At 42.2% G+C, this 72089-nt stretch overlaps 1 protein-coding gene across 1 annotated transcript; it reads right to left on the reverse strand.

Moving 5' to 3' along the window:
- Nucleotides 1–12653: 12653 nt before the first annotated feature.
- Nucleotides 12654–42692, reverse strand: MTAP (methylthioadenosine phosphorylase). Its single transcript, XM_087926562.1, has 9 exons — nucleotides 42538–42692; nucleotides 42342–42450; nucleotides 34247–34333; nucleotides 33191–33249; nucleotides 31627–31794; nucleotides 26142–26244; nucleotides 20940–21179; nucleotides 17287–17409; nucleotides 12654–13969 (listed from the first exon to the last, which is right to left on the reverse strand). Exons 2-9 carry the CDS (start codon nucleotides 42372–42374, stop codon nucleotides 13931–13933), a joined length of 852 nt encoding a protein of 283 aa, XP_087782688.1. The 5' UTR covers nucleotides 42375–42450; nucleotides 42538–42692; the 3' UTR covers nucleotides 12654–13930.
- Between the last annotated feature and the right edge of the window lie 29397 nt (nucleotides 42693–72089).

The raw sequence follows: 72089 nt of genomic DNA on the forward strand, positions 1-72089 counted from the left end.
CTGATTAATTCAGCAATATTGTTTCAGCATTGCCACTGCTATATCTAAAAATGTCACCTTGTTAACTGTGCATGTCATATGTCTCCTATTCCTCTTAATTTCTTGCCTAGATAATTTTATCAGCTGCAATAATTAACCATTATGGACTAATAGAAGTGAATATATGTAGCTCAAGGTTGAACTGTGAGGTCCTCCGAGTTTGGTGCTTGGTGCACTGATGGTGTTCCCTAGTTTGGTAATGAAATGTCTGCAAGAAAAATTGACCAAGCTCAGAGAGTACCGAGGACACCACAATTATTGACCAATCAACTAACTTTAAGACTTTTGGACTTTCAATTCCCCGAATTTGGATATTAAGGACACAAGCCTTAATTTTTGGACATTTAAATTTGGACATTAGACATTTAAAATTTGGGACATTAGTGTCCTAAAATTTGAACATTAAGGACAAAAGGGTTAAAGTTGCCAAATTTGAACCCCCAGGGTTTCCAAACTTGGCAACATTAAGACTTGTGGACTTCAACTCCCAGCATGGCTTAGCTGGGCGATTCTGAGCATTGAAGTCCACAAATCTTAAAGTTGCTAAGTTTGCCCTCTACGGTGGAAGATTTATGTTCTCTTCTACCTCTTTCCAAATGCAAGTGTCCCCTTTAAAACAGTCCTTGCTTTGTGGGAGCTATCTTTCTGTCTCATGTGATTGGGATTCTCCAATTTATTTTCCATTTAATCGAAAACCTTGCTTCATCCCTTTCCTTCAATGACTGTAGTAACCTCCTTCCCGTTTGGTTACCTCCAGATAGAATTCTCAAATAATAGCCATGTTGATTGGACATTCTGGAACTTAAGTCCCCAAATAATTGGAAAGTGCTAAGTTGGGAGCGTTAGAACATAAAATCTGTTGAGTTATCCAAATGAACTTGTGGCTTCATTTTCAGGAACCCAGTATTTCATTTCGGAATTGAACCACTCCATCTGACTAAAGCAAAAGGCTGCAAGGATAGACACTACAAATGAACGCCATCAATTGTCTTTATCCTATAACATTACTTTATTATGTTTTTGGTCTTAACTTGATTATCTACCAATGGCTTGGCAAGAATGAGACATACACATTCGTATTTATGAAATGTGTTTTCTTTTAGAGGAATACCTGAGGGACAAATAATAACCTGTTCTTAGACGCATGATTCTGAAGTGCATATTAGACAGAGCAGGCAAATTGGCAGAATTTAATGACCCTGAAGGGAAAGGAAACAAGAAAAACTAGGTTGTTGTCTTTTTCTTGGTATAAGATCAAAATATGGGTACAATAAAGAGCACTTTTCGTGTTAGGAAGTGCTAATATCAGTGAATAGAGTGGACTTTGGAATCACCTTAAAAGAGCTGAAGGTAGAGTAAGCCCATAATAAAGTCACCTCATATTGTTATCACATTCTACACAGGTAGTCCTCAACTTACTACAGTTCATTTACTGACCTTTTGAACTTACAACGGCACTGAAAAAAGTGACTTATGACCGTTTTTCACACTTACCACCATGGTGAAGTGATCAAAATTCAGATGCTTGGCAACTGACTCATACTTATGACATTTGCAGTCTCCTGGGGTCAGGTGATCATCTTTTGTGACTTTCTGACAAGCAAAGTCAATAGGGAAACCAGATTCACTTAACAACTGTGTTACTGATTTAACAGCTGCAGCGATGCACTTAACATTTAACACTCCACTTAACAGCTGTGGCAAGAAAGATTGTAAAATGGGATTTAAATGTTGCTTTCAATGGTGGACGGAAGTTGAGGATTACCTGTATTCCTGCTATAAAGGCATGTAGTGTACTCTGCCTTGCAAATCCAATGAATCATTTCAGAGGGTATTATAGCCTGGAAACATACAGTTTGGGCTCCCCTGTGTTGCTTTTTTACAAGTAGCCAGATAATCTATTATCAGTGACATGCCAATTAAAGTTGATTTGTTGCATTTCTGTCCAAATGCTTGAACTCTTTCCTTAAGTGGACATTTTCCCATGATAAGTCACTAAATGAATGGTTGTAAATAAAGGACTACTTGTAATACCTACACAGACCTCTGAATGCACCCTTTTTTAAACCCTGCCTTTATAACTTTATAAGTAATTTAAAGTGGCAAACATACCTCATCCTCCTTCCGCCTCCTGTTTTCTTCGCAAAAACCATGATGAGGTGGGACAGAATGATCAATCCAAAGTTACCCAGATAGCTTTGGTGCCTAAGGTTAAGACTAGAATTCACTGTATCCTGGTTTCTAGGCCTGCCCCTTAATCACGACACCATACTGGCTCTCAGTGGACTGGCAGTTTATGACTATAGGTCATTGTGGAAGGTAAAGGTAGTATTTGATGGCAGCAGGCACTCTAAGAACACAAGAGTAATATAAGCATTTCAGGATTCTTTATATCTGCCCTTTGTTGTCAACTGTTAGGATAATGGGACATTCTAGCAATGATGCAGGAACTAAACAAGCTGCCCTGGCAGAGCCATTAATTATTTTGTGCTTTTTCCCTCTTACATTGCAAAAAACAATGGAATTTCAATCACTAGTAGAAAAGGAAGAAAAGACATTTGACTGTGGGGTGAATACTCACAAATATAAGGCCTATGAGTATCTCTAGATCAGGGGTTGCCAACTTTTTGGGCCTCAGGAACCACTAAACTCATAATTTTAAATCCCAGGGACCACTAACCGATTCTGTGGGTGTGTCCTAATTTGTGGGTGTGGCTTGGTGGTCATGTGACAGGCTGGGCATGGCTTGTATATAAATATTATAAATATTTATATAAATATTGAATTTTTTATAAAAAAGAGCAACTTTTACCCAAAACCAGGCAAAGCAGGCAGGCAGGCAAATTGAATTTCTCACAGAATCACAGATTCATTCAGAGATCTATCTGTTAGATCGGTGGATCGGGTCACATAAGAGGCGAGACGCGAAAGTGAACAATCAGCTCTTTATTTCAGCTCTGGACAAGGACAGCTTAAAGTGTGCGAGCCGCTTGGCTTTATACAGCCGGCCGGCAGCTCGGCGGCCAATGGCAGCGCTTTGAATCTCCCGCGATCGGCTCGGCCAATCGCGGTAGATTCTTAGCGCTCCAATCACAGGGGTTCCGCAAACCAATCGGATTGAGGTCTGGGTGGACCAATCAGAATGTGAGTCTCCAAGAATGTTAATACAGAACACCCCTCCCCTCATGGTTTCGTCTGACGCAGTGTCGTGACGTAGTCGCGCAGGTAGGTGGGGCTTCGAACCTGTCTGGCTGACCTGCGTGGCTCAGTCGGTGTGTGGTCGTCAGCCGGTTCGGACGGGCTCCGCGTCGCTCTCCACTTCGCTGATGTAACCGCCTGGAAGAGTGAGCCGGGCCTGTCGCCGCAACTCCCGCCCGGACTACCTGGGTTGGTCGAGTTGCGGTTCCTGTTGTTCTTGCTCGGTCTTTCCGGGCTGGTTCAGCTGGCTTGGCTGTACCTTCCAGGTGAAGATCCCGTCTGCGACAGTTTGAGGTCTGCTGGTGAGTATGGCTGGTTTATTTGAGCATTTCTGTCTTCTGGTGGGGGGTGTTCGGCTTGCATTGGGTGTGTGCCGTTGATGATTCTGGCCTGCCGTCGTTTACCGGCTTGGATGTTGAGGCTTCCCCTCCCTCTCTGCTTTCCTTGGTTGCCGTTGCCGGGGCGTCGGGGGTGTTGGCAGCTAGTCTGGACCGTAGCTGGTCGATGTGCCGTTTCCAGCTCTTCCCGTCTGTTGTTTGGAGTCTGTACAATCGGGGCCCGGTTACCTGTGTTATTTGTGCGGGAACCCAGAGGGGGTCTCCCGTGAAGTTCTTTGCGTAGACCGTGTCCCCGATGTTGAATGCCCGGTACTGGCTGGAGGAGTCCGGGGGTTTCTCTGGGTTGTAGGTGGGGTGTAGGCGGTCCAGTGGAGACCTCAGTTTCCTTCCCATTAGTAACTCCGCTGGGCTCTTGTTCGTGGTCATGTTCGGAGTGATGTGCTGTATGAAGAGTAGTTTGTTTATTTTTCCCTGGATGTCGCCGGTTTTGATTTTCTGGATGGCTTTTTTTGTGTATTGGACCATCCGTTCCGCCCTACCGTTCGCCGCCAGTGAGCCGTCGAGGTTAAGGCGTGTCTGATGCCCCGTTCAGCTAGGTATTTTTCAAATGCCAGTGCCGTGAACTGTGGCCCATTGTCCGACACTATGACATCTGGTAACCCGTGTGTTGCAAAGAGTCCGTTGAGCTTGTCGATGACCGCTTCTGTTGTTGTTGCCCTCATAGTGCTTACCTCCAGCCAGTTGGAGTAAGCATCTACTATACATCTAGTATACATCTGAGGAATGTATGCCCCTTGGTTGGCCTGGCGAAGTCTATGTGTATTCGCGACCATGGTCCTCTCGGGGTCTCCCATTCCAGGACCGGGGCGGTGGGGGGGGTTGGCTCTCGACTCTTGGCACCTGCTGCAGCTGGCGACCCATGTCTCGATTTGTTTGTCCATCCCTGGCCACCAAGCGTAGCTTCTGGCCAGGGCCTTCATCTTGACGATCCCCGGGTGTCCCTCATGCAGCATTGCCAATCATGCAGCGTTTCTGGTATGACTACCCGGTCGCCCCAGAGTATGCACCCCCTTTGTGAGAACAGCTCAGTTTGGCGGTTCCGGAAGGCTTTGAACTGCTCGCCACCATCATTTTCTGGCCACCCCCGCTCTACCCAGCTCAATACCTGCGCCAGCCGTTTGTCTTTATTTGTTTCATAGGCAATGTCTGGCGCGGTTACGGGCGTGTTGGGTAGGGTCTCGATTTGCAGGGTCGTCGTTGTGGGCGCTGGGTCATCGTCTAGGTCGGGTAGTGGTGACCGGCTTAGTGCGTCAGCATGCGGAATGTTTTTTCCGGGCTGGTGTGACAGTTCGTATGAGTATGTGGCAAGGAACTCAGACCACCTTGTCATCCGGGGTGACAGGATGTTGGGGGTGGCCTTGTTCCCTGCGAGTATCCCGAGCGGTCTGTTATGATTGAAAAGTTCCTACCGTAAAGGTACTCGTGGAACCTTTTCACCCCGGCGACGATGGCGAGGGCTTCTTTGTCCAGTTGACTGTAATTTCTTTCTGGCTTGGCCAGCGTTCGGGAGAAAAAGGCAATGGGTGCTTCCTTCCCGTCGGGTAGGGTGTGGCTGAGGACTGCTCCGATGCCAAAAGGTGATGTGTTGCACGTTACCGTGAGCGGGAGGGTCTCGCTATACTGGATCAGGACTGCGTCCGATGTCAGCAGGTTTTTTGTTCGTTGGAACGCAGTCTCCTCCCGCTTCCCCCAGGTCCAGATGGCCGCTTTATCTAGTAACCGGTGTAGGGGTTCCACCACGGTCGCCTTTTGGGGTAGGAAAACATTGTAAAAGTTAAGCAGTCCCAAAAATGCCTGTAGTTCCACCTTGTTTGTTGGTGTGGGGGCTTCCTTGATGGCTCTGAGTTTCTTCCCGGTTGGGTGTATTCCGTGCCGGTCCAGGAGGTACCCCAGGAACTCGACCCTCTCGGTGTGGAGTTGGCATTTGTTTCTTTTGACTTTAAGGCCGGCATCTTTGAATTTGTTAAGCACCGCCCTTAAACGGGTCTCCAATTGTTCTTTGTTGGCGGCTGCGATCAGCACGTCATCGAAGTAGGGAACCACCCCTTTTATTCCCTGGAGGAGCCTCTCCATGAGACTTTGGAAGACTCCTGGGGCGACGCTGACTCCAAATTGGAGTCGGTTGCACCGAAAAGCCCCCCGGTATGTAACAATTGTTTGCGCTTCGGCTGTCTCTGCATCGACCGGCAGTTGCTGATACGCTTGTGCCAAGTCGAGTTTTGCGAAGACCCGGCCTCCCCCCAGTGAGTGCAGAAGATGCTGTACTACTGGGACTGGGTAGGCGCTTTGCTGCAGCGCGTGGTTGAGGGTGGCCTTGTAGTCCCCGCAAATCCTTATGGAGCCATCGGGCTTGATGGGGGTGACTATTGGCGTTTCCCAACGGGCATGGTCGATGGGCTCTAGTACCCCTTGTGCGACGAGCTTGTCTAGTTGCTCGTCGATTTTCGGCTTGAGCGCAAAAGGCACTCGCCGGGGTTTGAGGCGGATTGGGGCGACGTTAGGGTTAAGGTTGAAAGATATAGGGGGCCCTCGGTACTTGCCTAGCGAGTTGTCGAAGACCTCCTGGAATTCTTTTACGAGCGTCGCTTCCCAATCGGCCTCGTCTGTGTGATGGATGCCCGTCACTTCGATGCCCAGCGGGGTGAACCATTGCAGGCCGAGCAAGCTGGGGCGGTCCCGGTCCATGATTGTGAGTGGCAAGATGTCGGTGTGGTCCTTGAACGTGACCTTAAAGTGCCCAATGCCGACCACAGGGATGCGATTTCCCTGATAGTCTTTCAGGATCAGCTTCTGGTCGTCTAGTTCGTTGCGGTGGATGGTAGGGACTAGGCGCTTGATTGTGCGCCACGAAACCATTCAGAGGTAGGACCCGGAGTCCACTTCCATCTCACAGGGCTGGTCCTCGATGCACAGGGCCACGTGTACCTTTCGGGCGTCCATGGTTGACAAATGGCCGATGACGACCGTCTGGTGGGTTTCCTCACGCCGCTGTGCTTCGCTGAGTCGTCTGCTGCGGCTGTCGCGGCTCCACCGGCTCTCAGTCGGTCAGTCTCGGTGCCTGGGGGGGTGCCATCTCGTCATCGTGGGCTGTTTCCACGTCGCTGCGGGCTGTAGCTCTTTTTGTTGCGGCACACCTTGGCGATGTGCCCCCACTTCTCACAATGCCTGCAGATGGCATCGAGAAAACGGCATTCGGAGCGGGGGTGATCGCCGCCACAACCGGTGCAGTGGAATCCCGACCTACGTCCCCTGCGGTCCCGGCGGTCGCGCTCGGTCTATAGCTGGTAGATTTCCTCGTCGTTGTCATCCTTTGTGTCGGATTGGGGTTCGAGGTCGCCATGATGCGTGGTTGTTTTTCGACGGCTGGATTCCCCGGCCTTTGCGGTGGTGGGGGTCGCTTCGTTGGTCAGTGGCCGTTCGGTCGTGTTGGCTTGCCTCATCCGGGCTGCTGACTGGCGGGTGGCCTCGGCGGCGGTGGCCTCGGTGAGGGAGATGTTGCCTTTGGCCATCAGCCAGCTCTGCAGCACGGGGTCTCGGAGTCCCAGGACGACTCGGTCCCGAAGTGCCTGGTCCAGGTCGGGGAATTTGCAGGGGCCTCCCAGGTTCTGTAGCTGGGCCACGAAGTCGCTGATGGTCTTGCCTTCGTGCTGATCTCGGCGGTAGAAGTCGTGCCTACAAATGAGGATGGGCATGGTAGGGGCGTAATGGCGTCGCAAGATGGGCTCGAGGTCAGCCCAGTCCATCTCCTTGACGTCGGCGGGCTTTGCCAGCGCCTTGGCCATTTTGAACACTGCGGGCCCGCAGTATGTGAGGAATACTGCCCGTTTCCTCTGGCCGTTGGCATCTTTGAGGTTGCTGCATTCCAGAAACATCTGGAAGCGGTCGATGTATGACTCCCAGTCTTCGGTTGCTGGGTCGAATGGAGCGGGCGGCAGGGTGCTGGCCATTGTGCAGGGCACCGATCACCGTTTGCCACGTGCTAGTTGGTCCTCGCCTCACGATCCCACCCTCGTCGCCAGTGTTAGATCGGTGGATCGGGTCACATAAGAGGCGAGACGCGAAAGTGAACAATCAGCTCTTTATTTCAGCTCTGGACAAGGACAGCTTAAAGTGTGCGAGCCGCTTGGCTTTATACAGCCGGCCGGCGGCTCGGCGGCCAATGGCAGCGCTTTGAATCTCCCGCGATCGGCTCAGCCAATCGCGGTAGATTCTTAGTGCTCCAATCACAGGCGTTCCGCGAACCAATCAGATTGCGGTCTGGGTGGACCAATCAGAATGCGAGTCTCCAAGAATGTTAATACAGAACACTATCTATCTGCCATTGGCTGGCTCAGTCTGTCACATAAAAGTTGCTTACAAGCAAACTCACAAAATTAACTCGCAGCACACCATGCATGTAAATATTGAATTTTTTTTATAAAAAAGAGCAACTTTTACCCAAAATCGGGCAAAGCAGGAAGATTGAGTTGCTCACAGAATCATTCAGTGATCTATCTGCCATCGGCTAGCTCAATCTCTCAAATTTGCTTGCCGTGAGTCTGCACTGAATTTACTTGCAAACAAAACTTCAGTCCTAAGGGAGGTTCGGCTGTGCTGAGCCGCAGATCTAAAGACTAGCTAGAAAGCAAGATATCCAACCATTTCCTGCTTCCTAGCTAATCTAAATCTCCCAGCACAGCAGAACAGATGATGGTCAGAACAAGGAAAAATAGCAGTTTAGCAGGCAAGTTTGCTTGATAAAGAATGAGTGGACGGGGAGGGTTCCTGCGGGCCATGTGGGTGGCGTAGCCTTGTGTTTCTGCACAGCCTGGATTAATTGCTTTGTGGTGGTGCTCTGGGAGTGAGATTTCTCTGCAGCCCACCAAAAATTTCTCATGGCCCACCAGTGGGCCACGGGCCACTGCTTAGCGACCGTTGCTCTAGATGGCTGTCTCTTTTGGCAGGATTAACACAACATTAAGCTGTGAAGCATCAAATTCAGTCCTTTGATTTGCACTGGGATTAAATCAGACCATTATGGCCGTGATTATTATTCGTACTCTATGCCTCTCAAATAATGCAAGCAGTGGCACTTCCTCCGCATGGATTGGGCTATCCCGTTTGGCCCTTTGGGGACCTATAATTGGATTTTATGGAGTTGCCATCATCAAGAAGCTACAGATTTGTTTGTGTGAGTATGCTTTCTAAAGGAATGGAAGACTTTTCTATATGGAAGACTGATGCCATGGCAGTGGCTAAAATCTTATTACATCATCTGGTCGCTAAGTATGGCATCTTCCACTTACCCTTTGGAAAATCCTTGAATTTAGATCTTAAGGGTCCATGAGTTTTCTGCCCACAGTCTGTTCTTCCGATGCAACAAGTGGGGTCTTGAAAAACAAATGGGCTAGTCACCCAAGACTGTAATCTGTCCTGGCCAGGTGCCCGGTCATTAGCCTTAATGAGCATTTATAATTAACCAAGTGGAACATAAAGGCTTCCATTCCACGAAGTCATTATGGGACAACTATGCACACTCCACTGAGTATTTCAGTAATCAAACCAGATCCAGCTTTGTTGATGATTTTTTTCTTGATTGCAAGCTTTAATTTCTATCCTTCATCAACAGAATAAAAATACTGAGGCTATATATAAAGTGACAGACAGTAAAGGAAGTGGGGATTATTCAAATACACCAATGGAAAAAAATTTTAAATCCTAGGTGAAAAGGTCTTTATTAGGTGTTGTTGACTACACCAACAATTTTTTTAGTATCCTGGCCTTACATGGTGAATACACCAGCCTAAAAAAAAAATAGTTCCCCTCTTAACTATCTTTCCCAGGCAAAGGAAAACTTTGCTAGATGAAAAACTAGCAACAAGATCCAACTATCTTTAGGTATTCATGACTGATGAATTCATTTCTAAAATGATATGGACAGGATGCGTTGTGCCTGATTTATTGTGCAGCACAGAGACTTGAGATTTTGGGAGGACATAGTGGGAAATGAATGAATCTGTGGTTAGCATCTTTAAATACAACCTCAGCTATTAGTAATAGCCCAACGGTTGGGCATGTTCTTATCAGTCAACCAGGCCATCCTAGCATGCTGATTACTGCTGGTGAAACCCCAACAGTCTGGAGGGGATAGTTCTTAAATTATGGCAGAAATATTATAATAAAGGGGATGCTTCTGTCCTTGCTACCTCCCAATTGGAAACTACCTGTACTTGGGTATTCACCAAAATCACCACAAGGCAAGACAAGAAGCAGGGAATGGAAACTACTCAAGGAGAGAAGCAACCACTTCCTAACAGTGAGGATAGTGGAATGACTTGGCCTTCAGAAGTTGTGAAGTTGAAGTCATTTCAATCCTGAACTACAAATATTCTCCTTTAATCAATTGCTACTGTGCTTCTTGGGGTGTAGAAATGAGAAGTTTCTGGGATGTTTGGTCAGGGATACTAAAGCTATGTGCCAGTCTTGAATACTATGGACCATGTTCTCTACAGCACCTGAAGGCAGGACAAGAAGCAATGGATACAAATTAATCAAGGAGAGAAGCAACCTAGAACTAAAGAGGAATTTCCTGACAGGTGGAACAACTTGCCCCCAGAAGTTGTGGATGCTCCAACACTGGAGGTTTTTAAGAAGAGACTGAACAGCCATCTGTCTGGAATGATGTAGGGTCTCTTAAGCAGGGGGCTGGACCTGAGCAGGGGTTGGACTAGAAGACCTCAAAGGTCCCTCCTATCCTCTATTCTGATTGATTGAGCTGATTGAAAACTATACCAATGAATCCATCCTGGTAATACCTGTGTGAATTGCTGATTGTGACGATTTTGCAGCCATTACACCCACGGACACTGTTGCAGAAAGGAGTTCTAGTACAAGTAGCTCTCGGCTTACAGCTATTTGTTCAGTGACCAGTCTAAGTTACTACAGGACTGGAAAAAAAAGTGGTTTATAATCAGTCCTCACAGCTACAACCATGGCATCATCCTCATGGCCGTGTGATCAAAATTCAGGTGCTTGCCAACCAGCATGCATTTACAATGACTACAGCATCCCAGGGTCATCTGATTGGCATTCGTGACTTTCCCAACTGTCTTCCAACAAGCAAAGCCAATGGAAGAAGCCGGATTTGTTTCATGATCACACAATTCACTTAACAACTGCAGTGATTTTTCTGGACAAGCAAAGCAAAAAAAAAAAAAAAGTTGTAAAATCAGGTGGGACTCACTGAACTGCTTTGCTTAGGAATGAAAACATCCGGTCCCCAATTGTGAGTTGAGGACTCCCTGTATAACAAAGAAAATGGCCGTTGAATAAATATGCTTGTTTGGGGCATTTATTGGTTTGGATACATATAGATATCAAGTGTTGGAATCTGGACTGTTTGTTAATACTTCAGAACCCTGGAGTCCTGAGAATTACACTCACATGGTACAAGGAGATGCTATCAACTCTCTTATGTGGGCAGGTGAAAATATGGTAATTAATTTGGACAAATGACACGTCAGTCACAACTTTCAGAACCTGAAAGCCCCAGTTGGACTTCCCAGTCATCATTCCAAGAAGGAATAAAGGGACTATCAAATCCCAAAGGTGCAAAACAAAAGGATAGGCAACTTCCAGCAACACCCTTGCAAATACTTAGTTCGTGTCCTCTGACAAAAGGTATCTATGTTGGCAGCCTGCTTGCAAAGGGAAAAAGAGTATAGTAAAAAGAGAAACCAGAGTGCCTCGCTTAAAAAACAACAGTAAATAAATAACTGAAACTCTTCAGTGACTATAGAAGTCATCATGTTCGAGCAAACTGAATTCTTAAGCTTCCATCAATAATTTTGGCCTTATGGATTCCAAAAGTACATGGATTAAACTTACTTCCACCAATAGCATATTCTGTAGAGCTGGGGTTACCACAGGCAAGGTCTACTATGATTTGGTGGCGCAGTGGTTAGAATGCAGTTCTGCAGTCTAATTTTGCTGACTGCTTCTTGTCAGCAGTTCGAGTCTCACCGGCTCAAGATTGATTCAGCCTTTCATCCTTCTGAGGTCGGTGAAATGAGGACCCAGATTGTTGAGGGCAAGATGCTGACTCTGTAAATAAACTGCTTAGACAGGGCCGTAAAGCAGTATATAAGTCTAAGTGCTACTGTGATGACCCGGGACGCAGCACAAAGGCAACAGTCACATAAGTAAGAAAAGTCCCTTTAATACCTCCAACTTTGCCCCCAATGTCCAGTTACCTTAGGCTGGAAAAAAAACTTTCCTAAGAACAGTCTTTAAGTGGAAGGAATTCAGTCCGAAAACAAAGAACATATAAACTGTAAATAAAAATCCACACAAACCACGCTACAGTAATTAACTTGACAGGGCAGGAGAAGGAATTGCAGACTTGAAAGCACAGCAAAACACACACAATTGAGAAGACGCCAGGAACCCAGATAAGCCTTGACAATATCAGATAACGTACTATTTGCTTCCAACAAGTTGCTGTGTGCAAACTCCTTTTTTAAACACTGTTCCCAGCTGCAGCTAATGAAGGGAATCAGGGCCCTTTCCTCCCCCGTAAGCCATGCAACTCACGTTGCTCCCTTCTTCGTTCCTCCCTGCATGCCCTAGCATGAAGAGGGGGTGAGCCTAGCTCTTCCTCTGAATTCCTTCTGCCTTGCTCTACCTCTCCCCTGGCTCTGCCCAGCCGAACTTTGCCCTTCCCCAGTTTCTTCCACAGCCAACGAAGCCCCACTCCCACTCCCTGTCAGCTGCCCGGCCTCCCTCTCCGAATCAGATTCCAACAGGGGCATGACAGCTCCTGCTATTCAAGTCTTACAATGACATACTTCCCTTTCCACAGATTGGAAGGCTAAGAAACATCTCTCAAAGTGTTTGATGGGGACATTTATGGGAAGAAAGGATAACATTATAATTCAAGAATCCAATTTTAAAAAACCCAATCATTTTTCTGCTCATTCAGAGCAACCTAAAGAATATACCTGGGGTGAGAACGCCTAATTTCAAATCAGAAAGACACAGTAGAGGTTACATTGAGTTTTATTTGAGAAAAGCAGCATTGCATTCTCTTTTTATGTAAACAGAAGAGAGGGTATTTAACATATGTAACTAAGGCATAATTTGAAAGGATACAACAGTACACAGTGTATATTATATTCAGCAGCAGCGTTCCAAACGATGTGAATATGTTCTTCAGAGACGTTGTACTCGTTCTTCACTCTTCAAAATATTTAGGAAAAAAAATAAAGTGAACCAAGTGACTTGGTTCAGAGAAGTTTCTGAGGCTGTTACTACATAATCGTTCAAACACAACCCATTCAAACAAGTTTGTGATGCCTTCAAACACTCAGAAACATCGCTCACCTATAGTAGTCTCTGTTACTCTGCTGCTTTTGCTAGAATAAATGGTGTATTGTCTTCAATAAAAGGTAGTTTTTTTCTGAAGTAACACAGTGGCCTTAGTTTGGAAGAGCTCCCACAGCCATAAGGGCACCAGAAAACTTCGAACGGAAATGGAGTTGCTCAACACTCACTGTTGGCAACTGAAAAAAAATCATGATTGAGTCCTTTGTGGTCTTAAAATGGCTTTTTTCTTTACCACACAAAACCCACGTATCCTGCTTTTTTGCTGCCCAAAAACTCCCCTCAGAGCCATTCAAATAAAAAAATAATAAATCAACCAAGTCTACCCATCCGCCACAAACTCTTAAAAAAAAACATATAAAAAAAAATAAAATAAATCCAGCAATTCATGAAATCCAGCATATTAAACTGAAGACACAAAAAGTCCGTAATTTTCTATTAAAAAGCATAATAAAAATGCATTTAATCCCCATTCAAAACAATTTCTTTGCGTTTTAAAAATGCTACAGAATGGCAATCCACTACTATAACCACTCTGGGGGTGGTGGTCATTTTTTTGGGGGGGTGGAGGGGGCGAGCAAGGGGATATAAACATAGCTTGTTATGGATTAGCCATTTTTGATTTGAGTTATGATCTAATATTTGAACTAGAGCTAATGACCCTCTTTTTTTTTAAAAAAAAAACCTCTTTCATATCAGTGGAACATGATCAAGTATCAGCTATTGTGTTCACAGTCTGAAATGTCAGTTTTAAGAATTAATTACTTTTCAAATCTGCTGCGAATGTTCTGTTCTTCAGCCTTTGCAAGATCTTATTCCAAAAGAAGCATATTAGCAGATGGAAAGGAAAAATGCCGCATCCATTAAAGGCATTCTTTAAAAGTAAAGACGTCTGTCTGTCTTCTGATCTTCAAGTCCTGTAGCTTGGTAGGTTTTCAATGTTTTGGTAGCATGACGGATAACTGCACAGTATTCTGAAATGCAAGGGGGGTGGGTGGGTGGGCGGGAAAGCTGCATTAAGAACAAATTCTTTTAAGGTTTGTAATTATTATACAGAAGTTACGATCTGGCTAAATAAAAAGCACTACAAAATTAGCAATAGATTTTTGGTAAACGATAACATCCAGAGTATGCACAAAAGTTATAGGATGCCAAATAAGAGCCTTAATTCACTTCAACCCAGAACCTGAAGGCTTTTGTTGCTTGAATCCTGCTTTTGACGCAACAAAATTAATGTTTTACGTCATTATTACTTTGAGGCAGAAACAAATACAGGTAGACCTTGACTTACAACAGTCTGTTCAGCAACATAAATTTTGGGCTCAATTGTGGTTGTAAGTTGAAGACTACTGGGGTCAACTAAAGTAAGATGTGTTTTCTCCCTACAAAATACCCTATTTTGTGTTCCAAATCTAAAACATTTTTAATTTTTATTTATTTATTTATTTGATTTGTCAATCGCTTACAAGATAACAGGTATAAGTATAAACATAGTTATGAATACATGAAATGGATACATATAAGAAAAATAAAAAAGAAACAATAGGACATGGATGGTAGGCACGTTGGTGCGCTTATGCACGCCCCCTACAGACCTCTAAGGAAAGGGGTGAGGTCAATAGTAGACCGTCTACGGTTAAAGTTTTTGGGGTTTGGGGAAGAAACCACAGAGTCAGGTAGAGTATTCCAGACATTGACCACTCTGTTGCTGAAGTCGTATTTCCTGCAATCAAGTTTGGTGCGATTAACCTTGAGTTTGTATCTATTGTTTGCTCTTGTGTTGTTATGGTTGAAGCTGAAGTATTCATTGAGAGGTAGGACATTGCAATGTATGATTTTATATGCTATACTTCTTCTTACCCAGAGGAGAAGGTATATATTAATCACACTTGCCACTCTCACTTTTCTAGAACACAGAAGGGAAACCTGTGATTTTCCAAGTGTTGCTGGATTACATCTTGGCATGTCTTACCATTGGTTAAAAACCTGGGTGTTGTGGCCTGTTGGCCACCAGCCTCTCCAGCAGCAGAATCAGAGGAGGAGGGGTGGAAGTCAGGGTCAGCATCGGGGCAACCTAGGAGCTCTTGAGGGGGAAGAGGGAATGGTGCTGGCAGACAGAGAAGGAACCCAGCCCTCAGATAGAGAATCAACAACCCCCAGGTCTGGAGATGGCTGATGAGGAAGAAGAGAAACACGGAGGCTAATGCCTGATGTGCGGATGCGCAGAAGGCAGAGAACGGGAGAGGAGTGGAAATCCGTGGGCCAATCCTGGGGAAGGAAGAGCCACCACTGCTAATGAGGCCCCGCCCTAGGCAGGGGGCGGAGATGAACAGGTGTGGTAGACAACTATTCATCTTCTGGCCAGGCAGACCTGTTAGCCTACGATAGAAACTTTTTGCAGGGGCTGCCAGCATTCCTAATAAAGGAATCTTCTGAGTTCACATCAGCGGGCTTGTTGTATTTGGGGAGCTGGGTCAGAGCACTGGGATTAAAACTTTAGCAACATATAAGAGACATAGTTGCTTTTGTATTTAAATACGGTTGGTTACTGGCTGATTCGGAAGTCAGCTCACCGATTTTACTGTGGATTTGCCAACTATAAGATATGGGTTGATTCCAGTTTTTATTAGCCTTTGCCCTGATCCAAATTCTCCAGGTGATTCCTTCAGTGTTGCAATCAAACTTTTAAAGATATCACCTTCTAGAAGATGGGTCCCCAAACTCTGGACTGCAGCCCACTAATGGGCCATGAGCTGTTCGGAACCAAGCCATGGAAATGGTGGGCGAGTTTGCGCATGCACCCCCACTTATGCTAGTAGCAGGTGCGTGCGCCCATTTCTGATGTGGATCCATCCCCTCTCCTCCCCCTGCCGGTCTGCCAAGCCAGAAAAGTTGGGGAAATTCTGTTCTAGGGACCGTCTACTTCAGGGACCTCCAAATTTGGCAACTTTATGCCTCGTGGACTTCAACTCCCAGAATTGCCCAGCCAACATGGCTGAGGAATTCTGAGAGTTGAAGTCCACAAGTTGCCACATTTAGAGACAACCCCACCCCCCCGCCCCATCTAGTTCATGGCATGTCCTCCTAGGGGCTTCAGTACAGATCTGGTCCCTATTTGTATGCTTCTGGAATCTGTATTTATTTATCTATCCAGACTCTTACTACTTGCGCCTCTTGACATTCTTCAGCATTCTGTTTCAGTGTTTAAACAAAAGTACTTCATTATGATGTGAACACATGGGTGTACATGCATGGATTGTAAGTATCTACTGTAAAATGTTCAGGATCTTTAAAACGCTTTCTGGAGAACACCAGTATATATCAAACCGTTTGGCAAATGCAAAAACTCGAATTCCAAGAATTGCTGGGTGGGGATGTTTGGATCACACAACGTATCTTTTTAAAAGTTGGAGTCTAAGCCATCTGAATATGTCAGGGTAGCTTCTTATTGATAACGCAAGGAAGTGCACTGTTAATGGGTGAGCTGATGAGCTCTATTCAGTTTAAAGGTTCAAGTTTGTTAAAAACAAAACAAAACACCTGTATCTACCTGCCTGCAAATTAATAATTCAGCGCCTGCTCATGGCTCAAAGGTTATTACTCTTGGGAGTGTAAGAGAATATTTCTTGATATCAGATCCAACCATCTGGGATTTGCCAGGCCTCAGCTTAAGTTTTAGGGTAGCATGAATGATGTTCTTCTCTTAAAGATTTAACTGGGCTGTTCTGGATTTTAAGTGTGTAACTGTAACTCTATAGCATATTTTAAATGTTTGATTTTTCTAAATTTTATCAATGTTACCTATGATACTACTGCAATGTTTCAGTATTACAGGTAATTCACAAACTACAACCATTCATTTAGTGACTGTTTGTAGTTATGGTACTGAAACAAGTGACCCATGACCATTTTTCACACTTATGACCACTGCAACATCCCCATAGTTATGTGATTGCCTTTTGTGGCCTTCTAAACAAGCCAAGTCAATGGACAAGCCAGATTCAATTAACTGTGCAAGTAACAACTGCGGCAAGAAAGGTCATAAAATGGGGCAAAATTAACAGCTGCCTCACTTAGCAACAAAAATGTTGGGCTCAATTGTACTTGTAACTGTTAAGTCGAGGACTGTCTGTACTGTACCAACCGTAGTTAGTTTTTATTGCATTGGAGCTTTCCAAGGTAAACTTACCCTGGGGGTGGGGCTTTGCTCATTAAAAGTATTCTGGAAACTTTAAAAAAAAAACCACCCACATATACTTAAATAACAAATTAAATAGAAACATCAAATTACTTTCAAGTTCTGGTGGGTTTCTGACCATTCCATGGATCCAATCTGAGGTATGGCAGTGAGTAGCAAACTAGTTGCTTTGTTTGCATTCTCCTTCAGCGTCTTTAGAACTCTGTCCACTGAGACCTAGAAGAACAAGATAATCATTAGGCTCTCTTCATTCATATATACATATATATATTTGCCTTGCGTGAGTGGGTTACCACAAAAATTGAAATTAAACCAGCCAACTACACACTTTCTCTCTCTCCCTCCCCGCCTCCTTCTCAGAATAGAAACCCTCAGAATTTGATCTTATTCCCATTTAAAGGTAAAGATTCCTCTCGCACATCCGTGCTAGTCGTTTCCGGCTCTAGGGGGCGGTACTCATCTCTGTTACAAAGCCGAAGAGCCAGCGCTGTCTGAAGACGTCTCGGCGGTCATGTGGCCAGCATGACTAAATGCTGAAGGTGCATGGAACGCTGTTACCTTCCCACCAAAATGGTCCCTATTTTTCTACTTGCATTTTTACATGCTTTTGAACTGCTAGGTTGGTAGAAGCTGGGATGAGTAACGGGAGCTCACTACGTTACGCGGCACTACGGATTCAAACTGCCGAACTGCCAACCTTTCTGATCGATGAGCTCAGCGTCTTAGCCACTGAGCCACCGCGTCCCATTTACACAATGGGATTTACACAAGAGTAAATCCCAATAAACAAAATATAGAGTATAGAGATGCAGGACAATATCAAACGTTAGGTATGTTCCAGTATAATTTCAATCAAAGCAATTCAGAAAAGTTTTCGGATAGATGCAGACAAATAATCTTGATCACAGTAACACTTTAACACGTAACTTTATTATGAGCATCCTCACAAGGATTCCTTTCTCAAGGAAAAACAAAACCTGCCTAATATATCAAACACATTTAACAGAATTTTATTTTAAAAAGTCAATAGCTAATGTGAAAAAAACAACCCTAAATAGGATTAAGGTTAGGTAAAATGTAGTTACGTGCACAAACACATATCCCAGTAACCATTAAAAGGTAGTCAGCACCATATATTGGTTAGCACGGACCAGGTAGCCAGGGTTCAAATGTACCCTCAAGCACAAACGCTTTCTAAGAGATTTTGTGCCAGTCACTCTCTCAGAGTCTAGCCTATCTCAAAGGGCCACTGAGATGGGGATATAATAGAAAGGAACGCTACATATACCATAGAGCACTAGTGGTGCAGTGGCTAGAATGCTGTGTAACTGTGCTCACTGCCAGGAGTTCGAATCTCACCAGGCTCATGGTTGACTCAGCCTTCCATCCTGCCGAGGTTAGTAAAATGAAGGCCCAGATTGTTGGGGGCAATACGCTGACACTGTAAACCCCTTAGAGAGGGCTCTGATTACAATTCTTCAATTGTAGATTTCTCAAATGGAATTCAATAGGCACCCACTTACAATTTTAGCACATTTAAGCTCTTTACTATATTCTACTAACGACCAGGGGTGATTTATTTTTGCGAGAGTATCTAGGAAAGTATCTCTTAAGCAGCAAGACTCATTGGCGTACATTTGTGTTCAAAATATAGCAACTTCTCTTTGATTGTGAACTCCCTTTACGGACAAGATCAGCCAATCAAACAGCATCCGTTCAAGCAACAGTAACAACAGTGAACAGCTATTGTTAGGGGCTTAGATCAGGGTCAAAAAACCCACACTCAACCATAGAAGTTCACTGAATGATATCCGGGTCTTTCATTATCTCTTATCCCAACATATCTCTCCCAGGTTTATTGAGTGAAGGAACAGAAGTAGCCCTTGAGTTACCACGGCTCATTTAGTGACCATCTGAAGTTACAATGGCACTAAAAATGACTTACGACCGTTTTTCACATTTATGACCATTGCAGTATCCCCATGGTCACCTGATCAAAATCCGGACACTTGGCAACAACTGACCCAAATCTGTCACCTTTGCTGTGTCCCAGGGTCATGAACCTTTTGCGACCTTCAAACAAGCAAAGTCGGAGGCTCTTTACAGCTGTGTTATTCACTTAACAACTTCAGCCATTCACTTAACAACTGGGCAGGAAAGGTCATACAATGGGAGAAAACTCACTTAACAACTTTCTCACTTAGCAACAGAGATTTTGGTCTCAACTGCCCATCGAGAGCTACCTGTATTAGGAGAAAATGTGCATGGAAATGTCTACCTGGAAATAGGTGTTATATGAAAACTACAAGTGTTAACAACTGTGGCAAGAAAGATAGCAAAACGGGGCAAAATTCGCTTAACTGTCAGGAACAGAAATTTTGGGTGAAGGCTATCTATACCGCTGACTTTACCATAAGTAAGAGAAAGCAAAGGTTTCTAATAATTACAGTGGATTGGTAAGTAAGTCGGTCTTACATTTGCTGGAGTGAAGCTTCAGATAAAAACAGAAGCTGCTGAAACCAAAGAAATGGACATGTGATGGTAATGAATGGTGACAGTGCTACTGCTGGAAAGTTGCCTTTAACAATAACCTCCAGATTAACTGCTCCTGGAAGGTGCTGTTCAGCTGGGAGATTCATTTGCTATTTAGTAATCCCTGGAGTGCTCTTTAATAAAGACCTCATACTCTCTTGCCTATTCTGCTATTCTCTCAGCTCATTTCCCTCCAGGTTTACTCCTATCTTCCTTGGTGCAATTATTGCTCCCATTCCCCCCCCACTCCAAATTTTGACCCTATTTTTCTGTATGTGCTTGTTTATTTAAATGTATGAAAGCAACTGTGTATTATTTATGAAATTTATCTGACTGTCTGAAACCAACTGGATTCTAGGCAGCATCCAGACTATATGAACTATACAAAATACACACAATAAATGTGTTAAATAAATGAATAGCATATTACTAAAAGTGTAACAACAAGTCAGACTATAAGAAGTCAAACAGTAAATAAGAATAACTTTGAAGGCCTTCTGGAACAACCGTGTTTTCATCTACTTCTAAAAGGACGGAGCCACACATACTTCAGATAACAAGTTGTTCCACAGCAAGGGAGCTGCTATTGAGAAGGCCTCCAGTCCAGGCAACAAGTTTATTGTATACAAAGACTGAATTATAAAATTAGCTGAACATACAGAAATGAATCTGACAAATCTGGTCAGGGAAAAAAAATAGCACAATCTTTTCTTTGTCTTTTTGCTGAAGGAGGAAAAAACCGAATTGATAGCTTGGGAATTAAAAAGGGCCAAAGAGGATGGGAAGAAGCGTGAGATGGTAATGACTTATAAAAAGAAGGGTGGAAGGCATAACTAAATGTTTTTTCTCTTTTCGTTCCCTTTTTTTCTTACTATCTTTGTTTTGTATACTTTTACTGTATCAAAAAAAATTCACACACACACACTGCTCCTTTCTGTCTGTGTGGTTTGTATCAAGCATGTACAGTATGTGCATGTATGCATAAATATTACAAGTATGTCATATGCACTCATTTCTTCTCACATCCTGGAAGCTGGGGAAAAAAAACTGAGCTCCACATAGATTGTCAGAATTTGTAATTTTTCCATCTTTTTTTTTGAGAGGGACTCATAATTTTGAGAGGGAAAAGTAATACGCAAGTAGTATAATTCCAATTTTTGTGTCTATGCTCCTGAAAGTGCGTATCCCCAAGGAAAACAGCAACTTTCACTCACCGTTTCCTCATGTTCTTTCCAGCAGTCATAATCGGTTGCCATGGCGATGCTCGCATAGCAGATTCCCACCTCCTTTGCCAGAATTACTTCTGGGACTGTCGTCATATTGATCACATCAGCTCCGCAGCTACGAAACATCAAGCTTTCAGCCCGAGAACTAAAACGTGGTCCCTCAACTGTAATTACCGTCCCCTTTGAGTGACACTTGATTCCAAGCTTTTTGGCAACATCCAGGAGAACCTGAAATCATCAAGGGAGATAAAAAGCTACCATTACTTTAATTCTGGGGCTGTACGTGTGTGTGTGTGTGTGTGTGTGTGTGTGTGTGTGTGTGTGTGTGTGTGTCATTTGTGTCCCCTCCAAAAATTAACTAGTATCTCATACAGAATATCAATGTCATCTCTATTATCTCAATTTTTTTTCCTGAGCCTGCAGTGATGTTCAAGTGTAATAAAAACACATCTTGAGGACAACAACAAAAAATACATTAATTCAATACAGTAATGCTTTTAAAAAATCATTGCTTTATTTACCCTTGGGACAAACATTGGGGGTGGGGGGGTTGGGGGGTTGGATTAATGATTTACAAGGTTCCTTCCAATTCTGTTAATTTGTTATACTTTGTTTTCTGCATGCCAACAATAGCCTCATTTGACCTGGAAAATGAAACGCTAGGAAACAGAAGAATCGAGTGGCTGAGGCTAAGTAAAAAAGGGAAGTTGATTGAGTTTATATTGAAATGTAAACATTATTCCCCATTCTTCTATTTCTGTTGCTTTGAGAATTTGAGGTTGATCAAATTGTTTGGAAGGATGCTGGGTACATACAGAAGGCCTTTGGGGCCCCTTGAGGTCATAGAGATTCAGGTGACATAACCCCAGATCTTATCTATCTATCTATCTATCTATCTATCTATCTATCTATCTATCTATCTATCTATCTATCTATCTATCTCTCACTTCATAAGATTTCTTCAAGCAAATGTAATTCTCACGTTATTTTTATTTTCTAGTTCAAAAATGCCTGTAAATCGTATTTCAACATGCTGAAAATCTAAACATGGATGGATATACAGTGGAGCCTTGGTCGCAACCATAATCCATTCCCAGACTCTGGTCGAGACCTGATTTGGTCATGTCTGGAAGCATGACCGAAATGGCGCTGAAGGGGAAATCAACGCGGAATGTTCAGACTTCGTTCGCCACCCAATTTTTGAATAATGACCTGGGAGCGTTTGCGACCTGAGGTTCCATTGTATCCACTCTTTACTTTATAGCATTTGATGGCATAAGCCAGGATAAGGCAATCCCTCTGCCGCCTCACAATTCTGACAAACTTTAGATTCTGAAAGAGGGAAGATTGAAATATCTGTTCTCTCCCTACTTGCTTTTCCCCTCCTGACTTGTATCACGGCCATTAATTTTTCCGCAAGGCGATTTCTTCAAGGCTGAGGATCAGCTTGTTCTCAGTGCTTAAGGCCTAATTCTGGATGCTCTTGATTTCTGTATGGAGAATGTCCTTTAGCTAAACTACCTTATATCTCCTAAGACTCATTCTGGCAAAGCTTAAGATTACAGAGTCCTTTTAATACAAGATGGCAAATTCAATGCTTTGGGCTTCTATCCCAAGTTTTCTTTTTCTTTTTTTGAAAATTTTATTTGGGTTTTCACAAAAACAAAATACAAATAAAATATCTTTTTTTTGGAAATAGCATGGTCCCAGGTTATCATTTCTTCATACAGACACAAACTCAATTTCATGCTCATTTTTATGTTCTGTTCCATATCTTATTACTGTTTTATATTTTCTACATAGTTTTTCCCCTCTTTTAATTTTCTCAACTTTATTTTAATTATCTCATCTCAATTCAAATTATTATATTTATACTTTTGTCTGTCCTGTTGCGATTTCATATTATCTTTTCTCATTAAACAAATTTTCCCCTGTAGTTACTAATTAGAGTATGACACCTTTATATCTTTTAATTTTATCCATTCAAACTCTTATTTAAGCTTCAATGTATACCTTTAAGATTATAGCATTCAATATAATACATAACTTCCAATCGGATTCTATTGGTACATTCTTAAAATACACACTATATTCTTAAAAAGAAAAGATTATATATATATGTAAATAAATCACACATTCCATTCTAATTCAATTCTATCATTAATATTCATTAAAATCTTAACATCTTTAACATTTCTTTTCAATTAAATATCATACTTCCTTGGGAACACTTATAAACTTTCCAAATTTAATTCTTTTTTCCCCCATATTTCTCATTTACATTTTTATAAATCATTAATAATAATTAAAATGTTCCCATCCTTTCCTAATTTAATTATCTCATTCACTTTAATTCATATAATTTATATTTCCTAAGACTCGTTCTGGCAAAACTTAAGATTACAGAGTCCTTTTAATACAGGATGGCAAATTCAATGTTTTGGGCTTCTATACCAAGAGTTTTTTCTATGTTGTCACAAGAGACTTCTGGATTTTGCAGAAACAAGGTAGCAGCTGCAATGCTGGTGAATCCCTACTCACACTCATGTCCTAATCACCTCCTGTTTTGACTTTTGCAATACATGCTACATGGGCTGCCCTTGAAAAGCATCCAGAAGCTCCAGTTGGTGCAAAATGCAGCAGCCAACGTGATTTTGTGCAGACTTTACTTGCCGATTTGCTTCTGGGTACAATCCAAGATGCTGGCTGTCACCTTTAAAGCCCTCCATGGCTTGGGACGAGGTCATCTGAGGGACCGTCTCTTGCCAATCACACCCCCCTGACCCACTAGAGTGGGGAGGCAGGGAAAGTTGCCGGTCCCATCCCATGGGAGATACATCTGGTAGGGCCCCGTAGAAAGGCCTTCTCCGTGGTAGCTCCCTATCTCTGGAACATCATCCCTCGGGAAATTAGATTAGCCGCCACTCTGACACTCTTTTGGAAGGCCCTGAAGACGTGCTTTTGCCAGTGGGCCTGGGGAACCCAGAGTGGGATGGAGCCTGTTAAATAGTTGATATGAGTGAATGTGTGTTGACGCCGGGATGGGGATTATTTTTTTTATTATTTTTATTTTTCTCTTATATTGTGTTTTTATATCCTGTAAGGCGCCTTTTGTTGCAATGAGTGAGAAGGCGGCAATATAAATTTTCCAAACCAACCAACCATCCAATCAACCAACATAGGCAAATGGGGAAGGGGCAAGGAGAACTATAGCAATAGCACTTAGACTTACATACCGCTTCACAGCCCTCTCTAAACCCTTTACAGAGTCAGCCTATTGCCCCCAACAATCTGGGTTCTCATTTTACCGACCTCGGAAGGATGGAAGGCTGAGTCGACTTGGAGCCTGGTGGCATTTGAACTGCCAAATTGTAGGCAGCTGGCTGCGGAAGTAGCTTGCAATACTGCACTCTAACCACTGCGCCACAGAGGCTCCTTATGACTATAGTCGTAAAGACCTCGGAAGACCTTACATTACTTACTGCAATATTTCTCAACCATCCGTGAGATAGCTGGGCAGTCCGTCATCTCTGCCTCAGTGTTTTTCCCAACCTTGACGCCTTTAAGATGTGTGGAGTTCAACTCCCACCATTTCCCAGTCAGCTTGTTAGTGAGAGAATTCTGGGAGTTGAAGTCCACACTTCTTAAAGATGTCAAAGATTGAGAAACACTGACCTAAAGATTACTGACTGCCCAAGTATTTCACTGAAAGTTGAGAAACTTTCTGACAGTGAGAACAATCAACCAATGGAACAGCTTGCCTTCGAAGTTGTGGGAGCGCCATCTCTTTCAAGAAGAGATTGGACTGCCATTTGTCAGAAATGGTGTAGGGTCTCCCGCTTGGGTGGGGGGTTGGACTAGATGACCTACAAGCTCCCTTTCAACTCTGATTATCTGTTAAATCTGAAATATTGCAGTAAGTAATGTAAGGTCCTCCAAGGTCTTTATGACTGTAGTTCTCCCTGTCCCTTCTCCAGATGACTAGGGATTACTACCTGCCCAACTATCTCACTGCTATAATTTTTGACATGACAAATAACTAAAGGGAGAATCAGCCTTAGTGCAATTTTCAATCATGTGCAAGATTCATCTAGCACAATTATATACAGCAAAGAGGAAAGGCTGTATGTGTTATCTAGCATCCATCTAGCTGCATATATTAGTAGCGGAATGGTAGGAAAATAGGAATATTAGGAAAGCATTCATTGTTGCAGAGAGGTTGGCACGCCTTCTTATGGGAAGTGGGGAAACCCAATCAGTCATATTTTCATAGACACCTAATTAGAGATTCACTATTAACCAATTGGAAAAAAGTACGGAAAAAACACTATTTAAAAGTACCGATTTGGCTATCGACAATGGAGGCAATGGTTCATCCCAACAATTTGGACATCACAAAAATGATCAAATACAAAGACTTATTAGATTCACAAGGAAAACTGAAAACACAACAAGAACTACAAGAGCGAGGATTCAAAATTGATCAGGGGGTATATCTCCAAATCCATAGTAGATATAAACAAGATAATAAAGATTTCGGAATTTATAACAAACTTCAGCACTTAGATAAAATTTTATTAGGATCAAACAAAAACAGATATAACTAAATTTTACAAATACTTACTGGAAGTAGAACTAGAACAAGAGATAGTCAAAGGAAATAGGATAGCTTGGAGCAGGAATGTCGGACGGAGTATTACATTAACAGAATGGGAAAGGACTTGGAACAGAAACAACAAGGAAAACATTCATTGCTCAATCACAGATTGAATCCTATACATGTAGTCCTCGACTTACAACCACAACTGAGCCCCACGTTTTTGTCGCTAAGCGAGACAGCTAAGGGAATTTGCCTCATTTTACAACCTTTCTTGCCGCCGTTGTTAAAGGAATCTTTGTAGATGTTAAGTTAAATAACGCGGTTGTGAAGTGAATCTGGCTTCCCCGTTGATTTTGCTTGTCAGAAGTTCGCAAAAAGGGGACCGCGTGACCGTCGTAAATATGAGTCACTTGCCAGGCACCTGAATTTTGATCGTGTGACTGCGGCAATGCTGCAGCCATCAAAAGTACGAAAAACAGTCATAGGCCATTTGCGCTGTGGTAACTTTGCATGGTTTTCATGGTTACTAAACAAATGGTTGTAAGTTGAGGACAACGTGTGCTAACTTCCGTAATATAAGATCTACTAACTTCTCTTGTTTTGGCACAGAAAGGTTCCGCCATAGAAACATGGCACACTCCTGGGAGGCAGGAATTAGTCCCATCATAGAAAGTGAGATGCCTTTTTGTTGTCCTGCAAAGAAAAGAAAAAATTACTAATCAGAGAAGACTGTGTAAGATTTGTAGTACACATGGATGTAAATCATGAGTGTCCATCCTTTCGGCTTTCCTTAACTGAACAGGAATTGTCTTGGGCTGTATATAAAATATATAATGTATGATGATATAAATCCCATAATAATGTTAAAGAGTTTAGCATTTTGTGGCTTCCCCATTGACTGAGCAGGGGTCACCAACTTTTTGGACCTCAGGGACCACCAAACTCATAATTTTAAATCCTGCGGACCATTAATATGAATTTTGACTGACGGCGGCTTGCTGATGTTGGTGGGAAAGTCGGTCCCATATTCCAGAGCTGCAGTAGTCACAGGACTGGCCCTTTGGTCATCCCGGGATGATTCTTTATTTGGGATCGCAGGATACTGTCTCCAGCTCTGTTCTCAAAGAGACTTTTGGCTTCATGCAAGGAAAACAGCAGAAGTCTCCCTTTCTCTCCCCCAAACTCCGCCAGAACTGAGTCGTTGTGAGACTGGTCATGCTGGCGCAGTCTCTTGGAGTAGGATGCCTTGCAGGGTCCCAAAGACGCATTTCTGGTGGAGTTTGGGGGAGAGAAAGACACACTTTCGCTGCTTTCCTTGCGTGCAGCCAAAATGTTCTGACCCAAACCCTTTTCCAATAAAACAAACACGAACCAAAGGGAACAGAAACCTTTCAATGATTCTTACAAATCCCCGGTTAAAAGGCTGCTGCAAACTAATTAACTTTGATAAGCACAAGCCTCACCAAAACTGTGCAAGGCTGCCAAGAATAACAGATAAGGTTACCTAGAGATATTTTACAACACAAGAGTCTTCAAATACCAACTTAAGATACTGCAATGTCCACGAGGCTGGAGTTTCAAAACGTCTTTGCTTCCTACAAAGAACATTCGCTTCAGAGCTAGCTTTTATCTTTTTGAAGGAGGGGCCATTACCTTGCAGCCTTACTCCTGAGTTGCCCATGCTGCTGCAGCTGCTCTTTCCTGCAAGCAGCCCTGCGCGCACTTAGCACAGGCTCCTCAGGAACCACCTCATCACTGCTGCCAGCCCCCATAATCTCTGAAGACAGCAGTCCAGTCCCTAATGGTCCTGGCCCCTCATCTGAGTCCTCGCTCTCCTCAACCGTCCGCACCTGCTGCCGGATAACCACAACACAAAAGCAGAAGAAAGAAGCGGAAAGAAGCAGCCCGATGGCCAGGCGCAAGTGGGGCAAATTCCCCCACCCACCCGTTCCCCCCTCACTACGTGTTGTTCACAATGCAAGCAACGCAAGCCTTGCGTTCCCACGGGCCATGCGGGTGGTGCAGCCTTGTGTTCCCATGCAGCCTGGATTAATTGTTTGGGGGTGACATTTCTCTGTAGACCACCAAAATTTTCTTGCAGATCAGCAGTGGTCCCTGCCCCACCGATGGGCGATGGCTGTTTTAGAAGGTTTCAAAAGGGGATCACATGACCCCCAGGACATTGCAACTGTCATGAGTCAGTTGCCAAGCATCTGGATTTTGATCATGTGACCATGAGGATGCTGCAGTAGTCGGAAGTGTGAAAAACGGTCATAAGTCACTTTTTTGCAGTGCCGTTTTAACTTTGAACAATCACTGAACGAACTGTTGTAAGTCAAGCTCTACCTACATACTTTAGGTTAGAAGAAGTAACATTATCATAGGCAAATTTTAATGGAAAGCAGGGGAAACAGCATCCTCCAACTAAAAGCAAACACTGTGGAAACAAAACACACCCACATCCTTCTAGTTGGGAAGATTGTAATAACAGCTCTAAATTATACTGGACAATCACAGTAACAGAATTACAGTTTGCTGGGGGTGGTGGTGGAATGAAACCTATTCCGACAGACGCTTAGAAAGAGGCCTTAAACAGAAGCGAGACCATAATCTTAACTGATGATTAGAAGACTAGAAGTAAAAAAAAAAAACATGGAAAAACAAAATGCTTTCCAATTTTGTAAATCAGAACCGGCCCTAGCATTTGGTCAGAATGCTATTTGGTCAGCAAAATTCAGCTGAAAACATTTGTGAACATACATAGCAAATGGGCCTGGGGGCGGTTGGAAAAAGAGTATACTAAAAATAGCCTCAATGCAATCCTGCCAAGACTTCAGAACTTCAACCCTTCTCACCAACCCTATCAGCACTACCAAAGGCAACGAACGAGAAGAGCTGTCAAATCCAAATATCTGGAAGGAATCAGGTGGCCGGCTCGTAATGCAATGTGTAAGGGAATGAACAGGAACATGCTGCCACTCCTGCCAAGAAGATATGGCCTCTTGACAAATGACTCAGAAACCCATCTTCAGTACCTTTGCTGCCAAAGTTCCAAGCAACTATTACGCCCACGAGAAATATGCAGGCTTGCAATGCAATGAGAGACTACTCCAGTGGGAGTAGAACTCCCAGAATTCTCTGGCGATGGCCATGATGACTAGGATTCTGGGAATTGCAGTTCTAACATGGGGTAAGCATTAGGGAGGGGGCACAACGTACAGCTGCAGCAATGACAACATAATTGGGGGACAGGAGAGTGAAGCTACTACCATACTTCACACAGCAAGAAAACTAATGCGATGCTGCGCTCATTTATTATTATATTCAGCTGCAACATATTGCTGTGACAATAAACAAATTCGATTACAGCTACACTTGGGACTACAGCCTTCTTTGGAAGCCAGCATTTAACCTGGGAATCAATTATTTCAGCTCATGGTTTGATTCTCAAGAAGCCGAAGTTATGTGCAAATCAGATGCTTGCGTGTTGGCTCGAGAACTCCGCTTGGATTTCTTGTGACATGGTGGGCATCTTTAAACTAGAATCCCTCAACTTCGCTTCAAAATGTAGCCTCAGCAGCAGCAGTTGGGGAGAAAAAGGACTATCACAAGTGTTAACTTTTTTAGAAACAGGATTTCAAAAATGGATCTTATGGAGTCTAGCCATTATAAACTGTCTTGGCAGTTATAGGTAGCCTTTGACTTCCGACCACAACTGAGCCCAAAATCTCTGGTTGCTAAGTGAGACAGTTGTTAAAGAGTTTTGCCCCATTTTACAACCTTTCTTGCCACCGTTGTTGGGTGAATCACTGCAGTGGTTAAGTTAGTAATATGGCTGTTAAGTGAATCTGTCCTTCCTGTTTACTTTGTCAGGTCGCAAAAGGTGATCACATGACCCTGGGACACTGCAACGGTCATAAATACAAGTCAGTTGCCAAGCATCTGAATTTTAATCATATGGCCATGGAGATCCTGCAATGGTCATAAGTGTGAAAAATGATATAAGTCAGTTTTTTTTCAGTGCCTTTGTAACTTCAAATGGCCACTAAATAAATAAGTCGAGGATTACCTGTATTTTAATGCCTGGGAAATTTACTTAATCCATTTCTTCCAACCCAAATTTCAGCCAACTTCACAATGGGGGGGGGACGGGGACGACACTAGATTCACTTAACAACTGCACTGATTCACTTAACAACTGTGGCAAATGGTTGTAAAGTAGAGCACCACTCCACTTTACAACTCACGTAGCAACCAAAATTCTGGGCTTGGTTGGAGTCATAAATCGGGGACTATAACAATGGGATAAGGAGATAAGATTGTTTTGGGGAGAGGGGAGGCACCCCACACCATTGGAAGCACCGCCAGCATTCAAAGGTGACCAAACCATCATCCAGAAAGCATAGGAACTGAGAAGTGGTCTGTGGTCACCACCTGCAGAGCCACTCCTTTATTGGGGATGTCTTGCTAACTGCCTATGCTTTCCACCTGTTGTCTATTCCATTTGCACAACAGCATGTGAAATTGATTGTCAATCAGTGTTGCTACCTAAGTGGACAGTTTGATTTCACAGAAGTGTGATTGACTTGGAGTTACATTGTGTTGTTTAAGTGTTCCCTTTATTTTTTTTGAGCAGTGATAATTCATATTTTTAATAAATTACATCTATCAAAAATAGTAAATTAAGAAGAGTTAGGGTTTTTTTTATAAATTGCATGTATAAACAACAGTAAATTAAAGAGTCAGTGTGAGGTCAGAAAAATATCCTCTACATCTCTCCACCTTTATTTTTTTGAGCAGTGTATAGTTCTGGTTTCGGGAAGACTTGCAGTTTTTAGAACAGAGATTTCCTGTTCATCAGAGGAAAACTTTACCAGCGTTGCTAACTGTATGGGTTGATTGGGCAATCTAGAACCAAGAACAGAGGTAAGGAGGGGGCAGGTCTGTTCCTCTCAGTGTGGTTGAATTTGTTCTGGGCTTCTGGCAGCTTCTAAAGGAAGTGTGGTTTGCTACTGTGCCTGTTTTGACACAAATGCCCCGTGGAAACTCTTGATGGCCATCTGTTTCTAGTACTTTTTCCATCTGTCATCCACTGTGATTAAGGAAGTCACCTAAAGCTAAAGAGATGTGTTAGCCAGCCTTATCAAAATAAATAAAGCAATAAAGAAATTGTGAAGTTACAATGCATCCATGAAGAGTTTATCCTTTTATCTTGTCTTCTAATCTATATTTCTTCTCTGGAAGATTGGAATTATCGGAGGGACAGGTCTGGATGTTCCCTTTATTTTTTTGAGCAGTGATAATTCATATTTTTAATAAATTACATCTATCAAAAACAGTAAATTAAGAAGAGTTAGGGTTGTTTTTTATAAATTGCATGTATAAACAACAGTAAATTAAAGGGTCAGTGTGAGGTCAGAAAAATATCCTCTACATCTCTCCACCTGCAAAAAGAGGGGAATGTGTCATTTTCCCAATTACTTTAAAAATACATTCAAACATCTTGATGTTTTTTTAAAGCTTCCATCCTCTCTCCCTCTGTTGTCCATGTATTCTCTCTTCCTAGCCACAGATTATCTCCTGCTTCCCCACCCTTGTACTTTCCTTTCTTGCGAACTTGGCGGAAGAGCTGGGGAATCTCAGCAGAATAGACTTATCCAAGACATTTTGTTCTCTAAGAAGGAGAGAAAGACAAATAGGAAGGCAGCCCGATACTTTTTCAACGCTGCCAAAGGACAGAAGTCTTTCAATAAGTAAGGCAGCATGATGGATTGTTTTTCTGGGGTGGGGTATCATCGTACGGTGATATGGAGAAATGTACGGCAGTTTCTTAATCCCCTGAGACCTCTCCTCCTCTTCCTGTACATACTTCTGCATGAGAGGTTAGCTCTCTTCTTGGAATAAAACAATGTGCTAGCCATTACTGATTAAAAATAGCACTTAATGCATTTGACAGAAGTCGATTTTTGGAATGGTATCAAAGTTAGCAGAATCTCTTGCCATATTAAGACTTGATTCTATTTCCTATTAGTTCTAACTCTACACAGAACCAGATTTCACCCCACCCCCACTTACCAGTCTATGAACTGGTCAATTATAACAAGATCTCCGGGCTGAATCTCTTCCCGTAATGAACCACAGGCAGTCGTCACTAATAGATGAGTGCAACCTTCTTCTTTTAGTGCCCACATATTGGCACGGAAATTGATATTTGTTGGCATGATAGAATGATGCCTCCCATGCCTAGGGAAAGAGGAGAGAGAAGGAATCTGGTTAAGACTAAAAACAGAATATAAAAATGGAGAATAATACATGGACAATACTGCTTCTTGACATCCGCACTGCAATCACAGCAGACCGTGCCGGAGTGTTTTCAGGTTGAAGGCTCATATCTGGCCTTTTTTGAGTGACAGGACAAGAGGCACATTCAGAAAGTGAGGTGGGATAGAAAAAAATTACGTTTCATTTCATTGTAATGGCATTGAAACTGTATCGTTGTTTTGTCTATAGGACAGCTCATTGGTTGAAATGATTCCCCAGAGCACTTTTCTCAGGCAGGGGCTTTGAGTTTCATTGGAGCTACGGATAATTTATCCCAACCTTATGCAAATGTGAATTGAGGAGAACACTGGTCACCAAGACCAGGGTGAGAAGAAGTCAAACTGGGATTTACCACATGGTGGCCCCTTGTTGCAGTCCCTGAACTCACTTATTATAAGCTTCTAGAGTGGTCAATCCAGAATGGGCAGATTATCTATGTTACTCACCTTGTAGACCAGATGAGCAGACCTCAAGCTGCAGGTCATGAAGTTCTTGGTTCATATCTTAGATTTTTTGTTTTTTAAAAAAAGTGTTTGGACTGAGAGCCTTTATCATGCTTATACCCATAAGGGACTTTTTTTTTCTTGGAGTCCTTGGTTTCTCTATCCTAAATCATAGTTCATTTGGCAAGGAAGCTCATAAGAAAATGAAAAAGCATAAATTAAGAAACTTACTCCATTCAATAAAGGTTTCCCCTATCCAGTTGTATCCGACTTTTAGAGGGTGGTACTCATCTCTGTTTCTTGGCTAAGGGAGCCACTGTTATCCGAAGACAATTTCCATGGTCCTGTGGCCAGCTGAGAGGCATGGAACGCGGATACCTTCCCACCAAAGTGGTACCTATTTATCTATTTGCATCCTTTCAAACTAAGTTTGCCGCAGCTGGAGCAAGGAACGGGAGCTCATCCTGTCGCGTGGCGCTCAAGTCTTGAACCCCAACTGTCAACATTCCAACTGATAAGCTCAATGACTTTAACCACTGAACCATCCCGTCCCCAGTTCAATAAAGTATATAACCCTGTATCTGGAAGATTAGAGTAATTGATATAATCTTCAAACTCAAGATAGGCGATTCATGGTGATTATGTAATTTTTTGTGAAAGCTGCTACTTCCCACCACCCATACTATGCCTTTTATCAGCTGCCAGATTGGTGAGCCTCTAGAAAGCAAGAAGAGATGATGGTACAAGGTAACTTTTGCAGAGCAGATGTCAATCCAATTTGCATTGTTAGCAAGTTTGGCTTGATTATGATAAACGGCACATCGTTTTTTTTTAATGCAACGCTAATTCATGTGTTTTAAAGGAATTTCACATACCTGGATAGAAGCACACAGTCAATGTTTTTTATCTTTCCTGAAATCAGTGCATCAGATGGCTGGAATTGAAAACAACCCACATTCAATCATATACTACAGAAGCATCATAAAAACCCCACCAACAAATTAAAAAAAATCTGATTTGCCACTAATGCAGGATCAAAATGGAAATCCATTAGGCACTACAATCCTACACATTTAAGCACATGCAGAAATGAATCACGATAGGTTTTGACAGACTCTGCTGCCAGCCAAAATTAAATGTACAAAAACCAATTACAAAGTCACGTTGTACATTCTTCAGAATATTACAATTCCAGCAGGGGTCCCCAACCCCCCGCCCATGACCTGGTGCAGGGCAGCAGCCCATTTGCAACTGGGCCATAGAAGTGGTGGGCAAGCGTACGTGCATACACATACCTGTATGCCCAAAGCTGCATTCGTGGAAGTGGCATACGCTTGCACACGAAGACATCCGTTTTTCCCCCTACCCTCATATCATCATCTTTGCCGAGCTGAATTACAGGATCAATAGCAGCAGGCCACCAAGCAATAAATGGCTATTCTGGGACCTGACCGCTTGGGTTTCTTAGTGAATGCTATGAGGCTAATTCAAAGTACAGAACATCCCAGAAAGACAATTTTGCAGCATCAGTAAGTAGCAGGAGGGGATCCAGCTCTGATTCTATGAGAAATATTCCACCGGTATGAGATTCTATGAGAAGTCATGAAGAGGACAGTAGCTGATAAATCTGAAACCTATATGAAGTCACACTTGTGAATACATCTGTCCCACTGTACGTACCCAATATGTACAAGCCTTTTTCATGTGTTAAATAAGGAGAGCTGAATTCGTGGCCCCACAGCCAGCTGCCATGGAATCCCCTTGCAAGTGTTAATCAAGCTATGTTAAAAATGCAATCAAGCTGCAAAGGTACTGGGTATTTTTTCATAAAAACCTATGAGGAATCCTTGGAAATATGGCTCTACTTCATGTGTTTTCCCTAGCACAATATACACACACAAAACAAAGATAGCTTTGTTACCTATACACACCTTTCCGTATGGCGTATCAATGTGTTTCTCTGTTCGACCTTCTAATATCTCAGGATCATCCAGACCTGTCCCTCCGATAATTCCAATCTTCCAGAGAAGAAATATAGATTAGAAGACAAGATAAAAGGATAAACTCTTCATGGATGCATTGTAACTTCACAATTTCTTTATTGCTTTATTTATTTTGATAAGGCTGGCTAACACATCTCTTTAGCTTTAGGTGACTTCCTTAATCACAGTGGAGGACAGATGGAAAAAGTACTAGAAACAGATGGCCATCAAGAGTTTCCACGGGGCATTTGTGTCAAAACAGGCACAGTAGCAAACCACACTTCCTTTAGAAGCTGCCAGAAGCCCAGAACAAATTCAACCACACTGAGAGGAACAGACCTGCCCCCTCCTTACCTCTGTTCTTGGTTCTAGATTGCCCAATCAACCCATACAGTTAGCAACGCTGGTAAAGTTTTCCTCTGATGAACAGGAAATCTCTGTTCTAAAAACTGCAAGTCTTCCCGAAACCAGAAATATACACTGCTCAAAAAAATAAAGGTGGAGAGATGTAGAGGATATTTTTCTGACCTCACACTGACTCTTTAATTTACTGTTGTTTATACATGCAATTTATAAAAAAAACCCTAACTCTTCTTAATTTACTATTTTTGATAGATGTAATTTATTAAAAATATGAATTATCACTGCTCAAAAAAAATAAAGGGAACACTTAAACAACACAATGTACCTCCAAGTCAATCACACTTCTGTGAAATCAAACTGTCCACTTAGGTAGCAACACTGATTGACAATCAATTTCACATGCTGTTGTGCAAATGGAATAGACAACAGGTGGAAAGCATAGGCAGTTAGCAAGACATCCCCAATAAAGGAGTGGTTCTGCAGGTGGTGACCACAGACCACTTCTCAGTTCCTATGCTTTCTGGCTGATGGTTTGGTCTCTTTTGAATGCTGGCGGTGCTTTCACTCTAGTGGTAGCATGAGATAGAGTCCACAACCCACCCAAGTGGCTCAGGTAGTGCAGCTCATCCAGGATGGCACATCAATGCGAGTTGTGGCAAGAAGGTTTGCTGTGTCTGTCAGCGTAATGTCCAGAGCATGGAGGCGCTACCAGGACACAGGCCAGTACATCAGGAGACGTGGAGGAGGCTGTAGGAGGGCAACAACCCAGCATCAGGACCGCTACCTCCACCTTTGTGCAAGGAGGGACAGGAGGAGCACTGCCAGAGCCCTGCAAAATGACCTCCAGCAGGCCACAAATGTGCATGTGGCTGCTCAAACGGTCAGAAACAGACTCCATGAGGGTGGTATGAGGGCCTGACGTCCACAGGTGGGGGTTGTGCTTACAGCCCAACACCGTGCAAGACGTTTGGCATTTGCCAGAGAACACCAAGATTGGCAAATTCGCCACTGGCACCCTGTGCTCTTCACAGATGAAAGCAGGTTCACACTGAGCACATGTGACAGACATGACAGGGTCTGGACATGCCGTGGAGAATGTTCTGCTGCCTGCAACATCCTCCAGCATAACTGTTTTGGCAGTGGGTCAGTAATGGTGTGGGGTGGCATTTCTTTAGGGGGCCCTCTATGTGCTCACCAGAGGTAGCCTGACTGCCATTAGGTACCGAGATGAGATCCTCAGACCTCTTATGAGACCATATGTAGGTGCGGTTGGCCCTGGGTTCCTCCTAATGCACAACAATGCTAGACCTCATGTGGCTGGAGTGTGTCAGCAGTTCCTGCAAGACAAAGGCATTGATGCTATGGACTGGCCCGCCCGTTCCCCAGACCTGAATCCAACTGAGCACATTTGGGACATCATGTCTCGCTCCATCCACCAATGCCACGTTGCACCACAGACTGTCCAGGAGTTGGGGGATGCTTTAGTCCAGGTGTGGGAGGAGATCCCTCAGGAGACCATCCGCCACCTCATCAGGGACATACCCAGGCGTTGTAGGGAGGTCATACAGGCACGTGGAGGCCACACATACTACTGAGCCTCATTTTGACTTGTTTTAAGGACATTACATCCAAGTTGGATCAGCCTGTAGTGTTTTTTTCCACTTTAATTTTGAGTGTAATTCCAAATCCAGACTTCCATGGGTTGCTAAATTTGATTTCCATTGATAATTTTTGTGTGATTTTGTTGTCAGCACATTCAACTATGTAATGAACAAAGTATGTAATAAGAATATTTCGTTAATTCAGATCTAGGATGTCTTTTTTGTGTGTGTTCCCTTTATTTTTTTGAGCAGTGTAATACTTATCTAGACTTCAGTTCCCAAACATCCATAGCCTCAGTGAGATCAATGGAAGAGAGGAGGTCGCCCTCCCGAACGCTCTCTAAAAAATTTTCTATTAAGCCCCTTAGGGTATAAATGGCCTCCGGGCTTACAAAATGGCTGCTCACGTCATGGTGGAAGGCTTGAATCCAAGATCGCCACTGACTACAGGAAAATAGGCTCCAAGATTGAAGAATCGCTCCTTAGGCTATATAGAGCCCGAGTGAAGTCAGCAAGGACAAAACACAGCAACCAGCTACACGATCAGCTGGCTGGAGCTCTTATCAGTTTGCCGATACAGAGCTCTGTAACGCTGCTCCCAACGTTGCAGGAGAGAGAGAGAGAGAGAGAGAGAGAGAGAGAGAGAGAGAGCCCTGTTCTCCTGGAAGAGCAGCTGCCCAGATCCCTGGGAGCTGCTTGAAGAGAGGAAAAAAGTACTGAAGATTGCTGGTGATTGCTATCTAACAGAACACTTTCAGAGACACAGCTACTGACTGAAAGGAGCTGAGTCAAAAGCTGAGGTCTCTCCCGGGGGCTGGCTTTTATATCTTAGTACAGACTCAGCTATGACGTCATAGGAAGGAGTCAACCCATCCTGGGCTCTCGATGCAGCATGGAGGAGAAGCATCAAAGCTGGAGAAAGCTCATATGTAACATTAGAGAAGTAGCTTCTGGATCTTTCTACTGCAAAGGTCTTCAAACTTGACAAGTTTAAGACTTGAGGACTTCAACTCCCAGAATTCCTGAGCTAACATGACTGGAAGATGAATTCTGGGGGTTAAAGTCCACAAGTCTTAAAGCTGTCAAGTTTGAAGATCCCTGTTCTACTACATGAGATAGAATGGGCAACGCCAGACCAGAACTCTTCGCCTGTTGCTCAGTTAGCTCTTTTGGCTACTGGATGTCTTAAACCTTATTTATTTTTAAAACTTATTTGCCGCCTATCTTATGGTGCTACTCTCAGTGGCTTACAACAATAAAGGAAGAAAATGAAAGGTGTGTAAACAGAACAGAGTGAAAGAATAGAATAAACAGTAAAAAAGGAATACACTGAAAGTATATCGATAAATCTTGCCACTTAATTTCTCCACAAGAAAGCTAAAAACACAACTTCAAATAAAGCTTTTAAAAATCCAGGCCAAAATATTTTTTTGTATCCCAACTTTATTATTTTTATAAATATTTCAAAATGGCGAACATAGCCAGCATACCTTCTTTCTCCTAATTTTCCCACAACCACAACCGTGTGAGGTGGGTAGGTTTCACAGACAGGCCTGCAACCCCCAAGATCAAATCACTGGCCACATGGCTACAACTTCCAAACCAAAGATGGTCCACTCATGTGGTATGGAAATTATCCTGCATCGCATTGTTTCATTATTAACTCTGTATATTACCAGGATTCTCCAGGACTCATGCTTCTCTAGGGAAGCACTCTTATAGCACCTAATTTCCACTTGTAAATTTACTTAGAACATACCTTCTGCTATTGCATGTAAAAAGGCAAGATAAAAGAACAGTAAATAAACAAACCACTTTTAAGGAACCTTAGGATACTTTTTTCTGGTCCCTTTGCAGAAGTCTAAGAATGGGAAGATTCCGTAAAACATTGCTTTAAAAGTCAAATTAGCAAAGAAGCCATTGATTATGATACACAGATATTTTTTTAAAAAAAAAGCAAAGCCCTGTTTGATATCAATCCTACAGAAGTTCTTAAAATATCCTGTTGTATTTTTAACTACATAGTTTTTATGACATTATATATAATTAGAACTTTGCTTTCCTTAGAACAGAAGGCAAGGGTCTTTTGATATTTGCCATAGATTCTGTGTGACATATTATCACATAATGGGAACTTGATAGTTAATGGGCTGGTTGAACAAGAAAGCCCCAAAACAATAGGCAGAAGGGACGAGAATTATGTAAACTCTGATTCAAGTTTCCCATACAGTAATTTATCTACTATACTGTATGACATGATCTTGGCAAAGTAATTGCTTTTCTGTTATCTAAGGTGAATCAGATATAAGCAACTTTATTATGGAGTCTTACTCACAAAAATATTTCCTAACATCACTGCCTTAATCACTCCCAGATAATATGGTAGATAATACCATAAAACAGGGGTCGCCAACCTTTTGGACCTCAGGGACCACCAAAATCATAATTTTAGATCCCAGGGACCACTAACCGATTCTATGGGCATGGCTTGGTGGTCATGTGACTGGCTGGGCATGGCTTGTATGTAAATATTATAAATATTTATATAAATATTTAATTTTTTTATAAAAAAGAGCAACGTTTACCCAAAATCAGGCAAGGCAGGCAGATTGAGTTGCTCACAGAATCATTCGGTGATCTATCTATCTGCCATCGGCTACCTCAGTCTCTCAAATTTGCTTGCCCTGAGTCTGCACTGAATTTGCTTTCAAAGGCTACCTAGAAAGCAAGAAACCCAACCATTTCCTGCTTCCTAGCTAATCTAAATCTCCCGGCAGAGCAGAACAGATCATGATCAGAAAAAGGAAAAATAGCAGTTTAGCAGGCAAGTTTACTGGGTAAGGAGTGAGTGGGCGGGGAGGGTTCCCACAGGCCATGTGGGCTGCACAGCCTTGCGTTTCTGCACAGCCTGGATTAATTGCTGGGGGGGGGTGTTCTCTGGGGGTGAGATTTCTCTGCGGCCCACCAAAATTTTCTCACGGCTCACCGGTTGGTGACTGCTGCCATACAAGACACTCTGCATTTTGATCCAAGTTAGTCCTCCATTTACAAGCATTTGTTTAGTGACCGACTGTCAAAGGTGACTTATGACAATTTTTCACCTGTAACACCCCCATGATCAAATTTTGGGCACTTGGCAACTGGCATGTATTTATGACAGTTGCATTGTCCTGGGGTCATACAATCACCATTTGTTAACTTTCTCAGCTGGCTTTCAACAAGGTCAATGGGGGAATCTAGATTTGCTTAACAACTGTGTGATTCACTTAACAACTCCAATGCTTCATTGAACAACTGTGGCAAAATGGTCATAAAATGAGGCAAAGTTCACTTAACAACTGCCTTGCTAAGCAATGGAAATTTGAGACTCAATTGTGATCTTAAGTTGAGGACGACCTGTACAGTAGAGGGAGATAAGATATAAAAGTCTACCTTAGTCCATGGGAACTTCATGTTACAGTCCTATAAGAACATGGGTTGACCAATTTGTTTCAGTCTACGTTCTCCCATCCAAGCCTTGACCTATGAATGGTTTGATTGACGAAGCTGCAGTTTGGCTAGGTGGCCAATGCTCTCTAAAACACGGGTTGCCAACCTTTTGGACCTCAGGGACCCCCAAACTCATAATTTTCAATCCCGGAGACCACCAATATGAATTTGACTGACGGTGCCTTGCTGACATTGGTGGGAAAGTCAGTCCCATATTCCAGAACTGCAGTAGCCACAAGACTGGCCCTTTGGTCATCCCAGAGCAGCTGCTCCTCCACCTGTGTGCACCATCCTGCCATGGACTGGAGAAGCTGCTGCTCTGGGATGACCAAAGGGGCCAATCTTGTGACTACTGCAGCTCTGGAATATGGGACCGACTTTCCCACCAACATCAGCAAGCCACCCTGGGGCGGATTTCCCTCCTCCGCCATTGGTTTTACCTTCCAGTTCCAGCTCACATGGCTCTACTCAAGGTAAGGTTTGCGTTCAGCCGAAAGGTGGGGGCCAATGGGTGGGTGGGTCATGTGGTGGCACAGCCTTGTGGTTCCTGTGCAGCCTGGATTAATTGCTTTGGAAGGAGTGCTGTGGGCGGGGGGGGACATTTCTCTGTGGACCACCAAAATTTTCCTGCGGACTACCAGTGGTCCCTGGCCCGCTGGTTGGCGACCACTGCTCTAAAGGAGTGTCTTTTGACTTCTCTGTAACAGAAGACAGGCTTAGTGGATTTTGCTACTATAAACCACACGTTTACCTAACTAAATACATTTTTGTCTGACCAAGAAGAACAGGAAGGAACTATAGTGGCTTCCTTGGTGAAGAGGGAAGCAACCTGGGACTAAGAAGAAATGTCCTAACAGTGTGGACAACTAACCAAGGGAACAATAGCTTGCCTTCCTTCAGAAGTTGTGGGTGCTCCGTCACTAAAGATTTTTAAGAAGAGACTGAACAGTCAACTTGTCTGAAATGGTATAGGATTTCCTGCTTGAGCAGGAGGCTGGACTAGAAGACCTCCAAGGTTCCTTCCAGCTGTATTCTGGTCAATCAAAAAGTGACTTTATTACTGGTAGCAACCATGCAGATCATGAAAAGCTAGTCAGGGTTAAACCTGGTTAGCACTTAGATTGGGAAATATCAGAAGAATCAACCGGGAATATTAAAACATATATATCTCTCAAAACAGCCATCAGATTTTCATCGGGCACACAAGAAAATAATACATCCATATCCATCAAATCATCAAGAGTTGAGCATGCTCAGGTTTAGGCACGCTCAGGTATAGGTGCTAGTTTTTGTTACATTTTCACGTATCTGTATAGCGTCTGGTTTTTTTTCCAGATCTGCTTTCTGCATCAGCAGAACAGCGGGAGAAAAAAAATTCAACCTCACAGGTAGGGCTTTGTTTCTATTGTACAGGTAGCCCTCAACTTCCAACCACAATTGAGCCCCAAAATTTAGGTTGCCAAGCCAGAAATTTGTTAAGCGAGCTTTGCCCCATTTCACGACTTGTCTTGCCACATTTGTTAAGCAAATCACTTGCAGTTTGTTAAATTAGTAACACGGTTGTTAAGTGAATCTTGTCCGAAGGTCGCAAAGAGGGGATCCCATGACTCCGGGGACAATCCGTCCTAAATATGAATCAGTTTTCAAGCCCTTGACCACAGTGATCGTTTAAGTGTGAAAAATGGTCCTGAGTCGCTTTTTTCAGTGCCGTTGTAACTTCGGTCATTCAGCGAACTATTGTAAGTCGAGGACTACCTGTATTGCTTTCCACGGTATCTAAAGAGCCTCCAAAACCCAGTACAACAGTACTCCAAAGCCCAGCGATCTCCAGTTTCAAATTCCAAGGAGGTTAGGGAAAGAAAACAAAAAACAGGAGCTCTCTATCGGTTGCATTGTGCTTGAAGGAGGCAGGCAGGCAGCCCCACGATCTATCCAGCTCCGGGCTTTTCTATCTGAAAACGGGGAGAAAAATAAATCCAGCCTCATGGCCGATCCGCAGAAGGATCAAAAAAAGAAAAGAAAAAAAGAGGCGGGTGGAAAAGAGCTCGAATAAAGTCCAGCGCAAGCGGAGCCAAAAGGGTTGGTTACAAGATAAGGAGATCAATGGTGGCAAAGCTGAAAAAAACCCTTTTCGAAAACCGGATTTTTTTTTTTTTGCCACGATCTGATTCCCCGCTCTTTCCCCTTTTTCCAGCCCGCAGCAACAACAACAAAAACGTTTACACAATTCACACCTGGCGCGCCTTTGCTCTGCAGTAAATCTTCCCGGGCTTCCAGCCGGGTTTGCAGCCCGGGAGAGCGGAAGTTTTTCAGTAAACCCTTCCTTCCCCGTCCCCTGTCCCCCGCCAGAGAAGCCAGGCACCACCACCACCGCCGCCGCCGGAGAGAATAAGCGCTGATTCTTAGGCCGGCCCAAAAGGTGCGGCGAGTCGGTCTCTTCGGAGCTTCTCCCCCGTGCCGAGGCCCCGCGGGCGCCTCTTTGCACAGCCCCGAGGAAACCGCTCGGTTTTTGGGGTGGTGGAGAAGATTCCTCACTCCCCAAAGCCGAGGGGGCGCTCGACGAAAACGGCGGGCCAAAAAAGGCTCCTTACCTTCACGGCCGAGCAGACGGCAGATGCAGCCATGTTCGCCCGGAGAAAGAGGAAGGAAGGAGGCGGTGCCGACTTCTCCGCCCAGGGATGGTTCTTCGTGCCGGGAAGCCTGAAATATGGGAGAAAGGGGGAAAAAAAAATTCCAGCGTCTCGCCTTGCGCCGATATCGTTGCGCGAGTCGTCGTTCCCCACTCACCCGGTTTTTCTTTCGTTCTTCAGGGACGGAGGTTTTGCAGCTCTTTTAAAAAAAAAAATTATTTCATTTATCTCTTATCTCTTAGAGCCGTCCAAAAACTGAGGGCGCCGCGCCTCGTCAGGCCGAGGCGACTTCCAACCCCGGCACACGTTTGAAAGCCGCCCAAAATCGATTTGGGGGGAGAGGGGGAGAAAAGAAAACAAAATGTGATCCTCGTGATCCAATGGACGTATCCGGGCTTTGATTTTCTGCTGAGCTCAATTTGGGACTCTGATCAAACGGGAGGGAGGAAAGATTACGCTCACACAAATATGGAAGAAAGAAAGAGAGAGAGAGAGAGAGTGTGTGTCCAGACTTCTTTTTTAGGGTGTCTTTTTAGACCAAGGAATAAAATGGAGGGAAAGCTTATAAGCAAACAAAAATTGTGACGTTGCACAGTGTTTATGGACATCTCGGATAATCTAATGCAGTGTTTTAATTTTGTAGTGGGGAAGCCTGTTCCTAAATAAAGTTCGTTTTAGCACTGATTTTGTTATTGAAAAGGAAATTATTTCTGCTCTTGGGGGGGGGGGGGCAGAAAGAGAAGCACTAAAGCAGACCTGGTTAATGCTTTTGAATGGGAGAATCGAAAATCCCATGGTTGTAGCAGGAACTCATAAAAATTCCAGAAGATGGCAATAGCAAGCTATGATCGCCTTGTTGGAAGATAATTATTTAAACTTGTATGTGGGTTTTGGATGGAACAGCCAGGTGGCATCGCTAACCTTGACTGATCTGAGATACTGAAAAGATTGGATCTGGTTAGTATTTAGATAGGAGGAGGCAGACTTGGAAATTATTCTCTAATGTACGAGTAGCCTGGCCTGTTTCTTGCATATCAACCAAACAACTGAACGATTTGTTTCCCGTCACTCCCAAAATGCAGTACATGATATAAGGATATAGACTGCAGGAAGGCAATTTTTCATTAAATGTTACAAAAACTTTCTTATAGCAAGAACAGCTTGGCAGTGGAACTGATTATCCAGAGAAGTGATAACATTCTGAATTGAAGAAGAAATGAAGAAGCTTCTTGGAAGAGAAGCAAAGTGTCTTCAAGGAAAAACGAAGTCCAGTTGCCTCTTGAAAAATTATTTTTGAGACAACCATGACCTGGATGACTAGAGAATCTGTATAGATATGAAAAGATTTGCTTCACAGTAAATGTTCAAGATGAGGCTAGGCAGCAGGAAACTTTGAGGATGATATGGACTAGTGCCTACATTATTGATCCGACATAGTTTAGAAATGTTTTAATATTGCTGACCAAAGGTTTGTCCCCTGATCTATCAAGATAACACAGGGATTTCCACCCTGAAGACTTGATAGTTTTCCAGTTACCTAATTTGGCAAGCTTGTCTGACTTGAGATACTGAATTTTGTTGTTATATACAAATGGAATACATCAACATGCTTTGTTCACTTTCAGAAGTGAATTACTACCAACCTGCCTTCCATTGAGGACCTGTATCCTGCACGAGTCAAAAAGAGGGATGTTTACAGACCCCTCACATCCCGGACATAAACTGTTTCAGCTCCTACCCTCAAAACGACGCTATAGAGCACTGCACACCAGAACAATTAGACACAAGGACAGTTTCTCCCCGAATGCCATCACTCTGCTAAACAAATAATTCCCTCAACACTGTTCAACTATTACAAAGTCTGTACTACTATTACTGTTAATCTTCTCATCGCTCCTTATTACTCATCCCCTCCCACTTGTGACTTGTATGACTTTTATGCCACCAGATAAAAACTGAATGCACCAATTATCACATTAAACAAGAGGAAAACCTACGCATCAATTCCACTCGTGCTTTCTACAATTTTGTAAACAACAAACTAAGAGATTCAAGGTCCATCCCACCCCTGAAAGGACCTAATGGTAAAGACTGCAACAATGACACTATTAAAGCCAACCTCTTTAACACATTCTTTGGCTCAGTATTTGTAAACAGCAATGGATCATGCCTAGTATTTCCTAGGCATGACAACTACCACAGACAACTACAATGATCTAATACATATCAATTTTACAGAAGACAATGTTGAAAAAGCACTACGCAATCTAAAACCATCTCTATCTATTGGACCGGACGGAATATGTGCCTACTTCTTTAAAAAGCTATCCACTGCCATAGCCGAACCTCTAAGCATAATCTTTGAAAAATCTTTCAGGACCAGCTCCTTGCCAAAACTATGGTCACAAGCCACAGTCATCCCCATCTTCAAAAAGGGAGACCCCAGCCTAGTTGGAAATTACAGACCAATCTCCTTATGCTGTGTCACCTGTAAAGTCATGGAATCAATTATTAACCAATCCATCATCCTCCACTTAGAAACAAACAACCTACTCTCTAATAAACAATTTTGTTTCAGGAAAAAGCTATCATGTAATCTGCAACTCTTACACTGCAAAAACATATGGACTACACAACTCGATCAGGACAAAGCAATAGATGCAATCTACATTGCCTTTGATTTAGTGGTACACGACTAACTACTCCTAAAACTAAAATCTTACAGTATCTCTGGACATCTGCATAACTGGAAAGAAGCATTCCTGTTAAACAGACAACAAATGGTCAAAATTGGGAGTGTCAAATTCTGTACCTGTCAACAGTGGTGTCCCCCAAGACGGTGTTCTAGGGCCAACTCTTTTCATACTCTACATAAATGACCTCTGTGATCATATCAAGAGCAACTGCGTTCTCTTTGCTGATGATGTAAAGCTATTCAACACCACAGACAATACTACTATCCTTCAAAAAGACCTTGACTATGTATCAGAATGGTCAAACAAATGGCAACTTCAAATATCAACAAATAAATGCTCAGTCCTACATATTGGCAAAAAGATAAGAAAATAAAATACAAGCTGAATAGTCAAGACCTTGTTGATGATCCAAACTCCTCTACTCATTTTCCACTCCTCTACTGGTTTTCCACTCCCCTACTCATTGCAGAATACCTTATGCCACCAGACTCGAAATTCTAGACCTAGAAAATCTAGAACTATGCCACCTTCATACATTGCAATGTCCTACCTGTCAATGAATACTTCAGCTTCAACCATAACAACACAAGAGCAAACAATAGATACAAACTCAAGGTTAATCGCACCAAACTTGATTGCAAGAAATACGACTTCAGCAACAGAGTGGTCAATGTCTGGAATACTGTACCTGACTCTGTAGTTTCTTCCCCAAACCCCAAAACTTTAACCTTAGACTGTCTACTATTGACCTCACCCCTTTCCTAAGAGGTCTGTAGGGGGCTTGCATAAGCGCACCAATGTGCCTACCGTCCCTGTCCTATTGTTTCTTTTATTTCTTTTATTTATTTTTCTTATACGTATCCATGTATTCATAACTATGTTTTTACTTATACCTATTATCTTGTAAGCAATTGACAAAAATATAAATAAATAAATAAATAAATAAATGACTGTAACTTTGTTGCTTGTATCCTTACGATTTATATTGACTGTTTCCTAGTATGATTTGATTGCTTATTGTACCCTATGACTATCATTAAGTGTCATACCTTATGATTCTTGACTCTTGATGAATGTATCTTTTCTTTTATTTATACTGAGGGCATATTCACCAAGAGAAATTCCTTGTGTGTCCAATCACACTTGGCCAATAAAGCTATTCTATTCTATTCTATTCTATTCTATTCTATTCTAGTGACATGACTATATCCATACCATCTTTGTAAATGGTGAAAGGACCAGAGGAATATTTGGGGTGGCTTATTTTATAATCCTTTTTGTTAACATCAGTTGTCAGTCTGGCTATCAGTAGCATTATTTATAGGTAAGCCCAGTTAGTAGAATCTTTCCTAGGCCAGATAAAGAATCTAATCCCTGTCTAGATGCCCATTCAAGGGATTGTCAAGGGCCAATTGGAGAATTTTCTTAATGAATTTTTGGTTTTTTTGAGCTTCTATCTTTTTGAGCTTCTCTGTTAAGGAGTGAACTGTAACTCATTGTAATGCCTAGTCCCTTTCCTCATATATGAATATTTTTTTCAGTCTTCCCCCAATAACCAAGTGACTCTGACTTCTTCATGGACTTCGCTTGTCAGAAAGTTGCACATGACTGCAACCGTCATATGCCAAGCATCCAAACTTTGATTACATGATTGCAGGGATGCAGCAACGGTCGTTAGTGTGAAAAATGGTCATAAGTCACTTTTTCTCAGTGCCGTTGTAACTTTAAACGATCACTAAACAAATGGTTGTAAGTCGAGGACTACCTGTATAACTATCTCAGACTTTGAGAGATCCTGTTCTCCCATATTAAAATAATAGGCATTGTCCCCAAAATTCCACTAGATGGCTCCCCCTGCAAATCTTGGCATATTGGCTGTATTCAAACTTTAGAATGAAACCTATTTCTATAAATGCTGACAAAGCTGCAAGAGTAGATTTTAATAGGACAGAAAAACCTGGGTGATATTCCAATCTCTGGTAAAAATCTACCTGTCTGTGCAGGGAATAAGAGTTGGCAATGACTTGGTGGCACATAATCAATTAGAACTGCGTTTAACTGTTTATTACTCTCCTATTTTTTCCTCTGCAATCACCTCTCTATGAAATAGGCTGGGCTGGGAAACAAATACGTACCCCAGATCATCCAGCGTGATATTGGACTGGACCCTGGTCTCCCTGAGGTCAGCCCAACACATTTAACTCTCTATTATTCCCTCCCCCCATGCCAATAAAGATTGCCTCCTTCAATAAGCTCTGAATAAAATGCATTTTTATTTCAGTTAGGAGCAAACCCTCCCCGCCACAACCTATGTGCCAATGTTGAGCATCTTTTAATCTGAGGACAGTTTTGACTGGATCAAATTTGAATAATTCAGCTTCCTCATCCAGTGGCTTTCAGAAGCTTGACAGAAAAATGAACCCTTTCAGAAGTTTCAGCGGCATTGCTGTTAGTGAGAGATCCCCAAAAATGCAGCACGGTTCAATTTCTTGGGGTGTCAGGTTCAAATCCAAAGTAAACTATGGATGCTCCTATGTAACTTTCATCAGTCATTATCTCAAAGCGTTATTATGAGAATTAAGTGAGAAGAAGGCATTGCTGTTAGTGAGAGATCCCCAAAAATGCAGCACGGTTCAATTTCTTGGGGTGTCAGGTTCAAATCCAAAGTAAACTATGGATGCTCCTATGTAACTTTCATCAGTCATTATCTCAAAGCGTTATTATGAGAATTAAGTGAGAAGAAGGAATATATATTTCTGAGAAAGAGAGACAGTTTAGAAACAGAAAATATAAATAAATAACTGAACATAAACATATATTGCTTTGAATTTCTGGGTGAAAGCCTTCAACAAATAAATAACAAATTATGGGAGTCGTCAGAGCTAATTTTTTGAAAAATACATTTGTAGTTCCTAAAAGATGCGCCTACATATTAGCAGCCTCTATGCTTCCAATCTGAAAAATGGGTCAATGCTTTCATGAATAGTTTTGAAGGGCTTGGTTTTGCCTCTTGTATGCTGCATATATGGGATTTGGCATTTAGCCATTCTTGTTTTGGATAGTTAGCATATATATTACATTGTTTTGATACAGTATATAACACAAAGGGGCTGGTGCTAAGGGGTTTGTAAATTTGTAGGAGAATTGCATACCAAAGAGAATATTTTAATGAGAGCCATATTTGCAATGCTTGCAGGGATCTACAAACTAGACTTTTCTTTTTTAGACGTTTGTAGGTGTTTGTGCATCTTACAATCAAAGGCTTCCAATGAAACAGGTACCTACTCCTACCCACCTACAACCAACAGATCATAATGCATGCAAAATTATCTGACGTTTTAACATTCTAGAAGCATTAACTTCCTAAATGCGCAACGTGCAATCATATTTAAATAACTTGCAAGGACAGAAGACTATCTGCTATATATCTGTGTATATAAATAACTTTATTTTCCGGAAGGTGGCACTAAATTTACATATTGCTGTATTATAAATGAAGGCAGTATAATAATTTGTCTTTAGTTTATTAGCACATTATCTTGACTAGATAATATTGTTTAGGGTTTTTTAAAAACATTTTTTTAAAAACATTTTTTTAAATGATATGAAATCTTTGTCTAGATTCCATGGGTGGGATTCAAATTTTTTAACAACCGGCTCTGTGGGTGTGACTTAGTTGGTGGGTGTGGCTTGGTAGTCATATTGTAACTTTGAATGGTCACTAAATGAACTGTTGTAAGCCAAGGATTACCTATAGAAAAATACAAAAAACTTCTTTGCTTGCAAAAAGCTGCCCTAAATACCAATCATTAGATTAAAAATACCTGCAAGCCAGAGTTACAAATCAGGCAGGGTTCCAGAGCATCTTAAGGAATGAAAATAGTTAAAATGCAATGATAACTATCAGCAGCCAACTCTTGCTCATAAAGTGAAACCCTTTAGCAGAGAGGTCATTTAAGCTCTCCAGAAAGAGCACACCCAGGAGAAGCAATCCTTAGATCCATTTGCACCACTTAAAGATACCAGCTGGTCTCACTCATCTCACAAAATATCCTAAGGAAATCATCCAGATTTAAGGAAAGGTCACATGCCCCCCAGAAAGGCAGTAAAAAAAATCAGTGCCAAGCTTGCATCCTGCCTCTTGGAAGCATACCCCAAAAGGACAGTACCAGACATTATCAGACTAAAGCAGTGAAGGAAGACCCCCTCCCCAGAAAGAAAAAGAAACCAGGAGGCAGGAAAAAATTCAAACACACTACAAATAATTAAATCACAACAGTAGCTGTTGCTTGTTAAACCAATTACCAGAACAAATAGACATAGGAACTAGCCAGATTTCTCAAACTAGTTTCTTTTCAGGAACAGAGATTAACTTTTTTTTTCCTGAAAAAAAAATAGGGAATAGGGAAAATTACCCCATCAATAAACACAGGATTAAACGTCACCAAGCACAGAATTAAACTTCACCAAAAACCAATTTTAGACCAAAACTCAGAAAAGATATGTAAACTCACGTTTGAATGTCAATCTTTCTAGCTAGCCAAGAAGAAGTATTTCCAGGGGAGTATTTCCTCCCAACAGCAGTGTAAAAAGTTTAAAACAACCCTTCCCCTTTAAGAAAGTATCAAGGAAAAAAATCCTCCTTCGGAGACAGGAAGTCTAGACTGTCTGCCAAGAATGTAATAAGGGTGGAAAAAAACAAAAGGAGATTTCTTCTAACTACCAGTTCTCTGAACTTCTTAGTTAACAAGGGGTTCTATAGGACTGGTCAGAACTGGTAGAATCCCACCCCTGCTAGATTCCCTTAGAATATATAATTCTATAGTTTTCGTCAGCAGCAAGACCTCTAAATATATGGCAAAGAATTCTGGAAAATGTAGTCCCAACTGACTGGAAGTCAGTACACTAGGGTAAATTGTTGCAGTTCATTAATGTAATCCTATGTACTCTTGGAAATGAACCACACCGAACTTAGTGGGTCTTACTTCTGCCCTGAGTCTATGAGATCAGAAGCCATATCAATTTAATAAATTATTATTACTTTGGAGTAAACAGAGAACTGAGGGTAACTCTTCACCTGGGAGACAGGACCAATTAGTAGAGCAAAATTTAGTCTTTTAAGAAAAATAACCTCTAATATTTAAATAAGCACTGGCCATTTGCAAACTTATTTATTTGAAAAATCTGCAGAATTGTGACCTTCTCCTCTAAACATTTTGTTTCAAATTGAAATTCATTTTTCTTTGATACCATACAAGCAAAGGGGATCCTGGGAGCTGGGAGTGTTATGAAGTTAGGAGATATCTTTAATATACTTCCTTAAAATTTCTTATTGATTTCAGCACTCTGATTATGAATTTATTGGCACCAGGAATATAAAATTTATCTCTGTCTAAAAATCTATTGGAAGAAAGCCTGCTTACAATACATATCACAATTCAAAAGGCTTTTTAGAGCAGGGGTGTCAAACTCACATCGTCATGGCGATGCCACATGACGTATTGGGACTTTTCCCCCCTTCGCTAAACTGGGTATGGGCATGGCCAATACATGGCGCATCCGGCCTGTGGGCCAGGAGTTTGACAACCTTGTTTTAGAGCAAGGGTTGCCAACCTTTTGGATCTCAGGGACCACCAAACTCATAATTTTAAATCCCACAGACCAGAGACCCTGGGGAAATCCCCAAAAAAGTCTGCAGGAAAATTCCCCACCCCGTTTTCCTACCAATCAATCATTCTTTATTTGGGATTGCAGGATACCATCTCCAGCTTCATTCTCAGGGAAGACAGAGAGAGAGACTTTTGGCTTCATGCAAGGAAAGCAGCAGAAGCAGCAGTAGTCTTTCTTTCTCTCCCCCAAACTCTGCCAGAAATGAGTCTTTGTGAGACTTGTCACACTGGCGCAGCCTCTCGGAGCAGGATGCCTTGCAGGGTCCCAGAGACTCATTTCTTGTGGAGTTTAGGGGAGAGAAAGAAAGACTTTTGCTGCTTTCCTTGTGTGCAGCCAAAAGCAGAAGAAAGAAGGGAAAGAAGCAGCCCGGTGGCCAGGCGAAGCGCATGGGACGAGTGGGGCAAGTCTCCCCCTCCGCCCTTTCCCCCATCTCCTCACTACCTCATGTTGTTCACAATGCAAGTGACGCCAGCCTTGAGTTCCCATGGGCCATGTGGGCGGTGCAGCCTTGGGTTCCTGCGCAGCCTGGATTTATTATTGGAGGTGCTTTGGAGGTGACATTTCTCTGCGGACCACCAAAATTTTCTTGTGGACCACCAATGGTCCCTGGCCCACTGGTTGGCAACCACTGTTTTAGAGCCTTCCTTTGTCATGCTTAACTGATATAAAATATGTCCTTTGTTGTAACTTAGCCACCCCACCTTATTACCATCACCTATAGAGTTTATTGCAAATTTTGTAATAAATGCAGTCATACTGCATTGAGATTTGGACCCCCCAAACATGCTTATTATATAACTTAACTTAAACAACAGTTGTGAAATGGGCTGCAATCCATGAAAATTATGTCTTAATAAATTTCTTAGACTTTAAGGAGCCATAAGACTCTTTGTTGTTTATTTGATACTCTGTAGTATTAACAAAAGAGGAGATTTGGCAGGTACAGTTTGTTCTCTGTATTCCATCTCTGTTCAGAGGCATTATAAATTTTGTCATAGATTGCAATGTGCAGCAAATTTGCTTGATGAGTAGATGGGGAAGAGGCTTTGTCATTCTATAATTGTTCCTCCAAATAGTTTTCACATTTTTTTTCATCTTTTCATAAAAGAAACAGTAGATCCAGGGAGTTCTATCAGACAGAGTTAAACCTGCTTCTTTAGAGTGAAAAACTAGACTTAGTTGAGTTAAAGGGATCACTACAAAAAATGCTGAAAGGAATCCAGACTTTTTTGGGGATATTCCGTTCCCTTCTCCAGCATCCACAATTTCACATTTTCTAAGCATACTGAGTTTTCCTTGAGAAGGGTTTTTCTCTGTAGCAAGGAAAGTGTTGTTGTTTTAAATATATTTGGAGCAGGATATATTTGTTCACTCTTTGGAGTTTTATTGAGACTGCTTATTCTTGTTTATAGATAGTGCAATTAGGCAACAAAAGGAGCAGTTCTTGGAAAACAGACTGTTATTAATATACACAGTAGGTATTTATAAGTATACATAAATACTTACATATTTACACATTAGCAAGAAACTTGCCACATCAGGAAAGAATGAGAGGGAGAACACTAAAAGAAAGATAGATCCCAATCTCTGGACAGATGCCATTCCAGAGGGCAAGTGTTGTGATAGAGAAGCTGAACTTTCTGGGTCTTGGTAGATGACACTGTTGGCTTTCTGGTCTCTCTGGTTTCTGCCTATCCTACACAATCAGACAGAATTGGCATACATAGTTGATGTCAGTCCTGGAAGCCATGTTTTACTTGGAAGCTTCGAGGCTGCCACAGTTAGTGCCTGGGAATTTGGGAGGGGGGATTTCATAGTGAGGTAGAAGATTAGACTCAACAACATTCTTTCTCAGTGAGTCAAGGACATGTAGCCCTGTGCTTGGAGGGGAGTGTCTGGAGGACGGTCTCCAGTTGGGATGATGTTTGATTGTCCCATGTGATGGACTGTTGGGTGCAGGGGATGGATGTTTTATTTTCTTTTGGGAAGGAGAAAACACCAGAACTCTCAGATTTGGGTTTTCCCAGATCTGCCAGTATGACAACTCTAATAAAATGGAACTTTCTGAGTTTTTTGGTTTGGAATTGGTTAGTTGGAACGCTGACACTTGAGATGATTATGCCAATTCTGTCTTGATTGTACAGGATGGGTAGAAACCATGAGAAACAGAAGGTCCTTCAGCTAACTAGGCCTTTAACATGTGGGGCTTTAAAGGTGATAACCAGCATGTGAAGACCTATTAGTAACAAATCCAACATATGGAGAGGAGATATTACTTGGGCAAAACAGGAGCACTCATAAGTTGCTCATGCTGCCTTATTATGAATCAACTCCAGCTTGAGTGGTCTTGAAGAACATCCCCATGTAGAGTACCATTGCAATACAGTGGTTCCTTGTGAAGAAAGTTAGCACCCACCCCTCCTAGAAGAATGAAATGTTTTAGGAAATATTAAAAAGGCAGAATATTTCCCCTAAAAGAGAAATAGAAATCTTAAGGGAGACAGAAACTCAGCTCCCTGCAGCTCCCTGCTCCCAGCAGATATTTGGTTCTCATTGAGGACTGGGCCATCCTATCTACAAAACAAAAGATCTCAGCTCCAGGGTGATGGGATTAAGACATGACCCTCCAGGACATAATAGGATTATCTATCAACAAAGCTCACCACATGGCACAACCAAGCCCCTTCATTACATCAGCCTAAGGTTCAACCAGCCTTAATTCAGACAACCTCAGCTGTCACTTCTGCATAGACTCCTGGGAATCTGACAGCCAATAGAATACTTGCCCTTGCCACAGGAACAGGAAGCTCAAGGCAAGGCCCAAGACAGGGTATAAATATCTCTCACTCTCCACTTCATGTGTTCAGCTGCACCAGGACTATATGCTTAATGGTTCTGCTCCATTAAACCATCTTTCCAATCAGCCTCCATGTTTCCAATGTCTTTCTCTCCACTTGGAACTGAACCCAGATGGAATTTCTTCCAACACTTGGTTCTCAACCTGGAGTCCATGGATCACTGGGGAAGGTCCATGATATTATCAGAAGGAGTCCGTGAAGTCTTGGAGAAATCTTATATTTTAAATCTTGAGTTAAGTCTTGGTGGTCCATGAGCATGGCCCATGGCTACAGGAGGTATTTAAAGGGGGTCCATGGTGAAGGAAAGGTTGAGAACCACTGCAGTAATCCATAGGCAGGATGACCAAGGAATAAATGTCTATAAGAAAGGCTTCCTAGTGTAAGAATGGGGCAACTGGTAGACAAGGTAATGTCTGTGCAAAGGGCTTCTTGGCCACAGCTGCCACCTGCTCCTCAAGTAGGAACTAAAATTCAAGAAGACCCCCCAACTTTGACACTAGTCACAAACAGTCTTATCCTTCAGGACCAAATGTGTCAGGTCCCCTAAACCAGAGAGTACAAGAGGTCTCAATCAGGGGTGGGATTCAGCTGGTTCGGGCCACTTCAGACAAACCGGATGTTAAATTTACATCTGGTTCGCCAGACAGGTAGTTGAACCGACCGGCTGGCCCCACCCATCCCACCCCTCCCCTCCCAGGAGTCTCCACGTGGCCCATTTTGGATTCAGGTAAGTGCGTGGAGGCTCTGGGAGGGTGAAAAATGCCCCTCCCAGAAGTTCTGGAAGTCCAGAAATGGGCCTGTTTCTGGCTTCTGAAGGGAGCCCGGGGGAGGCCATTTTCGCCCTGCCAGAGACCTGAGGGAAGACTCTGGACTCTGGGCAAGGCAAAAAATTGAAGTTCTGATAGGCCACGCTCACCCAGCAACCGAGCAGACAATTGGTTCTTGGAATTTTTGAATTCTGCTCCCCTCCCCCCCGTCACAATAATTCAATCTTGCTAGATATGAACTTGATCCAGGCCCCAGGGTACTAAGAGAAGACCTGGACAGCCCTGGTGTGTATAGCATATGGGTGTGTATCTCTTATCAGTCTGTACAGTTGATATTAAGAACCTGCATGAGATATGAAGTATTTTATTTTCAGTGTGAAAAAAATAATTCTTTGGCAAATTCCAGGAGCTTCGATTTCCAGTTTTCAGAGTTGCAGCTGCTCTATCTCCATGGTGCATTTTAAGGGCTTGCTCATCTTTTCTGCGGCACCCTGAATGCCTAATGAGCTGTAAATCAGCAGTTAAATTACTGACACATCAAGATTCACTCTGAAGATGACCATATATTCTTACGTAAACTTTGATGACATTACCATGAACATCTCTTCAGTATTTTAAAATACACCTCAGCCAGACCATCAAATAGTCTGTTTACTGGATATTTAACGTATAATGCAATAGGTAAGATAACTCAAAAAAACCCACTGATGTTCTCTATCTGCTTTTACTAGAAATTTTGATTATGCCACCTCTGGTGAATGGCTAAATGAGTAGTATAACAAATGTAAAAGTTGGAGGATGAGATAAATCCAGAACTCAATGCGGATGCTGCAGGAAAAATGCATAATTAAGTTGGCTCTGAATTCTAGAATCATAAGTGGAAAGTGGACATTTAGGGCATTAAACCCAATCTTTGTCCCAAACAAAAGAATGCATGATCACCTCAAATGAAGTCTTGTGTCCATTCTTCAGAGCCCAAGTGAGGTCTACATAAGAAAAGCATCAGTCACAGGAAGCCTACATCTTGCTTGTTTCAGTGAGAAGGACTTACAGTTGGCCGCTTGCTTCTGAATTTCTTCTACTGTAGTGCAGAGTCCCAGCTCTGCATGGCTTATGGTGAAACAAGCCCATTAGACACTTCTGATATCTCATTGGTTTCTTCGTCGTTTTCCTGTTTTGCTACCTACTTGGAACTGCAAAGAGGCAGAAATGTGAACTAAGCTAGTGTCCCCAACCTTTTGGACCTCAGGGACTACTAAATTCATAATTTTAAATCCCGCAGACCACTAATATGATCTGCCTGTTGACCGAATGGGTGGGCGTGACTAGGAGGTCATGTGACTGGCTGGGCATGGCCAATTCAATGTCACTCACATTGAGGGGTGCCTCACAAGCCTCTATTCACCCCTCCCCTCCCAGCCACTCCTTGCCTGCCCACCCAGGCTCCTTAGTGCCCCAACAGGAAGCAGTTGTTGGAGCTGAGCAGCCACCATGAGAAAGATTTAGCAAAACAGCTGGCTCGGTTCAAACTGGATCTGACCGAGAAGGAGGCTCAGCAGAAGCACCTCACTAAGGACTACAAGCATAGGCTTTCCAAGTCCTGTGGGAGAACAAGGCTGGGTACTGGCGCCTGCAGGCTCAGTGGCTGAGATGGTCAGCCAGTTCCAGGCCATGATGCAGTCCTACTGGAACAAGGCCCTCTGGCTCTCCGCCACCAGCCACACTTCCCTCCAGCCTTTGCCCAAAGCCCCGCACCAGGAAGCTGAAGCAGACCCCAAGTCAGAATTTCCACACCCCTCTAACCTGTACAAAAAGACCCTGAAGGGGAAGACTCTCTGCAGCAACACAAACGTTCATTGCACGTATCTGGCCTGGATGCCAGAGTTTGAGGACCCCTGATTTAGTGCAATATAAAAAATGCAAATAATTTTTCTGCGGACCTCTAAAATGTTCTCGGTGACCGCCAGTGGTCCATGTACCACCAGTTGGTGAACACTGGACTAAGCACTAGGGAATTTAGCTGATGGGTTAACTTGGCTTGGTGAGTCGCAAGAATAAAGCTTCTTCTCTGGTAAGACTGATTTGCAAACTAGGGCATTCAAGACCTTTGCTAGACCAATACTTGAATTCAGCTCTGCTGTCTGGAATCCGCATTGTATATCAGACATAAATACAATTGAGCGAGTCCAGAAGTATTTTACCAGAAGAGTACTACATTCCTCTGTTCGCAACAGAATACCCTACAGCACCAGACTTGAGATTCAAGGCTTAGATAACCTTGAACTATGCCATCTAAGATTAGATTTAAGCATAATACATAAAATCATATGTTACAACGTCTTACCAGTTAATGAATATTTCAGCTTTAACAACAACGCAAGACCACAGAACAGATATAAACTAAATGTAATCCACTCCAAACTTGATTGCAAGAAGTACGATTTCTGCAACAGAGTGGTCAATGTCTGGAACTCACTACTTGATTCTGTTGTCACCTGCTCAAACCCTTAAACCTCTACCCTTAAACTAACCTCTATTGACCTCACCCTGTTCCTAAGAGGCCTGTAAAGGGCGTGCATAAGCGCACAATCGTGCCTACCATCTCTGTCCTATTGTCCCCAATTATTAGTTCCTATTTCTTGTATTTAAACTTACGTTTGTTCTTGTTTCTGTTATATTATAAGCTCTTGACAAATAAAATAAATAAATAAATAAAATAAACTATGCATGTGTGTTTTACACAGCCCATGAAAGATTTATCTGGTAGCTTAGTTCCTTTCAGATCTTGCAGGTCCTTGCCATCAGCCAAGTTGGGACTGCTGGGAGTTTGAAGTCAAGACAACTGATCGTCAGTCGATTGCAACTTCTTGTTCTGGGACTTCCATATTACATATTGAGACTCAGGCTCTAGCTTGAGCCACAGGAAGTGTTGCAGACAAGGCCACTATCTACAAAGCAGTTACAACTGGCAAATGGTTTGATCCCCCAGCTGATCATGATTTCCTTTGACATACTGTCTTTGGGCAAATCTTTCTCCCTTGGCTTTTCTCATTAGTAATGCAATGAAGATAATAATACCGTACACGTACATTTCAAAAGCATGTGGATTAGCAAACCAAACGTTCCCAAATCTCTTTGAAGATGAAAAGAGCCAGATATATTTTACATTATTATTATTTGTTATAATAAAATAAAAACACAGAGGAAATATGTAATTGCACTAAACATCACAGTAGGTTGCTTATGAGACAGTTCAAAGCAGAGTTGCACCTAGTCAAACATTTCTATCACCAGAGGAGGAGAAAAGGAGCCAATGAACTCTCGTTCTCACAGATCCCAACTTTGCAGCCTTCCCTAAATAGCAATATTTTAAATCTGATGATGATTCTTCTCTGTGGCATAAATATATAGAACATGCCTGGATATGTATAGTGGAACAGGCTGAAGTCTTGTTTCTTTTAGGAGAGAAATGGAGAAGACATCGTCAAAAATGAGAAACCAGATTGCTCATAATGAATTCAGTTCACCACTCAGGATGACTCACTCCATAGTTTCTGAATCTCTATCTCAGCCTTCCATGATCGTAGCTTCTAGATGCAATGAACTCCAATTCCCCCTGTTTCCTGGGCAGCAAGCCAAGCTTCTTGCATTAATTTGAATTTTTTAAAAATTATGTATTTGCATGCATTTTTGTGCAAACTTTTCCCAGTAATTTTTTTATTATAACATGTTCTCTTCATATAACACCCCTTTCCATATGCACATTTTCATGCATATATTCTCCTAACACAGGTAATCCTCAATTTATGACCACAATTGAGCCCAAAATTTCTGTGGTTAAGTGAGTTTTACCCTGTTTTACGATCTTTCTTGCCACAGTTGTGAATCACTGCAGTTGTTAAATTAGTAACACAGTTGTAAAATGAATCTGGCTTCCCCATGGATTTTGCTTGTCAGAAGGTTGCAAAAGGCGATCACACGACTTTGGGACACTGCAGCTGTCATAAATAAATAGGAACCAGTTGCCAAGTGTCTGAATGTTGATCATACAGCAGTGGGCATTCTGCAATAGTTGTAAGTGTGAAAAATGGGTAATATGCTGTGGTGGCGCAGTGGTTAGAATGCAGTACTGCAAGGTACTTCTGTTGACGGACGGCCTACCTGCAGTGCGGCAGTTCAATTCTGACTGGCTCAACGTTGACTCAGCCTTTCCTCCTTCCAAGGTCGGTAAAATGAGGACCCAAATTGTTGGGGGAAATATACTGACTCTGTAAACTACTTAGAGAGGTCTGTAAAGCATAAAATACTGAAGCGGTATATAAGTCTAAGTGCTATTGCTATTTGTTGTAATTTCAAGCAGTCACTAAAAGAATGACTATAAGTCAAGGATTACTTATAGATGTTTTGTATCAATTGTATTCATTACAAACCCCATCACAAAATCTGAAGAAAGATAGATATGGAAGATTATGTATCAAATGTTTCTCGAGCCATCTACTATATGTTAGGTAAAGATGGTGAGCTCCAGCTTGATAGTATCCATGGTTATCTGTGATAATTCCTCTGATCTTTGACAACCTAAGTGAAGAACTATGTTATAAGTGAAGAAAGCTTGATCAAGCTAGCTGTGTGGTCGTAGTGCAGATTTATGACATTCATTAACTCCTGTTAACAGAAATATTATGGTCAGGCAAACATCTCCATACAGCTGTGGAGATGCATTTCTGTAAATGTTATCTGATTAAAAATGTATAGGACATTGCTCCCGAAACCTTAAAATCCTCAGATACAATCCTTTTTATTTAATTAATTGGGACAAAGAGCCAATTGGCAAACACTGGCATTGCGGTGAGTGAAGCATAATGATACCTAAAGAACATGTTCCCTTCGTCAGTATAATAATAATAATAATAATAATTCTAACGCGAACTTGCTTTGTCAGCAATTTTTTTCCCTTGCTTTGAGGTTAATATTGCTTAGGTGGCCTCTTGGCCCTGCCTACACAGAAAATAGATATGGAGTTAAGATTTCTACCCCTCTGCTACTTTTGTTTGCTGCTTTGTTGTGCACACACTCACCGCTTCAGGCTCACCCAGAGTCTAATTTCCATTTGAAGAAACAAAATCCACACAGAACAAAGGGATATATATTTCTACATTATTTATTTACTTCAGCTTGTATGCCAATCCTGCTGGCCCAGCTCCGAATGGTTTATAATTCCTCTTTATTGCATACAGATTAAAAGTATTAAAAAACAAATATAGTAGTATTCCTTACCAGAAATAAGAAATAATATAATAAATAATTAATAAGCCAACCTGTGTCATCCTCATATCTTCTTCCCCACTGCCTTGTGCTCTACCAGCTCTTGAGAATGCTAGGTCATAATAACCCTCTGGAGCACTACGAATTAGGCACAACTTGTAGAGGGAAAGGGCCACATTGAAAAATTAAAAGTAATCATGGGCTGCAAAGGAATACAGTAGTCCTTGACTTACAACAGTTCATTCAGTGACTGTTCAAAATTATAACGGCACTAAAAAATACTTATGACCATGTTTTACAGTTATGAACATTGCAGCATCCTTATGATCATATGATTAAAATTCAGATGCTTGGCAATTGATTCATATTTATGACAGTTGGGATCATAAATGATCCCCTTTTGCGACCTTTTGACGAGCAAACTCAATGGGGAAGCCAGATTCACTTAACAACTATATTACTAATTGAAGAGCTGCAGCAATTCATTTAACAAACATGGCAAGAAAGCTCATAAAATCGTTGCAAAACCTACTTAACAAATGTGTAGCTTAGCATCAGAAATTATGAGCTTAGTTGTGGTCGTAGGTTGAGGACTATCTGTATTTGGTGTGCTGATGAGATACTTTGTCCAAACCACAGTCCCTTAGATTTTGAATCCATGGTGTTCTTCTTCCTGGACCTCGTTTGCCTTCAATCTTTTCTTGGAGGATTAAGTGAGATATGCTGTATTTTTTTGGGTGTCGCATTCCATGTCCAAAATATTCTAACTTTCACTTTTTTATGTTTTTGATGATTTCCCTTGGCTTTCCCAAGTGGCTTATCACCTCATTTTTGATTTTGTCAACCCAACTTATACGTAACAGCCGCCTATAAATGGACTAGACTAGAATTCTTTATGGCCAAGTGTGATTGGACACACAAAGAATTTGTCTCCAGTGCATAAGATCTCAGTGTACTCACACACAACAAGAAAGTTGTAGTTGATGAGAAGTCCTCATCTTACCCCTTTGTTGTATGCTTCATTCACTTTGATGTTGAGGAAGTAATTTTTCCCAACCTGTTCTATTATGCTACATAAAATATTTTGGGCTAATCTCATGAAGCATTATAGCAATATATGTGAACAGGTCAATATATCACAAGGTATGAGAGCCATAGCTTTGTTATCTCAGAAAAATCTAGAATTGTTGTCATCTATAATTAGGTAACTTGCTTTTTTGTCTTCCGCCACCTCTTTTAACACCTGCATTGGCAGGTACGTGAAGAAATCCCAGTAAGGGGGAACTATTTTGTCAGATGATCCACTGTACTACTAGTACCCAGGTTAAAAATAAACTCAGGAAGGTGGTGCCAATAAAGCCAAACATACATGATGATACATGGAACCATAAAGGTGAAAAAATAAAACTCTATACTGCAACATCTCTGAATTAAAGTGTTCGGTAGTGCATGTGAGTTTTCTTAGTACTTTTCTATTGCTTGACCAGAATCATCAAATGGAAGGGAATTTATTTAGATGAAATTTATTTCGAATTATTTTATTATTATTTATATTATTATTTAGATGAAAGATGGACTCATACATTTGTCTTTGTGCTTCTGTTAAGAGAAAAAATACTGCTATCCCAGTGGTGACTAGCCTTTTTCAGGTCCCATGCCGATAATTTCTCGCACACTGGTTCGCAGGTGCTTGCGTGCCAGCACCCAGAAGGCAATGCATGCTGGCCCGCCCACGCCCCCTGCGCATGTGCATGCGACACCCCCCCGTGCTGCATGTCTGCACATGCACATGCGATCCCCCCCCCCCTGTTTTTTACAATATTTTTCTGATTAGATACTTTTTAAGGAAAGGGCTGGGGGAAGAGAGTAGGCATGCTGCAGAAGGGCTCCGCTAGGCCTCACGCAGGCCCTCTTCATGGGAATTCTTAGAGAATACAAATAATGGGTGGAATTTGGAAGTATGTTCACCTACACAGAGAGAGGGAGAGGGAGAGGTGATAGAAGATGTCCTGACTGGTACACTGTTGCCAGAACACTATATCAGTACTTCATTTCTTTATAAATAGGTATTTTTCCCACTGACAATGATCCCCAGAGCATCCATTTTACAAACAAACAAGATAGCTCTCCCGTAGCAGCCATTTTGTGATGTTGTTCACAGCACGCTCTCAACATTTTAAATATACTATTAATCCCCAGGTTATCTGTTCCTGATCTAATTTCCATCTAACAAATTGTAGCAAACTTCAAATAGCGCCTTTGAAGCTGGTTCAAGAAGGTGGTTTTTTTTGGGGGGGGGGATGGAGGAGCAAATGCCTTTTGTATTCAACATGTTCAAGTTAAATTTGGCACCCGAAACAACTGTCTCATTTCCAGCTGTAAAAATTGAATCATTAGTTGACTTTTAAGGATACCTTGTATGAGATGCCCGTTCTGTCCAATGCTGAGACTGGTTCTGTAGGAGAATTACTATCTAATGCAGGACTCTGTATCATAAAGATTAACTGTAATCCCAGATGTCAGGCTATTTAAGTCATCAATGGTTTGGAAAATAATATGAGACAAAACAGCATTATCTTGGTGTGTCTGCTGTCAGGAGCAGCCAGGAAGGCAAAAAGACAAAGAAAATGAACCAACCTCCTTCCAAACAATGACGACAAAAATCCCACCTTGTGAGCAAGAGGAAAGATGAAAAGAAAAACATTTGGGTTTTCAAAAAGATTGAACAACGTAATGGAGATTAAAAAGAAAACCAACAACAGAGAAGTAAAATAATACGGTACAGTAATTTTTCCTGCTTGGTAGGTTTTTTTCTTCTTCTTCTTGCAGGAGTTCTATGAAGGTATTTAGGTCAACTGTTTAGTATAGAAAATGACTGAATGAGCCATACTTGTTGATGGATTAAGATGCTGGGGGCGGGGGGGGGGATTGAAATTAGTGGTGCAAATAGATCATTGTAGGTCTAGGCCAGTGGTGGCTAACTTTTTTGGGCTCCTGTGCCAAAAATTGTGTGCGCGCTTGCATGCTTGCACTCGCGTGCCAGCACGCAGAAGGCAGTGAGCGCCCTCCATGTCCCTATGCATGCATGTGCTATTTTTCCAAAAAAACTAGATGTGATATATCGGGGCTAGATTTCGGCCTACAAAGCTTGCAGAAGCCTGCAGAAGCCTTTGGAAGGCCAAAAAAGGCCTCAAACCGGCCCAAAATCAGCTGTGAGGCGCGCACATGCGTAGTGAGATAAGTTTGCCTGCAGCTTGGGTGCTGGCACAAATGGCTCTGTGTGCCACCTGTGGCACGCGTGCCATAGGTTCACCATCATGGGTCTAGGCCTTATACTATGGATAGCCCCCTTCCCTGCTTTGCCGTAGCCATGCTGAGGAACAAGGAGCATTTTGTTGTAGAAAAGAAAAGGACAAAAATTCAAAGTCAGAACAATAAATGGAGCTCTTGTAATTATGTGCATGTCCAGCCATTTAGATAGTCCTTGACTTACAACAGTTCAATTAGTGACTGACTGAAGTTACAACAGCACCGAAGAAAAGTGACTTATTACTGTTTTTCACACTTGCAACCATTGCAGCATCCCCATGGGCATGTGATCACTATTCAAACATTTGACAACTGACTCGTATTTATGATGGTTGCAGTCTCTTGGGGTCATGTGATCACCTTTGTGGCCTTCTGACAAGCAGAATCAATGGGGAAGCCAGCTTCACTGAACAACTGTTAACAATTGCAGTTATTCACTTCACAACTGTGGCAAGAAAGTTCGTAAAATGGGATAAAATCTACTTGACCACTGTCTCGCTTAGTGACAAAAATGTTGAGCTCAATTGTGGTCGTAGGGCAAGGACTACATGTATTAAATCCTAGTTTAAAAAACACACAACAAAGCATACCCCTCCCTTTATGGCTAGTCATAGTATACGTCAGTATGTCATTCAGTGGCCTTTTGCCATTGAAATTTATGCATATATGGGGTGCTTATTTGGGGCCACCATATGGTGATACTGGCAAAGATTTGTAAAAAAAATAAGACAAGCTGATGACAAATAGATCACAGAAGGCATGAGTTCCAAATTTCAGCTGTGAAGAGTTGCGCATATTTAAAAATTCCAAATTAGCTTTCAATCATCCTAATTTTTTTTCCTGCTCGGGTGGGAACATCAGATCTTCAAATACAAAAGGTGAGAATGCTTCTGTTCATATTCAGAATAGACTTCATAGGTTCATTTCCAAAATAAAATTGTTTTTAAGGGAATAGCAAAATGCCAAACGAATTTTTCCAATTCCTTTTTCTAATCAGTTCAAAATTTTAACACATTTCCCTTATTCCAAACCACATAATTATTGTAAGGTTTTTGGAGGTTGCACAGACCAAGTGTGATGACCCAGGGTGGAATACAAAAGAAACAAAGTCACAAAAACAGGTGAACTTCAACTTGGCTTTAAATGTCCAGTTATCATTGACTGGAGAAAAAACTCCCCCACAAACAGTTGCAAAAAGGAAGCACTTCTGTTCAAACTCAAAATACATATAAATTATAAATAGAAAAACAACAACAACACAAACCACATTGAAGAATTAGTGACTGAAAAGACAAGTCAGGATAAAGGCTTGAACACGTCCACAGATATCGAAATACACATACTGGGAAGGATGGCAGAATTCAGATAAGAACTGACAGACTAGAAATATTTTCACGCTTTGGTTCCAGCACTGGCCCATGCACAGTTTGTCCTTTTAAACAGTCCTTACAGTCCTTGCAGCTCATGAAGGGGATCAAGGCTCTTTCCTCACCCATAGACCACGCCATTCATGTTTCTCCCTTATCTGTTCCTCCCTGCATCCCTAGGATGAAGAGGGGATGGGCCTGGGTCTTCCTCTGAATGCCCAACTGGACTGTGCCCTTCCCCAGTTTCCTCCACAACCTCCAGAGCCACATTCCCACTCCCTGTCAGCTGTTCCTCCTCTCCCTTGGAGTCAGATTCTAACAGGGGCATGACACCAAAGTTTTTTTAAGCTAACTTAAAAAAATACTTTAAATTGGCAATTCTTCATATAATTTATGAGCCATGGAGATGCACTGGTTGGAGTGCAGTACTATAGGCTGCTTCTGCTGACTGCTGACTGCCTGCAATTTGGCAATTCGAATCTCACCAGGCTTCCAGCCTTCTGAGGTGGGTAAAATGAGGACCCAGATTGTTGGAGGCAATATGCTGACTCTGTAAACTGCTTAGAGAGGTCTGTAAATCACTGTGAAGCAGTATATAAGTCTAAGTGCTATTGCCTTTGCCAATTTATCCAATTGGCAGCAAGGAAGGCAGAAAAGAATTAGAGAGATTGACAGGTGTTGTAGTCCTAGCGGGGCCTATTTCAGTTTTAATCAGAAGTTTGAAGTATGCAAACTTAAAGCCAAACTTTAAAAGCCTATAGATGTTTTTGGAAGCTGGATATTAGGGCAGCTCTGTCCATCTCATTACCCTCCAATGTGTTGGGATTAAAACTTCTGGCGCCCTACTGGTTGGAAAATCGGGGAGTTATGGTTCTATCTGAAAGGGTCCAGGTTGGGGAAAGCTGTGTGAATCTGTGCAAAGAGGCACGGATTCAATTTGCAAGGCAACAAAAACCGCAGGCTCGATCAGATGAGATGTCAAGTTAATTTTTCAGAGAGCTCCCGAAACAGTAGAAACTCTATAGAAACAGCCTGTGGATCAAATGCTTAACAAAACAACAACAACAAAAAAGCCTTGCTGCATTTTATGAAAAACTGTGTCCTCACTTGCATCTAACCGCAACACGAACATGCCCTGGCGATGTTCCTGCCAGGTCCCCGTGTTGTTGCCTTCATTTTATCCCCAGCTCATACGTAAGACAGAGTTAAGTCATTTTTACCTGTGCCAGCTTCGAGTCATCATTTCTGCCTTATTTCGACGCTGTCCAAGACAGCCTCAAGCTATGGAAAATCCATGAAGCTCACTTGGAAGGAAGGTGGATGGCTGACAAGGACAGAGAGCAGACAGTGGAGGCAAGATACACATAGACCATGGCAGCAGCAGGGGTGTGTGTGTGTGCTAGAAATTCATGTTGGCATTGCTTTTCTGCCTGCATAAGGACAGGCCCAGAGTGCTATAACTTAGTAGCAAGCAAAGGCCCCAGAGTTTAGCATATTAGGACAAAATCTTCTTCAGCCTAGAGACTACTCTGATGCATAAAATGTTCTTTTCAGCCTGAAGGTACATCCTGCTTTCACAAAGAGTCTTTTCAAAAGTAGTAGTAGTCCACCTATTCTCCAAAGCACCCGAAGGCAGAAAAAGCAGCAATGGATGGAAACTAATAAAGGAGAGAAACAACCTAGAACCAAGGAGAAATTTCCGTAGAAGTAGAACAATTAATCAGTGGAACGACTTGCCTTCAGAAGTTGTGGATGCTCAAAAACTGGAGGTTTTTAAGAAGAGATCGGAAAACCATTTGTCTGAAATGGTACAGGGCAGAGGTCTCCAAACTTGGCAACTTTAAGACTTCTGGACTTCAACTCCCAGAATTCTCCAGCCAGCATGGCTGACTGAGGAATTCTAGGAGGTGAAGTCCACAAGCCTTAAAATTGCCAAGTTTGGAGACTCCTGGTACAGGGTTTCCTGCTTTTTCAGGGGATTGGACTAGGCCTCCAAAGTCCATTCCAACTCTGTTATTCTGCTATGAACCATAATAATGCAAAATCTCTTAAACTATGTCACCAGCCCCTTGGAAGGATGTCAGATGGCTAGTAAATCCAGATTAGCACTCTTATGTCATCCAGATATTATCCCTCCGTCTCTCTTGGTAATAAGTTGTGATGAAGTCACATATAGTTATTTCTTCTACTACAATTACAACTACTGCTGCTTCTGTTAGCACTGTAGTATTATTACAATGTTCTAGGTGTTCATATACAAATAAGCCCACCACTGAATGTTGGCTGTTTTTCCAGACTGAGGCCAGAAATGATGGAAAGGGATGATGACATAGACAGGATGATATAAAAGACCGCAGAATAAACATTAAAAAAAACTCTTTATAATGAAAGAGTAGATCAGGGGTTTCAAACTCAATTTCATAGAGGGCCGCATCAGGGCTGTGTTTGACCTTGGGGGCCTTGAGTGGGCGTGGCTAGGGTGGACGTGGCCAGTTCGATGTCCTGCAGCCCTCTGCCAGCAAAAATGGAGCTCTGTTTTCATGGGCAGAAGCACCACGGACCGGTCCTTCACTGTTTCCAGGGTGGACCCATGGGCCAGATCTAAGCACTCCATAGCCCGGATTCGGTCTATGGGCCTTGGGTTTGACACCCCTGGAGTAGATGGAAGCAAACAACCTCAAGTCACGGAACATGCCCCTGTGATTAGCAAGGCATCTTTTTTTTTTCTTCAGTAGATAAATAGGTATGTTTGTGAGTTGAAGGCAGTGGCAATATAGGCCATGCAGTGCAGTTTTATCAGAGTTATTCAGAAGTAAGTCTCACTGCATTTAAAGGGAGCAACTCTCTGGTAAGAGAGTTTAGAATTGTTGCAGCCTGAATGTCTGCAGTAATTTATTGTATGAGAAGCTAGCTTGAAGGCAGCTCTTACCTGCATTTCTTTTGTCAATTATTATAGCAGTCACTTAACATTCAAGAACTGGATCATCCTTTGGTAAATCCTTTGTCTTCATAAAACTGAGCAGGCCTTTGTGCTGAAAAGTTCAGAGGAATTCTTAAACCTCCAAGCATTTTCTACGAATCCATCTCTAGCTGGGTGCCTATCTTTTTGTCTTGTGCAGAGGTGAAGCGCTCTCCCACCACCTTCTTTTTAAAAGTTGCCTCTCTATGGTCTTAAAATGTGAAAGCAATACGCCATTTAGGAATGGGAGGACTATTTTCCAAAGCTAAGTGGAAGGAAGCCACAATAGATCAAAGCCAAGGGAGCAGGTTTAGATAAGAGGGTCTGGATGTGAAAGAAAATAATTGGAAAATGAGAGAACTTCCCCAATTTGTGGATAGAGAATATAATGCTGTCATGAGAGGTGAAAAATGGTTTAAGAGTTGTTAGTATATATTTATTAATACACCAAAGGCAGGGGTGGGATTCTACTGGTTCAGACCGGTTTGGGCGAACCGGATGTTACATTTGCATCTGGTTCGCCAAGCCAGTATTTGAACTGACCGGTTGGCCCCGCCCACCATGCCCCTCCCCTCCAGGAGTCTCAGTGTGGCCCATTTTCAATGCAGGATCTGGGCAGAGGCTCTGGGAGGGAGAAAATTGGGCCTTCCAGAAGTTGGAAATGGGTCTTTTTCTGGCTTCCAGAGAGCCTCCAGAGCCTAGGGGAGGCCATTTTCACACACAATCACCGTGAATGTTAGGTAGGACCAAAGACCTCTCTCCACCTACTTATGAAGTAGCTGAAAAGAATCCTGGTTTGATATTTTCTGTCTGCTTCTTTTGCTTCACAGTCAGGTCGCTGTAGCCATCCGACGTTCTTCAAAGGGGCTGGTGACAGAACCGAAGAGCTTTTGCATTATTATGGTTGGTAGCATAGTCAACCAGATGTGGAGACTGGATCTGGCATTTTTGTCCAGCTATTGCGGCCTTCCCAAGGATGTGGGATAGACAGATGTTGTGATTTAATAATATTAAAGTTATTGTCACAAGAAGTGAGCTGTTCAAGTAAAGCTACCTTTTACAATTGAATGATGGTTATTTTATCAATGTCCGTGGTATTCAAGCGGTGCTTCAGTTGTTCTGAGATTAAAACCAAAGTGCCTATTACTGTTGGTACTATTTTTGTTTTCTTTTACCACAGTTGTTCTGCTTCTATTTTGAAGATCTTTGTATTTTGTGATTTTTCTCATTTCCCCCCTTATTCTACTGTTTCAAAATATTGCAATGTTCACACACACTTTTTTTGGTTTTTTATCAACAATTCTTAAGTCTGGTGTATGTATGTGTGTGTGTGTGTGTGGTGGCAGCGGATATTTGTCTATTGTTTGCTTGTCTATCTATTACTTTGTTTATTTTGTGGTCCCACCAGTTCCTGCTTGCAGGCAAGTGGTATTTCTTGCGGATATTCCAATGCACCATTGTTGCTATTTTGTCATGCTGCTGTTTGTAGTCAGTCTGTGTGCTCTTGCAGCAACTAATTGGATGGTCCACTGTTTCTTTCAACTTCTTTGCAGAGATGGCCTATCCTATCTGTTGCCGTCTTCTCAATTTTGGCTTTCTATGCCTTTGTTCTCTGCTTGCTCTTGTGCAACCAGAATTAGCCCCTCTGTCTCTTTTTCAACTTTCCCTTCCTTAGCCTTTGCCAGGTCTTGTTGTCATCAAGGTTGACTCAGCCTTCCACCCTTCCGAGGTGGGTAAAATGAGGACCCAGATCGTTGGGGCCAATAGGCTGACTCTGTAAACTGCTTAGAGACAGCTGTAAAGCACTGTGAAGTGCTTTAAGTCTAAGTGCTGTTGCTATTTCTATCTGCTTTGCTTGCTAGTTTTCAACTAAATGTTGTTGGACTGCATTAGCTACAACACCAGTAGCAATTGAAAGTTGTTGGTAGCCAGATAATTGGCCTATAGTTGCCTGGGGCTGCCTGTTTTGTGGGAGCTTACATTGTTAGGTAGGGTTTTTTTTCCCAGGTGTTAATCAATTATTGATTTCACTTCCTTGCAGTAAGTGAAACTACTTGGCAATGAGTGGGTTTTGAGGTTTCATCCAAAAGACGTGCAGTTTGTCTTCATCTAGGCTGAGCAATTCTTGATCCTCTTTGTCCCTTTCTCCATCATTTCTGCTGTTACTACAAATTCTTTCATTTCTACTTTATTTTCCCTTTTCCAAGCTGCATTCTTGTTGTATTTCTTTGGGTTGTCCCTTAGCTGCACCCAGAACTGTACTATTTTTTCTTTGTCATGTGCTGACTGGTTCATTGCAGTCTCTCCATTGCTGAATTGGTAGAAACATTTTTGATTGGAGAGTCTGCTTGTAGACTACAATTTGAGCTTCATTTCTGCTGATTTTCTTGGCTATGGTTATTATTTGCTGATTTATTATTTCTAGTGCTTCCTTGATCTTCCTTGTTTCTAGACGATATTTCTTGATCAGACATTCTTTGATCTTGTTCTTTAGCTTCTTTTATTTGTCTGTTTTAGCATGCTTGCACCTGATCTTAGCAAACTGATCATATTTTCCAACCTAATCTTCCATTTTGGTGACTCAACTGTTTGTTTTATTGTTGTATCCAAGATCTTCAGTTATAACTGCTGTATATTACTTGGTTTATTTCATGCAGTGAACTGGTGCCTATATTATTTAAATATTATTATTGATTAAATTTAGATGCCACCTAATGTTTGCAGTTATCTCATTGTCTCCGTTTGTACCTGCCTCACCTTTATTTTTGTATAAAGAGGATAAAATGAATCTTACTATAATGATTTATATAATAATCCTTACAGAATCCAGCCATCCTTAGTTGATTTGAAAAAGATGCACACTTAACATAAAACATTTTCTTCTATCACAACTGAGTAAACTTAATTCTGATGATTTCTTGGACACAACTATATTCTTGGCAAAAATACTTATATGAAAATAGCTGACCATTGCTTTTTCTCTTAAGATTGGCTAGTAGGAAGAAAGCCAAAAGTGAAGGACTACAGATCTGTAATGGAACCAACCAGCACTTTTAAACTTGTTCTTTATTTTTGTTTTAATTTTAGAAGTAAGCAGATGAACTTGCGCTATTAAAAAGAAGCTGGAACATCTGAGCCCTTTAGCCTGAAAGAAAACAGGTGATTGAAAAGGAATGATTGAATTATATATTAAATTGTGTACTGTAGAGGAAGTGTGAAAAAGGATTGTGAAAAAGGAAATATTTTTCTCCCTTTTTCAAAACACTAGGATCAGACATGATCCAATGAAGCTTGGTTGGATGGAGATTTAGAACAAATAAACAAAGATACTTCTTCACAAAGTATATAATAACATGTGAAATTCATGCCATAAAGCAAGGTTTTAAAAAAGATTTTAAAAAAATGCATTGATAATAGGTCTATCACATGCTATTAGTCTGAAGGATTAGCATCAGGTTTGGTTGGGGTCAGGGTGCCAGTAAACCAGGAGCAGGGGAACAACAAAGGGTGTATCTCCAGCTGCTTCTTCCAAGCTACTTAGTAGTATATTGTCAGCCATTGTGAGAAGCAAAATGGCAAACCAAGCTGGACTAACCTGAGCCAGAGCACTGTTCTTACGTTCTTGTAGGAGATGACCAGGCTGAGCTTGATGGAGGGGTCATCAGTCTCCAGCCCTCCAGACAAGAGATCTAAGTCTAGCCCACCTTGAATTTGGTTGACTCTTACCTACCATCAGTTTGCTTTGAACTGTTAGTCGTTCAGATTCTTGGAAAGAGCTTCAGTTTGCAATAATCTTTTATATTCATTTGAACTGCCTGGACTCTTGATTTCCCACACTTGACCGTTCTTTCGGTTCATCCCTCTAGTTGAACCTCTCCATTAAATATAGCATTCTAAAGTAACAGGGAAATGGAGCTTTATGCTGTTCGGACCTTTTGTGTGTTCAAGATATGGGAAATTATATGATGGTATTTTCTCCACCCATCCTCTCTGGGAATCAAAGAATTAAAATTTCAACACTTGGAGTGACGGGTGGATGCTTTCTAAACAAACTTGGCTTCTCCAAAATGGCCTCAGGTGACCAGAAAATGTAAAATCATGTGGTTCAAAAAAAAAGTTTATTAAGAAATGAAGTGAGGAAGAAAACTTTCCCTAGGAAAGATAATAAAATAAAGAAATATATATGCAATATATATTCAAACTTCATCCTCTTGTGAACTCTAAATTACCATAGGCCAGCATAAAAGGAAAGAAAAGATCCTAGCAGGACTGAGAGGCTGTAGATTCAAGGGACCTTTAAGTCTGGAGATTTCTCGACATTGATGGGGTTGCATTTCCATAGACAAATCTTAAATGTAACTTGGAGTCTTCCTGGATTTGCAGGAAATGGCATTCATGACCTGGAGGGCTTTTGCCCAATACCTTGCTGTGTATGCCCCTAATTCTCTACTCAAGTCACTCATGCCTTTGTCCCCTCATGTTGGGATTATAGCAAGGTGTTCTACACTGAAGATAATGCAGGAGATACAACTTGTTCAGAAAGCAGCTATGCTGGCTGAGGAATTCTGGGAGTTGAAGTCCACAAGTCTTAAAGTTGCCAAGTTTGGAGACCTCTGATCTGGAAGATTTGCTGCAATGGAGAAACTGTAATGGAGATTGGATGCAAGAAAAGAGGGAACAAGAAATCTGCTGCTTTGCTTTTCTACCCATCATGAGGCTGCCAAAAGATCCCACTGTGAGCTGTGCATTGGAGTAGATAGAATTGCTCATGCCTCCAGGAAGGTGGATCACCAGCGGGCAAAGAAGGTGAGTCAGAGC

This window comes from Pseudonaja textilis, chromosome 2 (genome assembly GCF_049901715.1).
Source record: "Pseudonaja textilis isolate UNSWEBS1 chromosome 2, rPseTex1.2, whole genome shotgun sequence".
NCBI classification, from domain to species: domain Eukaryota; kingdom Metazoa; phylum Chordata; class Lepidosauria; order Squamata; family Elapidae; genus Pseudonaja; species Pseudonaja textilis.

Bases quoted from the DNA above. Each gene is read 5' to 3' on its own strand.
- MTAP (XM_087926562.1), bottom strand. From the start codon at position 42,374: ATGGCTGCATCTGCCGTCTGCTCGGCCGTGAAG. The intron at 31,795-33,190 runs GTATGTGAAATT...CTCTTTCCCTAG, and splicing joins GACTGTGTGCTTCTATCCAG to GCATGGGAGGCATCATTCTA. The intron at 17,410-20,939 runs GTGAGTGAAAGT...TTGTTCTTCTAG, and splicing joins GGAAAGAACATGAGGAAACG to GTCTCAGTGGACAGAGTTCT.